Below are 60948 nucleotides of genomic sequence, written 5' to 3'. Positions count from 1 at the left end.
TAATGAACTACACCTTGATGTGTTTAAAAAAAAAAAGGGGGGGGGAAGCACAGGGGCATGTTCCCTTGCTGTGTAAACTCCAGCAGAAACCTGGTAAAAGTTAGGCATAACACTATGTCCCATGATAAAGTGTGTTTTCAACTGGAAAAAAAAATCAGTACCTTTTTTTTTTTTTTTTTTGAAAATACATCAAAAAGACTTTGATCTCTAAACTTTTCTTATTGTGGTAGCATCTACCTAATTGTGAACACAGCCCCTTTGTTATGTGCTATTGCCCAGTGATAATGAGCTGTACCTCAGTTCTGATAACTGCTTCCACAGAAATAAAACCAATGTAAGCAGCTTAGTGTTTTACTTGACTTTATTCTTTCAATGGCAATGCATCTAAATAATTTCACCATATATTCAAATAAAGCGGGTCATTCACGTGTACTAAGGCAGTTGTGCTTATCCAAGTAAGAATCACCAGTGATTAGACAACCTGGGTATGATGAAATAAACATGAGAAATGGGCCTTACAAAATTATTTACATCATTCATAATAATAAAATATTTTATAAAAAGCATATATTCACAGGATATTTATTGGATAATTAGGACTTGACTATTAATTTCCATTTTCAATTTTGGATTCACACTCAAAAATGTGCAAATATAAACATCTATAAAACTAGTAAATCTCAAAACATATAAACTTACTTGTAGATTTTCCCCAATTACTGTTGTTAGAAAAGGGCGATAAACAATACACATCTTTTCTTAGTCTCTTAAGTTAGAAGTCATTAGGCAAAGCACGTATGCATATAAGCTAAAACAGAAGATGACAGGAACCAGGCTTTACATTTCAAACATTTCTCATACAGGGATAAGTTTAAAAGGGGGTTGGGGCTTATTTTAATAATAATTAATTTTTATACAAGTTACCCCAAGAAAGAAAGAAAATGTTCTTAGTTGTGCCCAAGTACCAAATAAACAAGTGCTTATTTCTTTGATCAGCAAACTAGCACACAATATTTTCTTTACTGTGCCTGTCCAGTCTGCTATTCTAACAGGCTCTAAAGTGGTATCTACAAGAAGTTCTCTAGTTCTCAATATAATTGATAAACATTTGCTTATCAAAATAGTGCAAACAGGAACAAAGAAAAGTGCTGTCAACATAAGTAAACTGCAGGGGGGAAAAAAGGCAGTTGAACATTATGACCTTGCAATGTCACTGCAGAGAAATCAGTAGTACTCTTTTCAGTATGGTAAACCAAATGTATTCCTGTTACCATATCACACCACTGTTAAATGGGGAAGGGATTTGGTCTTCTACATATACTCCTTCATAAAAGTAAACATACCTGTTCTTTATATTGTGCATTAAAAAGTCTAGTGACTTTTTCAAAACATTAATTGATCAAACCATTAGAGTAATTAATATACAATTCTGACTTCCCTTTCTCCCTTTATAGCTTCTTTGGAGTGCATAAACAAGGCCACAGTAACACATTAGGTAAAAAATCAAGTTTAAGTTTTATGTAAAATACTCAAGTGTTTGTAATATCTACATACACAAGTTACCATACATTCTTTCTCACTCCTTCCTTAGACATATCTTTATCTTATTTCTGAAACAGATGACGAGTATTTTACCTATAAAATTATGCATTTAATCCTAGTATATTACTGTAAGTAAAATGTCAGGAGGATCTCATTACAGAACAAGGAACACTGTCACTGTAATGCTCCTGTCCCTGGTCACAGAGTGCAACAGAGGATGAAATGGAGCAGTTCTTTTCTGTGTTTTAATGTAGACAAAAATCATTCGGGTCTAATTTCGGAGAAGCTATGGAAAAAAAATACAGAATTTGGTAGGTCATTCTCTAAACATTACCCTAAATGTAGTTTTATATCTTTGTCTTAATTAATACTTTGGGTCCAGATACTGATTTTTTTTATTATTATTTTTACTGTAAAATTTCCTGCTATTTCCTAAGCTTGTAAAACTTTGTGAGAGAAGCTGTGAGAAGAAACCAAACAATCTACTTAAAAATATAGTTATCTTGCAGAATAAAACACAACATTTGTGCTTTAGATTTTTACAAGGCTAGGGGTTCTGCTTGTGTTCATAGTTAGCCCTTAATGCTAGCTATGCTAGCCCCACTCACAACTTTCAGGCATAAGATTAGTGATGCGCCAGCTTGCAACAGCCTCCGCTGTAAGTGTTCTACGTTTATTTCATTTACTCCTAGGTGGAGTGGCTTTGGTGAAGGGTTTTCCCTGTAACTCTGTACTAAAAATGGGCATTTTACACTTTAAGATTCTGATCTTTCCAGTATAACTAATGATTTTTCCATGAACTTTGAGGAAAAAGCCAAGATGCATTTTTCCTACGCTATTACTCATAACAAGAAACTTTAAGATTCTAGTTCAATGAGAATGAATGTTTAATTGTCTGATAAAGCCTTTCTCCCATGCTATATCAAAACTGGCAACTGCTTGTTACAAAAGTTGCTACACCAAGATGATGTCTCCTATTTATGATCTCTGTGTTGGCTTCTACAGAGTAGCCCAATGCTAGCAGCAGAATCCTAACAGTGTACCAAAATGGTACATCACTTTGTACCATTATGAACCAATAACTGTGCCAAGTTACAGAATTCATGTAGCAATTTCAAATACATTTCTTAGGGTAATGTTGCACGAAGTACTATTGGCATTCATTATTCCATTAAAAATACTTTCCCGTAAAAAGAGAAAATAATATCCCATATTAACAGTATTACAGAACTCCAGAAATCTTTTACCTTAAACAGATAAGGCCAAATGTAAGTCTTTACCATGGACTTGAATAAAAATTGCACGCTTGTATAAAAGAGCGGAATTTAGCCCCCATTAATAACCTTCTTATTCTTTTTTCAAAAAGAAATATCAAGTATCTCATTCTTTATGGCTTCACACAGTGAAGTTCATGCTAAATCACCTAGAACGAACAGTTTCTCAATACCTATCTTTTGTGAACACATCATCAGTTTCATCATCATTCATCCCTCTTTGATAGCGTACTGAAGAGAAGCCACTCCAGTGAAGACGTTTCTTTTTATACAGATACCAGACTAATCCGCAAATGAAGACTGAAATAATTATCAGAGCAAATGCTACAGCCACCCCAGTATGATTAGAGCCTGCAATAAAACAAAAATAGTTATCCTATAACAGTTCTGGATAATTGTGAAACAAATATTCTTACCAAAACTCTACAGGATGTTACAGAGTTAATACTTATGTAGCTATAAATTAATAATGCATGTATTTATTTTAGGGTTATTTAATTGAAGTTAAGGAAAACTGCATCATATTAATAGTCTTCAGCTCATCAACTGGAAAGTTAAATTCCCATATGGATTAGTAGCTAATAGCTTATTTTTAACCATTCTGTTGGTAACTTCCTAATTATATTTAGGTTGGAAGGGACCTCTAGAGGTCATCTGCTCCTCCTGCTCAAAACATGGCTAACTTCAAAGTCAGATCAGTCAGAGTAAGTCTACTAGTAAATGCTTTATTCATTTCAAGCAAGGAATATGGTATTGTACTTGGTATAAGTGAAATGATTAAATCTTTTTTCAAAAAAGTCAGAAATTAACTTTAAAATGTAGATACTCTGCTTTGAAGCTAAGCAAATATTAAAATTATTGCTGCAAAAAAGTCTGTTTCAGTGTTTCAGAGACAGGTGTTTCATTTTGATGAAGTTTGTGTACTTCAGAGGTCTAATATGCTCCTGGAGTCTGCTTGAGTGGAAGGGAATTATGCCCCCCCTGGAGTGAAAAGATCTTTCTGAAGTCTTCCTTAATAGCATGAACAGAAATGTATTTCCACATTTCTATTTCTGTGAAGATGTATGCTAAATCAGAAAGATTCCACTGCTTCTCAGGCACTTGTTTAAGGCTCAGGTAACTGGTTCCTCTCCTGGCCAGAAGAGAGTATGAAGAAATATCATGAGGCCTGAGTCCTGTTTGGAGCTGTGGGGCTGTTTTTAGAAGCCTCCTCAGGACTGAAAATGCAATCTGCAGTGCTGCTTACTCAGCATCTCACATAAACAGAAGTCTTTGTTTCCACCTGCACAGATGCAGAGGAAAACTGGACTCATCTGTGAAAGACTCATGTGGCAAAAGGAAGAAGAGCTATAGCAACTACTCTATGCTCTCTTAAGTGGAAATTTCAATTCTCTCCCTTATCTTTGAAGCAGATAGTGATAAGCAGGAGAGGCAAATTCCTAGTGATAAGAAACAGACAAATTCTCTACACTGTCCTAGTTGAATGGGGGAGCAGTGACAGAAGGCTCTCACTTAAGGCAGATGTACTCGATAGGTTCTTTGATGAACTGTACTTCCATTATTTGGACATGGACTTTCCCCACAGAGGCGGAAAAAAGAAATCCTGCAATATAGTCACTACAAAAGTTAAGCCTTCACTGAAATCAATGCTGACGTACCTATAGGAGCTTTACAAACCACTCTGCTTTGACTACGACTGCAGTCAACTTTAGACCACGTGCCAGTTGTGGACAGGATAACACTGCATTTCTTGCTGTCCTCTGCAGTTTTGTTTTCCCAGTTGACATAATTAACTGATGAGCCATCGAGCCAGTTCAAGGACTGATCTGCTGAGAAAAATCTGCTTTAGTTAAACCATCATAACATGCTGTATTCCTACACAGAATGTAATTCACAAACTATTGATTTCTTTACATTGCTAAAAGAAACAGGGCCAAGAATATCTGTCCCATATATTAAAAGCAATAAATATGCATACATCCCTTTTAGCCACACTTCTTCTCCAGACCCTTAGCAAACAGACAGAAATGACAGCATTTGCAGTGTAACTATTTGGCATCAGTGACAGTGCCAGGGAAAATCAGTTTCAGTGATCCCTGCTTATCTCAAGTGTGGCTACCAGGAAAGACTTAACCTAGTCCAAAGGGCTAGGCTATTAATGTTACAAATCCATATTCTTATTTGAGGTTTTATGCCTTTTCATTTACCATGAAAAACATTCATGCTTTACTTCTTACCCCTAGAGCTCTGAGCCAGGCCAAGCCATACTTTCCTGGTGATGAGATCGTTTTCCCTTATGTGTTTGCTGACAAATGCATTCTCCTCAGCATTTGCTATAGTCAGAAGGGTTGCTGAAGGATCTAAGGGGAAGAGAAAAAGGGTTAAAATTTTAACTTTAGAGATTTTTCACTGTGCTTGTACGTTAACTGTGTTTTCTTAAAATTCTGTAAGAGCAATGTAATACACAGGAACGAGGAAAATATCTGCTGCTCTGGGCTTCTAATATTAGCTTGAAGTAACCTGCCAAAGGAAGACAGAAACCCCCACCCCACCTTCCCAAGAATACAGTGTAATGTTATACTTGACAGTGTCAGATAATTATTAACTTTTTGCTTGGTTACTCAAGCAGGCGATACAAAATGATATGAGAATAAACCTACCACAGCTGTAGAGTATTTATAGTGAAGTATCTTCTGATATCTTCCCTAACACAGAATTATTAGTCTTGACGAAGTGTTAAGCCCTTTCTAAAAATGCTGTTTAATCCCAAATACAAAAAAAAAAAAAAAAAAGTTCAGCATTTGCAAGAACCACTCAGCATCTTGCTGAATCAAAATTATTTTCTTTATCGAACCCTCGCCCTGTCTCAGGTTTTTAAATACAGTGTTGTAGCAATTAAGGAGTAAGAGGGGTCTTCTAGAGGATATACTGGAAACAGATTTGGAGAGTACCCACTCTTCAAGTATATGCAAATATAAACCAGAAGCTTAATTTAGAAAAAGATTATTTTCTCTTTCAGCTACCAGGCCAGGTAGGGCTGTGAACAGAGGCTGCACCCAGAATTGAGGCTATTTGCTCCTTTCCTGTAATTCATCCTACATAGTGAGTTCAACTTTATATCATAAGGTATTTCAATGAACAAAAAATATGACATTCACTAGCTTCTAAGCTAAGAAAGTGACAAAAGATGTAGTACGTGATGCTGCTTAATGTTATCTTTCACAATACAGTCCCACCCAGCTTATCAAAGACAACAGAAAACCCTCCAATTTGGCAGAAAATTAAGTTTTTTAGTTTATGGATATTATTAAAGTGCATGATATCATTCAGGTTGTTTGCTTTAAACTATTTGATGGGGATGTCTCTGCAAGCAGCTAATGCAAGGGTATCATAACAATACACAGCTAACAGCACTAACTTTAGTGAAGTTAATTGTATACAAATAAAATAGTTGTCTCCAAACTGTAAACCCTAAACTTCTAAATCCTCTGTCAATGGCTATCTGCATTTTATTTGCAGATGTGTGCACCAACTGAACTGTCAACACATTGCAGAGTTTTATCAAAACCCTTAGTCAGATGTTCAAAGAAAGATAAGAAAAAGCTTGCCATTAGAAGTTTTCCTAAGTTAAAGAAGCATAAAAGCTGAACTATAACCAGTGTAGAATTGTGCATATGTGCGCACGCATGTTTTAATTCTTTTGGAAGAATGGACTAATTACAACTTGTAATGTGATAAAGTCTAAACGTACTCAGTTTGTGGCAGACTCTTTTAGCATCTTCCACATTATATACTGAAAAATTGTAGAAGGCCATGTCAAATGCATAGCAGTGATCCTTATACTGTATCCACTGCAGTGTTCCACTGATGTGTGGGCATCTTGAGGCTCTGCTCACTTGCTGTGGCTGTAATCGTCTCTCTGCAAAGATAGAGATCTTTGATGTTATTTCTGTGGCAGGAGTTTGTGCACAGTCTCTTTGTTGTTTTAACAGGAAAATAAATACTAACAAGGACTGCTTGTCCTACCAACAACTATTGATACATGACACAATTAGTATACATTACTTCTTCATGTGTAGTAGATAAACTTAATAAGATTTGAGACTTTTTTTTTCTTGCCTTTCAAGGGGTTTTGAAGTTTGGTTTGATGTGGACTTTGAATTCAGAAAAGATACTTAAGAGTTTATATTCATGTCACAGGTGACCAAAAGGTGACCAGGTTATTATCAGACTTTCACCAATGGAATGGCTAGAATGAAACATAGTGTGAATTTGGGTAAGTTCATCTGCTCACAGAATACAATAATTATTATAAATATACTAGTTTTCTTATTCCTTTTTCTCCAAGCCTCCTGAAGTTCTTTATACAGGTGGGGTAATCACTTTCAATTTTACAGACTCCTATTTTGCTTTGAAACACTAACAGAAGGCAGAAGTAGGAAGCAAAATGGTGGCATTACTGAGGAAAAAAAAGCAGGTCTTCTCATCGTTGACTACTGAACAGAGAACTTCCAGTGTCCTTCAAGAGCCTCTTGACAAGGTACAGCCAATTTTGTTCAGGCTGAATCTACAATATTCTCCATAGATAACCTGAACAGTTACTCCAGTCTGGAATGAAGTGGTTGCCCAAAGAGGTTGTGGAGTCTCCATCCTTGGAGATATTCAAAAGTCATTTGAGCACAGCCCTGGGCAACCTGATCTGGGTGACCCTGCTTGAGCAGGGGGGTTGGACTTGATGATCTCCAGAGGTCCCTTCCAACCTCAACCATTCTGCAGTTCTACATTGTCAAATAAAATAAACTCCTATTGCATAAGTTTTTCAGTCATACCAACAAGTACAAAAATATCCGGAATATAATGGAACCTTCTCCAATTAGGCTATGTAGCAAGCAGTGCATTTTTAATGTGGATCTGAATATCTGACAAACTTTCTTGTTCACCACCAATTTATAGTGCCTCAAATATTCATGGTGTACTGAAGAGCATTTTATAGTTCCTGATAAACAACTGGTCTTAAAGAGGGAATCAAGTTTAGTCTTTCAGCCTTCATTTCCAGTTCTAAATACAACATGTGAAGATAGAATCCAAAAAATTACAGAAAATATTTAAAAAAATAACACTTACTGTTTGGAGGACTATAGCAAATAGCACCTTCAGCAACACTTGTACATTTTGTACGGTTCCAAGATCCTCTAGTATCCAACAGAACACAGTTCTCAGTAGTGTTTGAATTTTCTAATTCCCAAGGATAGTAGTCAAACTCACTTCCATCTGACCATTCAAAATTAGCTTTACTTCCCTAATTAAAGAAAGAAACCCCACAATTTTTACACCATAGCATATAGTTCTTAATCTTTTGACAGTCCTTAGTAAGTTAGATAGCAATGTATATCTCTGATAGAGTGATGCATTAAAATGCAGGTGCCATGTGTTACCTAAATCCATACTGAATCAATGTACAGCATGGTTAGCATTTTCCAAGCAATACTTAACATAGGAGCCCTGCTTATCTGGGGGAACTGAGAAGCTGTGGCATCTTTGTAAGTTTAGAGCTGTAATATGCTCTACTTTATTCTACGGAGAACATTTTACTTTATTTCATCCTGCTGTTTCATTACAGCAGTCTTTCTTCCTTGTTATGAATACTATTAGCTATGTTGCAAACTGCTAACCTGCAGAGATGGCCGCAGTGAGTGAAGTTAGCCAGTTCAGGAAGGGCTTGCAGTGTCAGTTCTTGCTTTAGAGGCACTGCTGGAAACCCATGACAATGATGAGTTGATTGTGTGAAGTGGAGGGACCCATTCCAACCAAAGAATGGACAGAGGTGGCAAAGGTACATGTGGAAATCACAGCCCCTCTCTCCCTGCAGAAGAGTATCCTGCCAACTAACTACCATGACCCAGTGTGGAGGCAAAGCTGAGGAGCAGTGTGGGGAGCAGAGCCACAAGCTTTGGCTCCAAGCTTAAGCAGGTAAAGGAAGATGAGGAGGAAGGTATGTAGCTGCCTCCTATGAGGCACTGTGCTTCCTGGGAGAAGGGACAGCAGCAGCAGGAGGCATAACTTGCTAGTTCCTGAACTGCCTTGGAGGACCAGTCCTATGTTATTTTAAGATTTCAAATATTTGGAAAAATATTGAAGTGTACTTATATGAAAATTTATTATACTTTAAACTTTCTAACATATGTTATGGGGGGGGGGGAGTGAGCAATGCACTACACAGAAATAGAGCCTCCAAGAACCTGGAAAAAAATCCAGAAAATATTTAATATCCTGTGCAGAGAATTACTTACAATAATTACTGTAATTATAAGTTACTGAGGCTATCAACAGTAATACTTACATCATGGACTGACAGTCCAAGCCACAGAGGGTAGCCATCCTGCTTGACAATGGCTTCGAGAAATAACTGTTGTGATTCACTGTGTACACTTGCTAAATCACTCCCCTTTTGTTTGCATTCTCTCAAAGCCTCATACCACGTTAACTTTTTCTGAAGGATCCTGTAAGTGCTATTTCCATGTGGAATAGACTCAGGCAATGGGGGTTTGTGTTGCTGAGGTCCTGTTTCAAAGGATAAGATAACAATAAATTGTGTGCACTTCATTCACATTATTAAGAACATAAGGAAAGCATTAAAATCCATCTATAACACTAATTCAAGCATTAGTGTTCAGGACAAACTACTTCTGTCATGTAAGCTATCTTTTGCTATTTTGAACAGTGTGAGCAGTTGATGGAGTAGTACAGCAAACACATCCATCCTGACCAGAATATCAGACCCTCCACCCACTGGAGTCCATGACAGCTGTGCCATAGGTTTCAATGGGAGCAAAAGCAAAGCCTTATGTAGGAGGACCAGGACCAGGACCAGGACTTACACTATGCTCCTCATCCCCCACACCAATACTAGGCATTTAGATATTCTATACTTACCCCTCTCAATTTTACAAGCGAGAATACTGTACACATTATAGTGATGAGCATGCCAGCTTTGAGAATAATTATAAATATCCCAGAAACCATCAAGATTTACACCAGCAAAAAAACTGTTCTTCTTTACGTTAGGTCTTCCCAGTCGCCAGTTATTGTAAGTCAGATGAGTTTCATCATACCACTTCAGAACATCATCTGTGGAAAATATTCCGTATTGGGCAAAACATTGACATTGTGTAAAAAAAGTCATTTAACTTTTAATATATTCATGACATTAACAGACTTTGGAAAAAATTCAGTGGTGCTCTGAATTACTGCTGTAATTCTGTTCCATATACAATGCTAAGTGTGTCAGCATTACTCATCCCGTCTCTTTTAAATCCTGCTTTCTAGGGAAATCAAATCTAGACTAAACAACATACTGAATCTAAATATCAAACAGAAAGCATATTCAGTTGTTTTCCTCTAGAAGATAAATACAAATATAAAGCATTATTACATGTTTGTATTCAGTTTGACTCTGGTTGTATACTGAAGCATGCAAGAAACGTGGACTTAATGCTGCAAACTTTGTATCCAGTCCAGTTCGGGGGGGGGAAGAAAAATCTTGCAACTTACCACTGTTATCATAAATCACACCCAGCCAGACCCACATGGCCAGACCACTGAATGAGCGAAGCTGCTCAATAACAAAGTTATTTTCTTCTTCATCTCGAACACTCAGAACAAACGCTTCTGGGTCTGTTGAAATAAATTTTAAAAATAAAAATTACTTTCTTTCAAATTCACCTTATGCTTACAAGACAAACTGAAAGTTTTGTTTACTACTATTGTTAATAGTTACTACAAATACACCAAGAACGTATAAAGGATAGACAAAATAACTACGTTAGTTAACAGTGGGAAGAGAGTCTTCAAAGGTAGCATCAGCAGCGCTTCCCCAGGTTCCGTGGACAAGTGAGAGACTGCAGTTCCAGAGCCTTTTATGGGTTCTACAGTCATTTAAAATTGTATGTAGTAAAAAGTCTCTGTGTGGAACACAATATCAGCAATCTTTTCAATTTTATTAATACTGTTTATCTGTTAGGTAGCTTAAGACTGAATTTGAAATCAATTCATGAAAAATAAAATTAGCTAGATGCATGCCTTTGAGCTGCCATGACCAATGCTTTAATACAAGAGGGAAGTTGTTCTTAAGGATACGCTTTGTTCGGGACGGACAGGAAAAGCCCACGTGCTTTTCTGAATCAGACTATTATCAGGCCACTTACTGTGTGAACAAACTAAGGGAGGAAAAAACACAAAGTAGATATGACTATAAAGCCAGACTATTGCCAAGGGCATAACAGTTACCCAAACTATTTTAAATTCGTAGGTGTTAAATAAACAAAAAAAATTTTTACATTTTCAGAGATCTCAGAAATCAATAATTCCTAGTTATATCTCTCTCAAGATCTCCCACAGATGCTCTGGCAATTTTTACCAGAGTAGTGTGAGGGTAAAATAGCATCAGGCAGTGCATCACTAGCATTCATTTCCAAATGCTACAAGCTCCTTACACCCTCACTTAGTTGTTGTTGTAATACAGTAATTCAGATCTAAAACTAACCTCCCTCAAGCTGATGCATCTATAAATAGCCTGTAATATAAAGAAGTACTTACTCATTTTCTTGCATAAATGGTGAGCTTCTTGAGACTTCAGTTCTCGCCATCTATTCTTTGTTATTGTAAAAGTGTAACAGTTGTTTCTAAATGATATCCAGGGTGTATTTTTAATCTTATGTGGGCATTTAACTTGTGTAACTGGTTCTTTTTTGGTCTTCTCTAAGGAAGGGAAAGAAGACATTCAGGACATGACTATAAAACAGTTAAGGTTACACTCCACAACACATTTTCACATAGCATTAAAAAACTTGTAAGACACAAATTAAGTGTCATCCTCTAAATGTGTAATATATATCACTGCTTTCAGTTTTTGCATGACAGAGGTATTTCTAAACAAACAAAAGTAACAGTAAGCATTGTGGAAGGAGTATACAGATGTTTACAACTTTTTACAACTGTTACGTAGGTTTAAGAATACAATCCCTAAGATAAAAATGCTAAAAACTATGGACCAGTAACTAAAAGCTCTTATTGGCTCTTGTATGAAGGCAGACCATCATAATAAACAAGAGCTACTCTATACTGGGGACACATCCCAGTTTTGTGGCTTTATCTAATGAGAAGGGCTCTTCCTGCAGTTGGTCACACTGCAAGCACTGAATAGTTAAGGATCTCATAATCATAAGCATACATCTTTGTGACTCAGAATGTACAGCAATGGCTTTAACTGTGTCCTCACCCCCAAAAAAGCCTAAATTATAATGGTCTCATGGTGAAGAATTCTGTGATGATCTTTCAAAGGGATCTTTGCTTTATGTTTTTCAGACAGAGGTTGTGCCATGCATGTATCCCCAAAAAGCTGTCCAGTCCCTAGCTGTCTTGCTATAATAGGTGTATGCTTAGAACAGTTTATGTGGAGCCGAGGAAGACTTCAGTTTGCACCTTTCAACTCAGTGTCTACCTGCTATCTTTCTCCTCCACGTAGTCACCTATCTCCCACCCTGTATGGACTTCAATAGCTGAAGGGATTGCTGAAGGTTCCAGTATTAAGATGTAAATAGTACAGAGGCTGAATCTTATTCCACGTGCAAGAGAGGGAGATTAGTATGCAAAAATCTCATGGAAACAGTGCAAAGGCAAAATCAGTTGACAATATGAGTCTGGCCCAAATCCTGGATTTAGTTCTAAGTAACCTGTAGATTAAGATCAGTGGGTCTATTCAAGTCCCACCCCCCTTCCCCCGATATGCAAACCAGCCTGTTTGGGGAAATGTAAAAGCTGAATGTTGCCATTTTTAAATTATAATCTGTAATACTCAAATATGCTTCATAATAAAACAATGCAACTTTCATAAGTATTGTCAAGAATATGTTAGGATACATACTTTCTGGTAAATAGCAAATAGCACCTCGATTTTCAGAGGAACAGTCAGAAGTTTTCCAGAAGCCATCAGTATCCAAAAACACACATTCTTCACTTGTTTCTTCATCATCTTCAGACCATCGACTGAAACTAACATGTTTCCCATCCAACCAGCCATAATGTTTTCCACCCTAGCATTGGAAAAGGGATGAGCTTATACACTGAAAAATATTAGGTACAGCAAATCACATGATGATAATGTATTTACATTGGCTAGAAGGTGCTAAGTGGATGGAGTCCACAGCATCTCTGATGAGAACTGTAGGTGTTCCACTACTCTCACAATCTGATCAGCTCTTTACCATATAACAAGCTTTGTTATTTTGCATTTGCAAAAATGTGAATTAGCTGAAGTTGATGGCAAATGATCAAATGTTGGTGTCTAACTACTATGCTTATTGAGGAAGGCCTGGCAATGAGATGTCCAAACTACATCACTTGCACCTGCAAATCAGTGCTGGGTATAATTATCTGTGCTTGGAAAACTGATGGTATCTGAGAATACGGCCTCACCTCAGTTTCTCCACTCCAGTGAGTTGAAAGTAATCTGTTAAATACTTAACTGATTTTATAAGTTAAATGTGTTCCTGCCCTGGAGGATACAGCAGGATTAACAAAAAACCCACGTACAACAAGCATGCTATCCTATCTTAGATTTAAAAGTTTTCTTCAGGAAATCCCCCTCCTTTGTAATTTCATTTATCTTATATCTTTCTTTTGTGTCTATGATTCCAGCACTGGAATAACAAGTTCTGTTGACCAGTTTCATTATAATTTCCTTTCATGTGACTTTTTAATTGTGCCCAAATAACAAAGTGTTGCAACAGTGAAAAGCTAGTGCATGTCAGAGTTGTATACAGCAAAATGAATCATCTGATCTTCATTTAAAGATAAAGATTCAAAAGAGGAGGGGGGAAAAGGTGTCCTGGTCTTCTCATCTTCATTAAGATTAAATACCTGTTTCCTTTAAAAATATATATATTCTCCATAAAGCATACACATTTCTATATTTTTCTTTCCTACTTTGCCTAGAATACTCAGTAGCCCATTACTGACAAAGTAATCTTGTAACACCACAGATGCCGAGTGAGCACCACTAACCCTTACAGGTAAGTCATTTTCAAACCAATTTTAACTTTTTTCTTGCAATTACCTCAAGACTCATATGTTCGACATTAAAAAAAAATAATAATAACAATAATAATGAGATGGCTTGGGGTTTTTTGCAGGATTTAACAGCTGAGAAAGCTCTCAGTCCACACTGAAGATATCCCAGAGGTCCTCTGGCTAATACAGGCAAAGCAGTAAATACTGCACTGACTTTTCTAAAGACAAAACAGAAGGGGGGAAAAAAAAAAAAAAAAACACAAAACCACTAACCTGTTTCAGGGATGTCCCCCTATAACCCAAAAAGGGGGCACAAATGATATTAAGAAACTACAGAGTTTAAGTTAAGTTATAGAAATATACCTCCAGAAAACTTTAAGGGTTAATTTTGGATTTTATTTACCATTTTTGGTTTCTTCTTCTTAAAATAGATTTTAGTTGTCTTTTTACAGTGGTACTCCATAATATTAAAAGGCAGCACCAATTACTCATTAACAAGAGAGACAAATATATTCAGTAATATATATTGCTGCTACCCTACACTATATCCTTCCATCCCATGATCTTATAAAAGAATCGCTGCCTCTTCATCAATTCATCCAGTCGAATTCAACAACTAAGTGTGTAACTTAGAGACCTGGAGATTTAGTACATTAATCTTGAAACCCTCCAGATGGTTATTGCTAAAGGAAAACAGATGCCAATGGAAACAACTATTGGTTATCCCAGAAATTTTAATTTTTCACTGTGTTTCTTTCTCTCTGTTTCTGTTTCACACAACTCTAAAAATTGTAAGCCACAGTCTGAGGGAAAATATAAAACTTACATCTCTGCTGAAGAGTCCAATCCACAGTGGATAATTATGAAGGGCAGCCTGAACAGCAAGGAAAGCCTGCTGGAACTGATCCGTGATGCTAACCAGCTGCATTTTGTTACTTATGCATGCAGCCATTGCATCATTCCAGGACAAATTCTTCAGAATTACCATGTATTGAGTATTTTGATAGGTCAGTGTTTCATTAAGAACTTGTTCTGTCTGATTATCAGCAGTTCCTGTACCTAATTAAGAAATCCAGTTAGCAGGTGGTTAAAGACTGGAATACATTTTAAACTCCCAATTTCTCTGTAACAAGAACACAAAAACCTGTTTGAACTCCTCCCTAGAAATATGTATCAAAATATTTTCTTAGGCAGTAAATTATGCTAATGATAATAGTTAGGAGCAAAGATCTTTGACACTTTGGACAGAGGATATATAGAAGAAAAAAAAAACAGAATCATTTGCAGCTCATTTTTACACATGCACACGTGCGCATAGGAACTTGGGTTTACATCTTTCTAGATTTCCTAGCTTTAAGTAACTGTTAAATAATATTAAGAGCTCTGTTTATTGAAGAAAAAACATACTCTGTAACTGTAAACAATTATGGCAATATTCAGAAAACCACTATACCCAATTAATTTATCTCTATGGAGCCTGTGGATTTATGCTTATGTAAACCTAATGGGCCATACACCTTGCATATGCAGATCTTAACAGTCTCTCACATAGTCCTGAGATTCTGTGCTGCTGTCCACGGGTATAGTGGCAATTGATTTTTGCATCCAAACGTGCTTAACTAATTACACAAAATCCACCTTGCATAGGGAGGAGTGAAATTCATCATTTGGGTTCTAATTACTGAGTATTATCAGAGTGATCAACAGCCTGCTGAACTCATACAGCTCAGCGATGCTTGGCAATTGCAGTTCAGAAAAGATGCAGACATTTCCATGGCAAAACTTCGTAAGCCCCAAAATTTTATACACAACCAGAAGTAAGCTGGGTCTCCAAAAGGTAGAAAACTACTGGCATTTAAGGTATCTCACAGGTAGCTCAAGCAGAAAAAGGCTTACCAAGAGAGAAAAATAAAGTCACTGTATAAATAACAGCATACAAATGGCTGACTGATAGGCTGACAGGGTCATTTTCCAAAACACAAGAACACAGAAACATAGTATTAATCTGGTATTTATGCATGATTTGCAACTTTCAAAAAATCAGAAAAGTGACAATACTGAAACAGATTGTTTGAAGTGGTTTGTGTCTGCTGCCAAATGTTTTCACTGAGTGAACAGCTTCAAAAAAGAACCACAGAACCAAGAGTGTCATCACATACGAAGGGGTAACAAGGGGTAGCAAACTGGAAACATGTTAGTAAGGAAAGTGCCCATTTCTGAAAAAAGAGAGATATAATTGCTGATGCCGAATGTCTCAAGAAATTGTGCTAATCACAATCACACCAAGATTCCCAAGGAATCTGAGTTGTCTTCTCCCCTCGGATCTCTAGGCAAGTCTGATCTCATAGCTGTCCCTGCAACCTCCTGGACAACCTGAATTATCTTAAGATCCCCAATAAAATGATAACATCAGTACTGTCATATAAGGCCAGACTGTACCAGGGGACACATTCTCTGGCAGTCCAAAAGTCCAAAAACCTTTCTCATTTCACCTCTAGAGAGATGACTAGGAAGAAGTGCTCAGTGTTTTCAGTGTTTTGATTAGTCCAGACAACATACTGATCTACAAAGATATACTATTAACTTTCCATTAATATAAGTTGCCTTTTTTTTTTTTTTTTTAAATTGGCTACACCTATTCCATCTAGACTTTGAATCTGGACACTTCAAGTTTCAAAAGTATTTGGTAATGAACTAAAAAAGATGAAGATTACAGGGGGGGAAAAAAATCACTTTGCCTATTTGAGAATCAAAGTCAGGTGTATATTTTCTTGGGAGTTTGTTTTGCACACCTGTTTTTTTAGAAGATACCATATGAGTTACTTAAAAGGATTATTATTTAAATAAGAGGAACATACTCGAAAGTGGATATGCTGAATATTAGCCTATAGCATTAATTAAGTCTGAGTAGCAGCTATATGTGTTTGATCAGATTCCAGTAATCAGTGACAACCAACCTCCATAGTTACACCAGAATATTATTTTTAGTTCAAATAAAGAAAGCCCTACTTATGCCAATGGATCTGATTCTGCATAAAGCTAGGGAAAGCTGCATCACTGCAAATTATCACTCTCCATGTATGCCCCCAAGGTTCGCTCTGGGCAGACTGATTTCAACTTCAAGAGTACACAATACTACCTCATGTTTTGATAGTGCTAAAAATCACAGGAGATGTTCAAGTAGGAGGAAAATATTGAGAGATCCCTTCCTAGAGCTTCTCTCTTTCACAGTTCTAAAGGGGGAAAAGGAATCATTTGTTGCACCCCTTGATGTACATGACATCTGCATCCACAGAATATTAAAGCCCCTACAAGCAAAAGCATGGTTCCATTGAAACTATATGGTCAGAGTGTCTTGGAAAGATGGATTTCCTCTGTGGCTATAGAACTGGTCTATGAAAAAAAAAAAAAAAAAAGGCAGGGTAAATTCTCTATGGCTGATTAAATTTGCCCCAGAGCATTCTCCACCCAATGCTTTTCCAAAATACCTGTTCAGTCTCTGCAAGAATCTTGCTCTTCAAGTGCAACAATTTACATACATTAAAAGGTCTCCTGGCACACCAATCTTAACAACAGAGTCTGGCTCTAATTTACTTTGACTCTTCAGACTTACCTATTGGCCGCTGGCATATACCCAAAAAGTGCTTGTCAGCACAGGCAGTGAAGTTCCACGTTCCAACATATTGTGACTTGGGATCGTTGAGGATTACACCACATTGATTGTTAAATTCTTCATCAAAAAGCTGAAAACCAGAATTATGCTCGTCAGACTCAAATAAGGTATAAACATACTGATGTGGAAAAGGTGAAAGAAACATAAGGCTAAGAGAACCTGATCTGTCTGAACTTGTTTAAGAAGTTTTCAAAGGAGTGGTGCAATACAGCTTACCTATTTTACAAACACTGCCAGGTGCTTGGACTCAGAAAGAATTCTTAAGTTAAATATGGGGAAAGAACATTAAATGAAACTATTCAACACTTGCAATAAATCTTGTTTATGGTTGTGATTCCATTAAATTTATTATGCTTCACCTTGGGTAGAGCAGCAAGCAAAATACTGATGTATAATCGTTTACAGATGCACTCTACATGCAACTGAACCAAGAATTATTGATGGCAACTTTTTGATGACTGTTTTTATGGAGTCTTTAAATTATAAATAGAAATTCCAGGAAAGCCATTAAATAGTTGTTTTTCCCTCACCCCTCAGTGTTTCCTATCTCAGTTCAGGAGATGTCATCCAAATAAGGGTAAACAGAACTCCATTACTGTCAGTCACTGTATTTGCCAATTAAGACCACCATTTGGGAGATCTGGTCTGTTATATACTTTTTCTTTCTTTTTTTTTCTTTTTTTTTTCTTTTTTTCTTCCTTTGATACAGTCAATATTCCAAACTTCATTACACAATAGTCAAGAGAAGTCCAATAGCCAGAACTTACATCCAGTGGGATTTTCCTTAATCTTCCTGTCAGGAGTGGGTGAAAGTTACTATACAACAGTCTACTCTCGTCTATCCACTTGTTTTCCCTTGTGCTGAACAAAAACTGCAAACCAATCCAAATATCTTTTGGCATATCAGTAAGCAAGGATGTTATAAAATCTGTTGGGTAGCACAGTAAACATACATATTACGGTACAGACAACCATAGCAAACATCTCAAAAAAATCAGCTTGCATAAATAACACAAACTCCATTTGTATTAACTTATCATCCCCCTCCCTCCACAATCAACAAGTGTGTTATCTTTTATTTGAAAGGAGCAGACTATAGGTATTTGTCCTCCAAATTCTCAGTTGAGGAGCAGCTGGTAAATTTAACTTGCTTCTGTCTCAGTTCTCCCCTCTCTTTGTCTCCTTGCACTTAAATCCAAATTTCAGATGCAACTTTTCCACAGGTCTTTAAGATCTTCTATTGTTTCCCCACAGAGATAACAAAAGTGTTCCCTCCCACCTTCTCTGAATTGATGGAGTCTTATCCCTCATCTTTCTCTCCTACTGATACATGCCACAAAGCAGAACCGTTTCTTGGATTCTGGCAGAGTTTTCCCACCCCACCATCAGGGAAAGCAGGACAGGACAAAGGAAGTCAGACTTAGTTGGGAAAAATTTCAGCCAGGAAAATCCTAAATCAGTCCCCTCTAGTGAACCTTCTGGCAAGAAACAATGGGCTTCAGTAAACCTCTGGGCAGCAGAGACATTCACTGAGCTTGTCTAGATCAGGAAGACAAATTGAGGCTATGTAATTAGCTACTGCTGACACGTCTCAACTATCAGCCGCATGCCAGACTAGCCTCAACCTATTTTCTAAGCTAGACAAACCCACTGAAGATTTACATATCGAAGCTAGCCACCCTCGTTACACCACTGGGAAGAGCAGAAGCAGCCTACAGAAAGGAGCATGCTTCTTTTAGATGACTCTGCCATCATTTCCTATGTAAATGGCCTTCATTACATGGTGGGGGGGGGGGAGAAAAAACAAACAAATAAAAACACCTCCATATGCACAAAACAGGACAAAAGATCCTGCTATGCAATATTTGAGAATGCTACGCTTCTGCAAATCTTAAAAGAGTCCCAGAACACTCAGGACTCAGACGTGTATCTACCTGTATGGTTACAGCCCTATTCATCCCCCATGACAGCAGTAACAAACTACCGTTCAGACGCTGCCTGCCCGTACAGTAGTGGCCTCCCTAGTCTTCTTTCTATATTCCATTTGGCAAGAGATTATTTGGTTAAAAAGAAAGCAAGCACTGCTCACATTGTGGAATTCAACCAAGCTATTTCAGATATATCTGCAGACAACTATTAGTGGTCCACACAAATACAGATGCAAATACAGCTGTCTCACTCAGCAGGAGTTTATTGCTGAATACTACTTGCAGCCAGTGTGAATACGTTTCCCCCTGACTGCACTCACCTCAATGACTACATTTATATGACAGCTGAGGGACAGGCTCCAAGGGTGGCACAAACTCTCATGTCTTTTGCAGTCCCCCTGCCTTCCGCCCTCCTGCTCTCCTGGGCAGCTTGCAGCAGGTCTGCTTAGACAGACCGGCATATTAAGCTACTCAGCATGCTTGCACATGGAGGGTCCTACGTGCTCCAGAAGGCTTTGTGCTTGTAGTCTTGTTCCAACACACAGCTGAGCTTATCTTGGGAGCAGCTCCTGGGTGATCTTCGCAGTGCAAAATCTACAGCCTTAGATATGTTTTAACTTGCAAAGCAAAGCATGGGAGGGAATTCTTCATCCATCGACCTTTCTACCCGCAATCTTTAATGCAAGGTTTTACAATTTCTTCTTTCCATAACAGATAAGGCTATAAAGAGAAGCTGCTCGATGAATGGGACCAAATGTTTGCTGACAGCATTTCTATTTTATGTTTCTAGTGGTGCAAGCAACAATAGACAACGTATTTTAAGTGGTTTTGGCTTTTTAGAATGCTCCCAGTATGCCTGCAAATAACCAAGTGATTTTATGCTGAAGTACTTATGCAGTAAAACTATACTGAATTTGGGAGAGAAGCTTTGTACTAAAAGTGCCCCCAATTCACAATCATACCTTGCTCAGCTTGATTTGAGATCGATGGAAGAGAGCCTCCAAAAGTTACACACTTTTCATTAGCTGCATTAAATGTTAGAGATTTGGGATTCATCTTTAGAAAACACTGTGAAGTAAACATAATGAAATCGATTTTCATCTTACCATTGCTTCCTAAGAAAGAGCTCATAAGAAAAGGTTCTTAAAGTAACCCTAAAAACTCACTTCCCATTTCCTGTAAGAAAATATAGCTATTTTTCTCAGAAACAAGGGAACTGATACTAGCTGCTTGAATCTCTTCCTAGATTTGACAGAATAGCTAAGTATAAAATGATGAATAATCGAACTGAATAACCCCCCACTCTCTGAGGGTCAGAATTCAGTGATTTTAATTGACCACATCAGGATCATGTTCTGTTTTAACACTGAGAATACTTATAAGCATAACTCTCAAGTCAGCTTGGGTTGGGCCAGGAACCTGCACTGCAACACATTATCTTTTGGGAGAAACTACATAGGAACCCAAAAAGCTATTTTCTGCAATTATATGAAGTAAATTTGCAAACCTTGGCACAAGTGTAATGTACACACTTGATGCATACCTCAGCGTACGTACAGAACAGTGACAGGCCACATAATAGGGATCATAGTCTCACTAAAGTTTTAAATGACTGCCCTGAAAGCTAGTACTGAAGTTTCCTACAGTATGGCTTCTAATGTCTGTTGGTTCAACCTTAAAAGCTGCTTCTAATTATTCAGTTAAGTCCTTAGGGCGACTTAGGAAGCAGGATGTCTGCCAGCTTGCTGGCTGCCTAATGGTTAGTCAGAGAGTGAATGAAGATGCTTCTGCCATAGAAGTCTCATCATCTTCCTTTCTAATCCTTCAAAGCAGAGCCCGATTAGACAACACAGCCAAAGTTCTTGGGCCTAAAAGTGTGATGAGAGTAAAATGAAAAACCTGAAAATTACTTCTTTGAAATTAAAAAGCTTTCAATCCTGATTAAGAGACAGAAGTGGACCAGATGACTTTAATCACTGCACATAGTTTTCAAACACTACCTCCCAGTCCATTTCTGATCCCAGGAGCTACCTCCTTACCTCTTTCAGCAGGGCACTCCAGCCTATTAGGCTATGAAAAATAAGTAGTGATGATTGTTCTGTATTATCTCCTTACCTTATCCCGAAACCGAAGCCAATCTTTAGGACAATCTCCTCTGACTGGGCGGTAACTGGGATCATGTTTTTCCAGTAAGGAGGCATTATTTTTTTCACAAATGAAGGGCAGTTTCATATTGCAGTTAACTGGGTAGTCTGCAGAAATACAAGTTTTAAAAAAGTTATGGTAATGACTATCATGCTCTAATTGCCATCCATACTTTATGACATGACAGAGACCAATAAAAATGGCATGAAAAAGGGCAATGAAAAGGGCAAAACCCTTTTAAGGGCAGTCACAGTGAAGTACTATGCAATATAAAGCACTAAAAGTAACAGCAGAGCAAAAGACAAATATAAATGATTTACATCAGATAATGATATATTATTGCTGAAGAACTAGATTATGAACCCTTACTTTTAGTAGCACTTCATATAGGCAGAGGTAACTTCAACAGACAAATCATGAAATGCAAAATTTGAACAGGAGGACTAATCTCGTATTCTGGCACAGAGGGTGTGTAATTTAATGCCCACTAAAGCCAAGGGAATTTCTATCCCTTTAACATTTCTATGGACAGAGTCTGGCCTGCAGAGCTTTACACGATTCCATAAGTAACTGGACTGGCTTTCTAGCGAAGATAAATTTTTGGCTAATAGAGATGAAAACAGGTCAGCAGGACACTAGCATACAACAGAATAATGGGGAAATTGGGCTCTAAAGTGGAAGTAATAATAGATGAGGAGAACTGTTTGTGGGCCAGGGGTTATACCTTTTTCCCAATATAAAGCAATGTTAAGAAAAGGAAATGAGAAGCTCCAAGTACCACCAGCTAGTTTTTCTGTTACCTTGTGTACGTCTTCCAGTATGACTCCACTACCTAGTGAAATTCACACCTCTGTATGTATATGCAGTAGCAGATACTCAGTCAAGCTCCTCTAAGACTTAATTTCCAGAACTCAGAATATGAGAATATACAGAATATGTAGCGCACATGCACAAAAAGGTAACCAGCAAAACCAGATTTCTTTGAATTAATGTCACAAAAGGAGTGACAATCAATCATAAAATTTTGTCAACTGAATTTGGATTTGCATCTTGTTATCGAAAAAATACTATCAAGGCTTCAACCATAAGGAAGAAATAAATAATTCAAAATCAAATCAGCTTATCGTCGACAAGCCATTCAGTCCTAGTTAAACATCAATTTGCATTTAATATCAAAGTCTGGGCACAACAGTTATTACTTTTTCAATATAATAAGAGAGAGACGGGGGGAAAAAAAAAAAAAAAAAAAACTTACCTCTATACCAGCTCTTTCTAGAAACATACCAGCAGTCCCTCAAGAACTGACCATGGAAGCGTGGAAATAACTGCAAACTAGATAAAAACATGTCAGAGTCAATCCAATATGATCTTCAAGTGAAAATTCTAACAGCAACAGAGCCACTGCATACAAAAATTTGGACTGATAACTGTTTCTAGGAGATGCCTTATAATACTGAAAGGGACAGCAGAGGAGGGAACTAGACTAGGAAAAGATACATGGTAGGTTCAGTAGGTATGTACCCTGTCCAAATTAAATGTGTTCAGGAAATGTGCAGAAGTAAGGTAAGTGTTTATTCCTTAATTAACCATGCTGCAACTGCTAGCACATTATCGGGACAAGTGAGGATAATGGGCCATAGTCCACATTCCTCCATTCTAAAATATTTTTGATATAATAATTGATATAATAATAATAATTTTCCTATAATATTTTCCTATAATATTTTGACACATTAAGATTTTTACTGACAAGAAGTGCATGATCCTTAGCTGCAGCCATGAAGAGCACATTGCAAGGTTCACTATAAGGCATCTCAGCTCTACAGAACTATAGTATAAACTCTGCAAGACTTTGGCATTGGCTAACTGGAAAAATGGCATCTTGAAATCTTACACTGATTTCATATTCCCTATCCTCAGATGTCTGCAAATCCTCAGAGTCAACAGAGAGAGTTTCTTCAGAATCTTTTTTCAGTTCCCCAATTGTTAACAGAACATAAAAGTGGGCTTAGAAATCAAATAAAAGTATCTCAAAGATCAATGGAATACCTTAACTATTAGGATCACAGATTTCAAGGATTCACATGACAAGATTAAGATGTGAAAGCCCAACAACCTGAAGTCTAGAGGCTCTGACAGACACACAAGAATTGGATTAAAATCAAGTTGTTCCTTTTCATCTGGGTCTGTACCACTAACTGCATGCATACACATGTAAAATATGTATAAATTTTTGCAGGACTGAGATCAAAGTTTGAAGTAATTTGAAGGTGAAGAGTTCCACATGAATTGTACAATTAGCACTTTAGCTGTTTGGGATGCTGATAATGCTTGCAATAGGAACAGAAGTCAGGATTTAGCAACTAATTAAAATATTTTCAACAATTTTGTTTTAAAATATACCTACTTTTTAAGTGCACACAACTCTTGTATTAACCACCATCTGTTTTGTCTTATCAAACATACAGTTCTTTTGCTCTCTTTCTTGCCCTAGGTACTTTATGATCTAAATCTGGCATGGCAAGAATATGGTGCAGGTACATGGAAACAAAAGGAAGAGGAAAATGTCACTGAACGATGTTATTTTGTTTTCTAGCTTAGTTTAAGTTATTTATCTTACTTCTTTGCGATGATACAGAAGATGTGAGCTCTACATATTTGGGGATCAAGTATTTTCCTTTAGAAACTATTCTAGTTAATTATACTCCTAAAAAAGGACATCAAAAGAAGCTTACAGTAAGGCACCCCACAATTATTCTACATACGGTGAATGATAGCTGTAGCCATAATCAATGAATTTCAGCCACCACTTCTGTTCACTGTTCGATAACTGCGGAAAAAAAGAAAGAACAAACCCCTGGATTTTACCACCTTATATAAAGATAGATCTACAGACTTTAGCAGTGATAAATCAATGACATAACTCCTTTTGATTTATAACATTCTTTCACATGCACAGAAATTACTGTTCTTCAACAAGGGGAAAAATTCAACAATTTGAGATCGATATGCCAAGCCGATGGACCCTTGCACCTACTAGAAAAAAGCCCCCATTTTGTCCTGTGCTGGATAAAGCTATGGGAAATCTTTCAGCGCTATTTTAAGAGCATGATAAATGTATCAGTCCCGCGAAGTCCATAGCAGCACTACCAGACAGCCAGGACACAGCTGCACGTTCCCCAAAGCTAATGTGGATTCAAAGGACCTTCCTTCCTTCGAACAATCCTGTTCTTCTAGCAGATAGCCCAGCAATGAATAGATCATGAAAAGGCCAGAGATTTAGTGAGTAAAACACTTAAGTACTTTTCCCCAGAAACAGCCTCAGTGGAAGTGGTCAGGAGAAATCTCACGGAGAGCTTGCAAGCTGCTAATTTCAGGAAGTAATGAATTCTCACAAACAGTAGCACTAAAGAAAGGTAGTAACTGAGGTGCTGAAACATTAAATTTTTTATAAGATTCCTTAACAGAACATACTTGCATGCTACGAACACCACAAACACTATTCTGTAGAGGCCATCTGACCATCATGCATTTCTAATTAAATTCTTTCATCAGTTTTTTTTAAAAAAAAAGATGTGCTACCCCATGCATAAAATTAAGAATTGGGACAATGGGTAGTGAAGTATTTGCAGACAATGGGATGTTTACATGGTGGTTCCATTATAGTACTTTCTCTGGGAAGATTTCTTTCCTGTTATTAAGGTTACTTTTAAATCCAAAAATTACTTTACAAGACTAACATTAAAATAATTCTCTTTTCTTTCAACTCATCTTTTGCTTTTGCATACAATTAAGAACTATTAAGTTCAACAGGACAAAGAAAGAAATTAAGGAAAAAAAATTTTCATCTATTAATGAAAAGAATCTGTTAGATTACACCTCCTTACCTTTTCTATTTGAGATAGTATTGTCCTGAGTTTTGGGTAAGATTCCACAGAGGCTAACTCACTATCATTTTTTTGACAGTAGAAAACAGCTTCTTGGAAGCTCAGGTTTTTATCTGGTACAAACCACAGCTCTGCTCCATCAACAACAAGTGGGGCTCCATGAATTCCAATTTCATCTATGCGGAAGAAATATCACACACATGAAGAGTCAATCCTGAAAAACTGATTCTTTCTTTTTCTGAATCTAATAAAAAAAAAATCAGTTTGACACTGGGAAAAGCAAACATTCATTCTTGCATTCTGAGCTCTCTCAGAACCAAGCTCTGCAAGTCATGACCTTTGCTGATATCAAAACCGTATTACAGCAGTAACATAGCAAAACAGTAATGAAATATATTCAGCAGTAACAACTACATGTACATAATGGAAGAATATGCAAAAAGTCTATTTACCTGGTATATACCACTCAGGTGTCTTTGGAGTGCTACCTGTTCAGAGGAGAAAGGAACAGTCATTTCAAGTACATTTTCTAATGTAGTCACAAATAAAGAAAGTGAGGGATGGTATTCACTCTTCTCTGTTTGCGTGATGGAAAAAGAGAGGAAATCATATACAAGCTTAACAGTTTAAAACAGGCTGATGTAAAAGTAATGGGAGTTTTGCATACCTCTGTCTTAAAAGTCTGTGTTTTTTTCTCCTAAGCAGAAGACAAGCATCAAAGTAATAGTACATCTACCCATATTTCCCCAGGGCAAAAAATCTTCATGCCCTGAAAAGCCTTTTAATGTGCAACCAAAACATAAAAGCCTACTGAATTACATCATTTCTAGTACTACAAGAAAAAACCCTGGATCTGTGCAGAGATGCCATGCCATTCTTTCTGCATTCCCACTTCACTGCCACACTACAGTGAGGAGCCAGTGCACCAATTTTACCAGAAGAGTAAGGGACTAATTCACATCAGTGAGAAGCAAACTGCATTTGTGAGATGTCTGTGTGCATTTAGTTACATATATCACTAAAAAAGACTAAATAAAGCCTACAGATGTTGCAACTTCGTGACCTATACCACCTCACCAAAACAGAGGACCTGTGAACAGAGGACCTGTGCACACGAAAAGACATTTCTCCCTTCACGGAGCATCCTGTCGGATCAAGAAAGAACATGGCAGCAGTGGTACTGAATCCTCCATCCTCATGGTCATTTTTTGGTACTCGAGTTTTTGATTATTCTAAGCATGTGTCTGTTTGCATCTGACACAGTACATCTCATGTACTGACCTGTACCAGTTCAGGGAGGAAATGATAAAGCATTATTGCCCAGTGATACCCCTCTTTTCCTTACAGAAGCACAAAAAAGAAAACCAAGAAAAATAATGAACATCTGATGCTCATAATCCTAGCTCTTGTCACATTTCTCTGCTGCACGTTCCATATCACCCATTTTCAGTTCGATAACAAGCAACATTTCAAACATGCTGGCCTGCTCTCAGCCAGCCAGAACCAAAGCACTCAAGCCTCATTTGAAAATCTGAATGATCTTACGTCACAAAAACTGTTAACATTGAAGAAATAAAAACACACCAAACTTTTTTATGTGAATAAATAGATGTAAATACAGTTTACCTTTTGTTATCTGGCAGACCCATTCAAGTCTTGCCTCACAATCAAAAGGCTTCAGGTAAAATTCCAGTTCTCTACCTTCATGGAAATAGTATCTCCAAAACGATCTCCGTGAAAACTGAAATGTCTGTATAAAAGGAAGAACAAGGAATCAAGCTGGTATAGTATGGGCCTCTGAAGTGAAACTATTAAAAAGTACTTCAGCACAGTCAGCGTGTGCTACTGTGTTGTCAGTCCCACGCAACTGATTTTTCAGAAGTGGCAAGATACAACTATAACTTCAGATATCCTCCATGCTAGCTGGGCTTGTAAACCAATTAGGCAAAGAGTTTAAGGTGAGTCTACACACAGCAGTCTCTCCTTGTTGTTTTTTCACTTTTTTGTAGCACATAGGGTCTCATCTATGCCTATTATTGAATGACCTGTGACAAGTTGTTGCCCCAAAGGATTCTCATTCTCACAGAACAAACTATCTAAAAAGGAACAGAAATAATCTTTCTTATTTAGGATTATTTCTCTTGTAATCAAGCTTAACATCTGAAATCACCCTCGGTAATCTCTCCAATAAGGAGAATTTTGCATCATTTACTGAAAGAGCGCGTGTCTAAATCTAACGAGTAGTGGAGGGAGGGTACTATAGGTGTGACTATAGTCACAATGCCCCCTTCAAACTACTCTCCTTTTGTCTAAAATCTTTATTAGCTAAACGTTGAAGACAGCTTCTCAGCCTGGGGTCACAAACATAGGAGAGGAGAATGAGGGGAATGGCTGTGAACAGAAGCAAAGGGATGCAGCCATCCTTTCCTTCAATAAATCCTAAAATCAGAGGTGTTTCAAGTTAGGTTACTAGAAGGGAGAATATTGGAATGATCTTACAAAAAGTCAGGTGATGCTTCAGAAAATTTAAAGGCCGTTTTACAGCTCATGCCATCAAGACCGAAATAAACAATGATGAAGAACATAATTAGGAATTAAGTATAGCCCTGACATTTTGAACTAAAAACTGATACAGCAGTTACAGCTCTATTTCACAAGCAAATAAGCAAATACATACAAAAAAACAGCACACACACTCTATCACACATACTCTATCCTGACTACTGCATCCTACTCATGTTTCAATCATTTTCTTAATTTACTTCCACTTCAAAAAAATATAGTCTAGATTTTAAAAGTTACTTGTAGAGTACTATTTGCTTTTTTGTTTTTGACTCCACATTGAGTGTAATGTATGGTATACAAGAGCTATATAGCATGGCATTAAGCAACATATAAGAGTTTTGTTATTAAAATATTTTAGTAGAAGCTTAAAAAAGGGTCTTAGGAAAGGTTACCACTACCACAGCACTTGATTCATAAAAACTGCTTAAACAAGGGAAAACTGGTAATAGGCGTAGATTCCTAAAGGAAACACTAGCAAATTTTTACTATGCACAGTTAAGAAAACATTTCAGCAATCAACTTAAATTCAACATATCACAGGCCAAAGTATTTTTTCCAAGTACTTTCATGTATAAATATGCATGCTGTTATTAAAAACCTTGAAACTAACCTTTAAAGCAGCACAGTCTCTTGTGTCATACTCATCCTCCAGATAATCAAGTGGCATAATAACACTAGTCACCTACAGGAGGGACAGGATGAAAGAATCATTACTTCACTAACACTTTCGCTGTGGCAGTCCCCAGAGGTGACTATTTAAACCTGGGATCTCATTATGTTCAGCATTATTGAAACATATGTTAACAGACAGTCACTGGATCAAAGAGCTTTGAGTCTGCATACCTGTTATTACAGAGAAAGCTGAACTAATAATTTCAGGCAAATAAATCAATTACAGTGAGGAAGATATTTCTGGAGAAGTCTAACATATCATGGAGACGAACTGATAAACCCCAGCCTCTCTTGTGGCATGAAGACATCTTGTTCTCTCCACCACCTCTTACATCTTTATTATGATATTGCTCTCTTACTATATTTCTGTTAAATTATTTTAATGTAAGAGACAGAAATCAGATTAATGTTATTAAAATATGTTTTAATTGGAATTGTGCCTGGATGGTAGCTCTTTCATAAGTGCACAATCTTCTTCTGAATTATTCATCTGTTGTAAGATCTGCCATATTTAATTTAAAATATTTATAAATTTATTTTAAACCCAGTCCAAGCTGAAAAAATCAGGACATGGCATTTCCTAGTCAAAACTTAACTTACAGGTTTATCGTCGCTCCATTGCCAGGTTCCCAAAGAATCTGGACTCCTCTTATTCATTCCTATCCATACCCATCTGTCATTGCTGCAAATAAACAAAACAAAATCTTAAACCAAGTAAACAGTTCAGCACATTTAATGAAAAGATTGACCTGATTCACTGCATTACTTGGGATCAAGCAGCAAGCTCAAAGATTAGTACTGCAAGTTGTAGCACTTCAAAGAGGAAAACAGGTGCAAGAGCTAGGCCCTCTTCCGCACTTTCGTTTAAGATGATTTGCAGGTTGCCTTTCCCTCACCAGAGAGGAAAACTAATTCCTTTGCTTGCTGCATCACCACTTCATCAGTTCTCACTTGATACAAAGGTCTCTTTTCTATTTTTTTTCTTCCAGAATGACACTACAAGTTTTGTCTGGCTTGCTTCTCCTTCTCCAGGCTGTCTCCAGGTTGTCTGTCAGTCTGTCACTACCATCAATTCAAATATACTCTTCATCAAACCACACCAAAATCTCTACTCATACAGAATAATTGGCTCCATATATCCTTTATGTTTGTCATTGACATAAACAAACCAAGTATGGGCACATATTTCAACTGTGTGCCTTCATAAAAGAGCCACCAACATAAAAGTGCACATAAACCCTATGGACTCCAATACTTGCTTAAAATAAAGACAATAAGAATTTGATCTAATTTACAGGATTAGATTCAAAACCGTATTTCTTTCTAGGTTTTACTTGTTAATTTTTGCAAGCAGGGGATGTTTAAACTGAAAATTTCAGCTATTCTGAGAAACAAGTCATTACAAAAAGATGGGTTTACAATGTGAACACTTAAATCTGCAGTAACAACATTTACCATATTCTTTACTATTACTTGTGGATCTAAAGATATTATGACAAAATGAAACATGTGGGTCAAACTGCAAGTTTCATTTTGCTCTGCAACCTCTACTTCTAAAAGTATTAATTTTGTGCTAAGTATTGACGTTTATAGTAACATACTCCATTCAGCTACCTTGACCAAGAAAGTTAACAGACTTTTTGCTGAATGATAGTATCAATCGGAAGCAGAGGCAAGACAGTGCAGAGGGGAGAAAGCCAGTGAGTTTTCTATGAAATCACAGATGGGGTGAAGCCCCACTGCAGTGCAGCTGTGGAAAAGGCACACGCATTAAGGTGTTGTGACAGAGATAGTAAAGTATTACTGCCACAGTACAGGGCTCTTGAGAACTTTACCTGGAATACTATTCCATGAATTCACGTTGTACCAAATATGGGTACAACATGGAGCCATGAGACTTCTGAGGCAATGAGAGTTTCATTTTTTTAACAAGAATTAAGAATTTTCTTGTCTAGCCTTGAGAAACAGAGACAGGGATGGAATAAAATTACTCTTTACAACACATTAGCAGCCTAAGGCCCTAGAAGAAGAGCTACTCAAGCAAAAAGGACGTTGCGTCTGAAGGAATCCCTGCTCAGAAAATAAATTTAAACTCAAAATATTAAAGAGGTTTCTGACCAGCAGAGGCCAGAGTTTGGAAAAGACTCCCAAAAGAGTAGTTTTGGCATACTATCAAACTGTTTTAAGATAGACCTTGATAAGTTTGTGAATACAACTTCATTATGTGTCGGCCTGTGAAGGTAGGGGGATGGACTCAGGCTCAGGCTTACCTGTGTAGGCAATGTTAAGAAAACCCCTGGCAACATTAAGAAATTCTTTGGTAAGACGTGCTGCTGCCTTCCTGCACATGTCAACATAAAAATGCTAAACAGCCTAAAGTATTCTAGGGTGCAGCACCAAGAAAGCAGCTGAAGCAGCTTGGGAGAACTTGAGGATGTGGTTCCAAGACATTTATTTTAGTACTGGACTGAAAAAATTACATTCCAACAGTGGGTTCATAAAACCAGATCTGGAAGCTTGTCCTTGGGATTCAAAGCTACAGAACAAATGACAGCTTAGCCCAGAGCACGTAGACTAAGCACATGAAATCCAAGAAGAGCAACACCATGTTATTTGGTAGGGATTTCATTAGGAGAAAAGAATCAGCCACCAACAGATCTCCTTTGTGATGAGTATTTTTCTCAACTCTAGTATTAATCTTCTGACACTCAAGTGACAGTGCGATCGCACCAGTGTGAGCTTCTCATATTCAATATTCTTTAGTCTTTTAATGATTTCACATGAGGAGCCTTTAAAGAGCCTAGCTGCCCTGTAGTTCTCCAGAGGGAAAACCGTGAGCCAAACATTTACAGCTTTCTAACAGCTAAATGGCTTTTGGCAACTTGCCTTTAGGACTTTATTTTTCTCTGACTGTTCATTCCTCTACAGCTAATGAGGCACTGCTTCACTCTCCCCTCCTAGCCATCACCTACAGGCTTAGTGTGGTTTAAGCAGTTGATCACCACAGAGGAACATCTACTAATGAAAGTTTGAGACACTCATTTCGGAAGGATTTCTAGTAACTACCTGAGGAACTAGAGCAATTTTTCAAAATCTTTCAGTTGTTTTGGGCTTTCTATTAAAAAACAAACAAATAAAATCTTTCAGTTTACAATAATTAGCCTGCAAACATAACAGTGCTTTTCAGCTGATCTGGCGCTTCTATATTAACACACATTTTTTGCTTCTTTTGGCATTGCTCATTCATGAACATGAGTAACTCAGCCACCGCTACACTATTCTTGACAGCGCTTTTAAGCTTAAGTAAAGCCTTTTGATAACCTTCTGAAATTATACTATCACCTTATTGTGGCATACACCAAAAAAAAAAAATTCCTCCAACCATGTTAGACAAGTAAAAATAAGACTCACTCCCTATTGCACCTAAGCTTGCAGCAAGGAGTTTGGATGTACTTTAGATGTCAGTCTCCTCATTGCAAAACATTTAAAATCCATCCTGTAGACTGGTATCAAAATGGACTTATCTGTGCCAGAGCAGTCTTTGAGCTGCATTCCTGGAACTGCCTAAAACTTAGATTTTTCTAAGTTTTTGTCCTAAAAAATAGGTGCAATTGGTGCTTTACAATGGACTCCCACACTGACTGAAGATGAAAGACCCTCCCTGCAGAATACCAGCAGCTTTTCTCTCATACAGAACTAAAACTTCATAAAAGCCAGCACTGTACAGCAGTGAATACTCTTTAAAATCAGTGATAATGTAACAGAAACAATATATTTTCCTACTACTGTGTTCTAACTGCTAAAATAGAGAACAAAATTTTTTTTTGTCCCTTACATCAGCTCCAACCCAAGATTAGGAGCCTAAATGAAGTTACTTTGACTTGTAGTCGCAAGTTCTCAACAAGAGGGAGAATACTAACAAAAACTTGTGCATCTGGGCCAACTTCCTAACGGTGCAATTTAAAAGGATAGTGGGAAGGGAAGGCGAGACTGCTGCTTCTGTGGCAAGGCTTGCCTAAAAGTGAAGCTCACCCGACCCCACTCCCCCCTCTGAAAAAGGTGACTACCATGAGCTGCATCCCATCCCGCCAGTCACCCCTCCTCTAGCAGAAAGAAGGGCAGAGAAGCTGCATCAATGCAATCTCTACAACATGCATCTTGGCTTTTATTGCTGGCTTGGCTAGCGTATTGAGAATAAGATCAGTCACTTCTTGCAAACTCAGCGATACTTTCTAGATTCAGAACAAATACTGAAGCAGAACTGTGCATATAAAAGGCAATTGATTTCTTTCCAGTAAGGTGTCCTCATTGAAACGTTATTTCAAACCAACCCAAGCTGTTATTTTCTTTGCATCCAGCATCACTGCCAGCTATAAGCTGCAGAATGCTCAGGAAAACAATCCTAGAGAATGAGAGCAAGTTAACCCTTTTTTACTTCAAGGGACAGGACACAGGCAGAAAAGTTCCAGTTATCTCATGTTTCTTTCAAACAGGCAAAGGCTGGCAGGCAACTTTTATTTTCCTTTCCAATGGCAATCGCCTGACTTGGCTGGAGCAGTTCTGGCTCTTATTTGCCTCTAAGGTGGAATGTGAGTAAAGAACAAAATGGACTAGGCAAGCTGCCCTCTTCCTGGTGAACCAAACTGACTTTTGCTAACATTTAAAAACAAACAGATAGCAATGAGTCACAGGAGAACTGTGCGGGCAGAAAAAAAAACTGAAACAAAAAAAGCCAAGGTGTGGCTCCTTTCCTGAGCAGAAATGACTGCACTGAATGAACAGTTCAGGTCACAGTTTGCACTGAGAAAACGCAAGGAAAACAGACAAATTCTGTGCCAATACATTCTGGCAGTCAATCACTCCTAACATTATCATAGGATGATTTCTCCCACTTATCCAGATTATTTGTTTTTGGTAAAAGAATTCACTTGTTTTCTTCTCTCCTTTCTCAAATGAGCTCATTTTCAGACAAGCTACACATCACTCTTGATCTCCAAAACACTTTATATAATCACCACCTCTGAGCAATTTGAAAAAGTAATTAACTTAGACAATTTATTGCGTTATATAAACAAGCAAACAAATGTAATTTAAAAGACTTCAGGCTATATCAAATATGTAGCATTTCTGTGCAGGAAGTTCTGCAGCCCTTGGAAGGGGGTTAGCCCAGACAAAAAAATCTGTTTTGGGTTATACTTGACACACACAGAACTACAGTTCTGACTGCAAAGTCAATTAATATTATGCTCAATATATTGCCCCCCATTTAAGTTCTGACAGAATGTTACTGAAGTACTGCGACCTTCCTTCTTTCAGGCTAAGTTTGATTTTTCTGAAATATGGGAACTGCAGTAGCAGCCTGTGTCAGCTGACTCGCTGAAAAGAGAAAAGTCTTTGAACTCCTAAAAATGGCCACTAACTATAATTAATACCAGACATGGTCAGCAAGCTGAAAAGTGATACCAACTACATATACTAAGAAGGAAAATAAAAATAAGTTAATTCTCTAATCATGTTTCATAGTATATTAGGTAAAATAAAACAAAATTTGTAACTGCAAAACAGTATAATAAGATTTATAGCTAGAAATAATTTGTGCACTAATTTCTATTTCACGGATTTTAATCACTTTAGCAAAGGAGTCACAAGTGGCTTTATACAAGCTGACCAATCTATTTACAGAGCATACAGGTTTGCTTTTGTCTTTTATTGACATACACATTGATCAGGTAATTTTCATAATTTGTGCATTTCTAGATAAGGTGGATTCTTCTAGATAAACTGGATTTTCAAGCAAGCATCTCTTCAGTCATCAAGTATTAAAATTTATCACAGTGCCGTACCTTGACAGCTTTTAAAATAATCCTGATGTAGTTTGTGGATGAAAAGTTTAGATCATGTAACTGGCAGCATTTGAGTTTAAGCTGGCAAAAGTTCTGCAAGACCGGGCTGCCAATCAAAAAACACATTGCACAAGGACCTGACATCACACCAATGGCTAGAAAAGCTTCGCAGCAACAGTTTCTTTGATTACAAAACCCTCTAAGGGTTAATTTCTTGATACTAGAAAAATCAACACAGCCATTTAATGCCCACGTAGTGTTATCGCAGTTATGCCAAATGGGATCTGTGCCAGCCAGATTGCTGGACACTAATTATTCACATGTTCAAAAGACAGGACCCAATTTAGTCAGGAAGCATTTAATAAAAAAAGGTAAGACCTATCTGAAAAAGTGAAATAATAGCTCACTTCTAAAGAGCATATCAGTGAAGAACAGAAACAACTATCATCCAGCTGCACCAAAATTCAACATAAAGTAGGAAAAATTATAACAACATAGGCTTAAATTAATGTAAGGGAAGATGCTTAAAGCAGATCTTTTTCTCGCGCTCCCTCTAGCAATGTGAAATGTTTGCCTAAGCTGTACTCCCTTGACATTTTCCAGGAAGGCAGTGACATGACCAGCAGTTCAAATGCCACATCTAGCTGTTTTTACTGTGGGAAACACACTGGATGTACACTATCGCATACTTGCCATTTGGGGTCAGCAGCAGCATTTGCTATCTATTACTGTGCCTGAAATCAAAATCACAGCCCACGGCACATTGGTTACCTGATGATTTTTCTCAGGATAGAATGAAGCACCTTGATTTCTTCTGAATGACTAAAACTAGGCAGGTGGCCTCCCAGAGCTTCACAGAACCTTTCTGCCTCTTCCCACGTCCTAGTCCTCAGCACTCTTTCACTGTGGAAGAACTTCACAACAGCCAAAAATCAGAGTGAAAAACAGCAGAAGCAACAGCATTTCTAAAGTACCTGCACGACTCAAATATAGACACACTATGTAGGAATGAATAACAGGTATTTCCATGGGGAGCACGTTGGACTTTAAACTTGACTTCTTAACAGTTATTGTATTTTTTCAGTTTTGACAACAGCCAGACTCTGAAGTGTAGCTAATAAAATTTATTTCAAATACTCTGTGCTCCATATGACAAAATATCTGTTTTTCTTTACCAGAAAGATTTTAGAAAACACCACCAAACTCATTCCAAAATTGCAAGACAAATTATAGGTTTTATGGGATGTAACATACACCTCAGCTAACACATTCACTTGATCTCCCTTTGCCTTCTGTCCAAGCCAACTCCTGTTAGCTGGGTCTGCTACACACGCATGCTTGGTCAGTAAGAGTTTTGGAGAAACTGCCAGGGCCAGCTGTCACATCCCATCAGCCGGACGGGGCCAGCTATGTGGCACATCAGCTAGATCCATCCATTTGGGATCCTTGCCCGTGCCCTTGTTTTTCAAGCTGGGTTTCCCCACTTTGCAACATGCGCTGTTTCTAGTGCATAGTTCACTGCAGACACTGAAACCAGAAATACTGAATAAACAATTCAATAAACAACCTCAGTATTAACTTTTTTTTTCTCTCCTATTAAAAACAAGCGTATTTCTAAATGCAAACTTATGTAAGCCATTGCACCTAAGAGCACGGCTTTTTCTTTCACTATTTACTTCAAAAATATTAAAATACAACTGAGGCTGCACTTCTTCATGGGAGTTTCATATCCATGTTCAAAACAAAAAAGAAAACTCCACCTCCCCAGTCTACACCCTCCGAGCACGCAAAAGAAATGAGCAGGGGGAGGCCGATGCAAAGCACCTTTTTTCCCTTTTCAGGCAGATCCACGTGCTGGATGATGGCAGGCAGGTGAGGATGCAGACACAGCACTCTCCGACAGCACCGGGCTCCCGAGAGCCCCACTTGGCTCTGATGTGCAGAGCCGGCTGCGGGTGGAACAGGCAGAGGCAGGCTGCCGAGAGTAATGCATAGGAATATCTGGAGGCGTCCAACCGCAGTCCGCATGAATTCCTCCTCTCACTGCAATACAGCCGCTCTGAAATATCCTTCAGAGCGGCCGAGAGCCCTAAAACGGCTAACCACACCCTTGCTGCAAGACTGTAATGGACAATCAACATCCAACAGGAGCAATGTTTTACCTTGTAGCAGGCAAGGCCAGATCCATTGTGCCAGCCAGGAGGACAGGGATCAGTTGGCTTCGGGAGCACTTCTGGTTCCTTGGGCGGCCCAATGTATTTTTTGCAGACAGAAAATGCTTTAGTGGTTTTACAGTCTTTAGTTTCCCACTTTCCAAGAGACTTCCCACTGGGCATGGCCACACATCCTCCTGAAAACTCTGAGATTGAAGCCAACAAAAGAAGCATTTAAAACTATTGACCAGTTTTCCAAAAATGCATAGGTTTCTGAATAACTACTTTATGTCATCCTTGGGAGTCCTTTAACATGGTACTCCAACACTTGCTCAATGTCAAATGATAATGTTTTTTACTTTTTTTAAAAAAAACTGTTAAATTTACCTGGTTGCATTGAATTCCAATTAGTGTATGTCACAGCTTCACTTTTTTCCCCAGCCACTGCACCCCAAGAATATATTCCTGATTGGCTAATATCTTGCAAGCCAATCCAGAAGTATTTCTCTTCAATTTTGCTGTATTTTCTGATCAAACTGTTTATAAATTCTTGTTCAAATCTGAAAATGCAGAGATTAATTCAAATCAATATTAGAAAGACATCTGAAGCTATCAAGCCAATTTGAAAGCCAGACATATTACAAGAATTACTTCAAGTGGTTGTCCAGGCAGTCCCATATGTACTGTACTCTACAAGAATTTCTAAATACTCTAGGGTCAATATTACCATCCATTATGGGGTCAGCAGACTCGGAGCTAATATGCTTCCTAGAAGGTACTGGGGGGGGGGGGGTTGTTTGGTTGTTTTTTTACAGTGTCTAGCTCACAGAGGTCTTAATCTCTGACTGAATCTTCGGGATCTTACTGTACAATATACACATAAATCACAGAGCTGTACTTTACCTGTTCACTACTGTAAGATTGCACTTTGCTCCAAATGATACTTCCGTTTTATAAATCTTGTAACAGAAGTTTCCGTGTTTCTCCCACCCCTGGTTAGAGATTGAAAGACATGTTTATACATAACAGCCTAATTTAGGCATTATGATCTCTCCTGCGTCCTGGAAAGAAATCATTGCTAACACTGGTTGGTGCCCATAAGCTGACAGGCAATATACAAAAGAGAAATGCAGTGTATCAGACATCCATTTGCTCAGTTAGGGAGGAAATAAGATATAAAGGATACATACTCCAGTATCTGTATTCCAGATGAGGAACAGAAAATGAAACTCTCAGATTCCGAGCTCCAAGAAATAATTCAACCACAGGAATAAAATACAGCACTGTTTTGGCTCAACTGTGCACAGAGGCTTCTGATTGCCATGTGCATTTAGAAAGAGACACGAGGGTGACAGCCTCGTCCCGTTCAGAACAATAGGAGTTTTGATGCTGTTCCACCAAGGCCAGGATTCAAACAGAGGAATGATAAAAGGGTGTCATTAGTGTTGCTTTACTTAAAAAAAAAAAACAACACCAAAACCAAGACAAAATGAAAAACATTTTTATACTGAAAATTTGTGAACTTGCAAGAATGCTCAATTTTCAGATCTTTTCCCCTATATTTACACTGAAATTTCAAGGAATATTAATTTTCTTATAACGTGCTACCTCTTTGCTAGCCTACCAGTGCTGTTGCTATCTGAGTAGCAAAAAAAGCTACAATTCCACATGCTGGCAGTCTCTGAAGAGACAGAGTGAAAATGCCCTCAGGTTGTGCAGAAAGATAATGGGCAGACGTGTTTTCTGTTGCAGGCATTATGCCACATTGACAACTGAACCAGTTTGAAGTATCTGGTAAGAACACCCCAACACCATTCAAAACAGAAAAGTTTGAAAGCCTAATTTATGTTTTAACACCTGTTATACTAAACAAAACAAAACTTTACTCAAGTCAGAGAACAAAGATGGGAGCCAAGTGAAACAAACAGAAACCTAATCTTTTTCATTTATCAATCTCTGCACATCCTTATGTTGCAAAATACTTTTCCTAAATTCAAAAAGTATATTTAAAGCAAAAACCACAAAGCAAATAGCATTAGTGATAACCTATCTAGTAAAAATCAAGTTTCGTTATTTTTTTAAACAAACAAATAAATGCAACATCTCCCTCCTGGCTCCAAGCTCATACTTTCACCCATAAACAGAGTGCTAATATACCCAGTGTCTGGTTAGGAGAATATGAAGGTGTACCAAATTTGATTCATTGTATACAAATATCCTTTTTAAGCCAAAGTGTTTTATTGATTTTATTTTAGAGGTTAGCATGCAAAAAGGTAGAGGAAATAAATAACTTTATGCAGGCTTCTGAACCAAGTGACAGTAAAAGAAATAGACTTTTATTACCTCTTTCAATGAACAACTTTTATCTGTTTTTGTTTCATTCAAAATCTCTCCTCTTTTTTTGCATACATATTTCAATTTCTCTTCACAGGATTTGACTCTCCACTGTCCCAACTGTTAGAAGGCAATGAAAAAAAGTATTTAAAATCCTGAAATCTTCCTGTTTCCACAGTGCAGGCAGAGTTTTCAGAAGGGGGAGAGGCAGAACGCCTGCGTTACTTGCAGTAGCAGTGGCAAAAACACCGGATGTGGGATACCCTGGATTACACACATGTGCATGTGTTGAAGGGCAAGAGAAAGCAGGCAACACAGACACGGGAAAGCTCGGGATCACCCATGGAAGGGGCAGGAAGAGGCCAGGGTGGTGCTAACTGGAGGGCAGGGGTGCAGGGGGATCTCGGCTCGCCCAGGGGATGACACTTTGAAGAAGTAGGACACATAGCTTCACTGCCAGCTGGGAACCACAGCCAGCAGCTGCTTGTCCCGGTTTTCCACCGTCTCCAGGAGAACGGGATATGGCCTGCTTCCCTCTGCTCATCCTCGACCACCACGCACGGCACCTGTCCTCCTCTCTCACCTAGGTATCTCGCTACACCTCCTTAGACAGAGTGGCCCAAAGTGGTCCTGGAGATGACCGAATCCAGCTTTTGCTTTCAATACCTCAGCCCACCTCCTTCCTAGCTCTCTGCTGCAGACACGCAAGGATGTGGTAACCCAAAACGCAGAGCGACAGAGGCAACCGGCTGGCCAACAGCAGCAGCAGTCTCAGAGCTGTGAGCAGTTTTTTTTCCATTCTTTGTGGCAAACGACCCATGCAGACAAACTAGCAAGCAGTGGCTAAATAATGTTAAGAAATTTGCTTTTAGGAAGGTGATTTTTAATCATTTTGAAGATATGGCTAATTTATCTGTATTTTAAAGATTATTCCAGAAGTAAAATCAGTTATTTGATTTTCTCCCCTCTTTGCTTTCACACACATCAATGTGGCCTCTACTATGATGAAAAAAAACCACCTAACAAACAACACTTTATTCCTACCTCTCCTGAATATGACACGCAGTTAGGAGTGCTGTTAAAAGGAACTTTTGGTTCATTCTGATCCCAATAGGTAAAAAATACAGTTGAGCCATCTGACCATTTGAACAAGGTTGGTACACCTTCATTCCTGAGACCCATCCATATTTCCTCTTTCACATCTGTAATTTAAAATGAGGACAAAACTATAGTTTCAGAATAATATACAAGCTAACTGTAAAAGAACATGAAATCAGCAAAATTAAGTTTTTATCACTATAATGAACAGAATAAATGCTGCAATTTTTTTTCTTACAATGAGAATGGGGATGAGATATTTATTATCTTGTTTCTTAAATTACATTCATGAAAGTAAGTTTTACACAGAAGGTAACAGACAACAGGGAAAAAAATACAGAAATAAACATACAAGGACAAAAAAAAAAACACATTCAAAATCTCATTTTTAGAGTGCAGACAAAAAGATAACACCACAGAGTACAGGTAACATTTATTAGTTCAGTGACCCAGCAGTCAAATATTGACCCAACTATCTACAAATCTCTCTGAATGAGAAAATTAAACACAAACTATTAGGAAAATAGAAGGAGGTTAGCCCATTAAGAAATAAAAATAAATAAAACAGATCAAACCAAAATTAATGTGGATTAGAGGGGAAACAAAACCCCCACAACTTTAATGTCAAAGTATGTAATGCACTAAAGTCAGTGTAATACTGCCTCTGAAATCGGTGGAGTAATATTGCTCCACCAAGCCTCTACCATTTTACTTAAACTGCTAATGTGTTAATTTCAGTTCTTATAGTGATAATATTCGCTTTTCTCTTCCTAAAGAGCTAATACGGAGGGGTTGGACCTGAACACTGACATGTGGCATGAGCCTGGGTACGAGCCTGGCATTAGCTCCTTCATTTAAAAGCTAGAGGTTACAACAATCCAGAACATGGAAAGCATTTTGTAATTTAAGGTGCGCAGCACTTGGTGTCTGACCTTTACACCAAGTACCCCAACTTACCATTATGAAGCTTTGTAACAACCAGCTCGACATCTGCTAAGGACTGCAGGCTGATGAGGTCGCTCTGGTTTGCCTTGCACACCTCACGCGCTGCACCCCAAGGTGCCGGGTTGTTTACCGACATGTAGCAAAAGCCATTGTGGGGAAGCCAGCCCGAATCACAGCGCGTCTCCAAGTGGCTCCAGATCTCTGGCAGTAAAGAGAAAGTGAATTAGAGGCCTTTGTTTCACACTGAATAGTTCTGTGCTGTTTGTTTGGTTTTTTTTCCCCCATGTTTTAAATCCTGCAGCACCTTGAAAACAGCCAGAAAACAGCAATCAAAACGTGTTCACAGATAAATAGCACAGCTCTTCAGTACTAATGTTTTGAGACAGTGTCACACTATAGCGAAGCAAATAGTCTTGACTGACCAGCATTATGGGGATTAGTAACATTTTGGAGCAATGATGTGGGCACAAGAAGAAAGAAGTTATCAGGAGTGAAAGTAAAAAGCTGGAATTCATTCTGGTTTTAGTGTAAGCAAGAGGTTCAGAACTAATTACAGCAAGATTTCAGAGACAAATAGAGGCAAAACGAGTTACTTCATTGCAGGGCAGCAGCTTCAACAAGAAGTTGTTTTTTTTTGTTCTGGCAGGAGTTTACACTTTTATTGTGCATTATTATCTATACGCATTGCAGTACCATGCAAAAGACCGATTTTGCATAGCTCATAAGTAAACAAATGATTAGGTTTAAATAATTTTTCTTCTGAATATTAAATAACTCAAGAATTCAAACTATTTTATGTATGCTGAATAAGGTATATATTAAAAGTCTTTCTGGTTCAAAACATGGTATAAAACACGCCAATCACAAAAATGAACACTAGTAACATCTCCACATATCCAACTGAGGAGCCAGAGAACAGATAAGGATGGTTATCTGACAAGTAGTTTTCTAGCAATCATTTATAAGTTTGAAGCAGTTTAGTTAAATTTGAACTGCTTATCCAATTTCTTTCCTCAGTAAAGGCACACGCCTCCCCAGGGGAGCTGGAGAAAACATGCTGCAGCCGGGGATACTCGGTGATACTTTCCGCCCCCAGGACACTGCTTCAGCCCTCTTATCCCCTAGCTCTCCCTACATCCAAGGACACTTGCATCTTCCAGTGAAGATTTCCCACCAGAGCCCCACAGAGTGAGCCCAGGTAAGGCGAAAGCACACATGGGAGAGCAGGCAGCAGACACGGGAAGGGTCGGACATCCAGGTGCAGGTGATCAGCCAAGAGCGTGGATGCAGGTAGATGCCACAGCTGGACAGCATGTGTGTGCACACACGCCTGTGTGTGTGTGGAGGGAGGCAGAATAAAGCCTTGAATTGTTTTGTTTTTCTTATTCTGTTACCGACTGCTATTACAAGATAAAATTAATGGGACAAGTAAACATTACACACTGGGCCAGTTACCAACTCAGGCACTCTTGGCTTCCAGTGCTGGGCTTGGTTTCAAAGGATAGTAAGGTCACTTAACTCACATTTGAGTTCAGAGTTTGATCTAAGCCCCAGGTAGGTCCCATTTTATGTCCACACAGGCAAACTGTGAGGGAAATGGGCTAAAAGCAGTGATGGGAAGGTGTGAGGTGCAAAAACCAGCTGCAGACTTTCAGAGAATATGAAAGAAGATACAAGCCACAGAGGAAAATATTACAAACAGGGCAAATGAGAAATGCTTAGTGTGTGCTGGGAAATGCTTAGTGTATGACTGACAAAGCTGAGAAAAATGAAAGGTGCTTGCGATGCATTATCTTGACACAGCAGAGAGAGTTTGACTGATCTGCTTGAAGACCCAAAGCCACTGTGAAAGCATTCTGGCAAAGCTGTCTAAGCAGGTTTGGGGAAGGGAAAAAGGACTTCGCAAATTAACATTTCTCTCATATTAACATACAAAAACAAACATATACAGGCTGTCCTACCTGGCAATTTCAAAACTTCCTTGAATGGCTTCTTGCAAATATAGGGAAGTGGAGTCCCACAGTGGTAACTCTGCCACTGACCTGAGGTAGCATTCATCACCACACAGCTAGTCCCATCCAAAGGGGACAAATTCTGCATATCTGTGGACAGAAAGAAATAAAAATAGAAGAGCACAAGTTATCTAACAGTCAGTTATCTAAGGCATCATTAGACTGCTGCATTTTTTTTTGATTTTTCAATACAGAATATATAAAGGAATACTTTACATATTACATCATATTACAGCATCTCGTATTTGAAGAACATAACACACTTTGAATGAAGGCACCTGTCCTACCATAGGTCCCACACAAAGTTTTGGGAGAGAGAAAGCTACAGAATCAAAGAATCCGGCCTCCTATTCCAATGTTTAATCCTATAACCAGGAGGAATGTTCTATTTACAATACAACAAACCCTTGGCTGAGCACTTTCCCAGACTAAGTGTATCTCAGGGGACAGCCCTTTCTGCAGCCCTCAGTTTCCTTTGGCAGCCCCGGTCCAGCCCCACTCCCACTGCAGCTCAGCACCCTCTCTCAACCCTCACCTTAAGAAAAGCCTTAGACAAGGCCCCAAACTAAAAATATTACAAAGGAGAACTCTTTTTGCAGCCCCCAGCCTCCCTTGGCAGCCTCTTTCCATGGGTACCTTTTGGCTTTCTCTTTCTGTGAGCCCTGATGCAAATCCACGCTGCACCCTACACAGCACACTCCAGCTCCCCCCACGCAGGGTTCATCCAGCCTTCAGCAGAGAAGGCTCAGGGAACATCTTACTGCTGACATTAACTTCTTCATGAGCGAGTACACAGGAGACAGACCCAGACTCCTTCCAGAGGTGCCCAGTGAAAGGACAAGAGGTAACAGGCACAACTTGCAGCAAGGAAAATACCTACTAGATATCAGTAATTTTTTTTTTTTTTTAAACACAAAAAGGGTAGTCAAACACTCAAATCACCTAGAAAGGCTGCGAGACCTCCATTCTAGGAGATATTAAAACTTAATTGGACAAAGCCCTGAGCAACCTGATTTATATGAGCCAGGAGTTTGACTGGGGACTGCCAGAGGTCCCTTCCACTTTGCATCATTCAATGACCCTATGAAATCAGTCACAACATAACTGACAGATAAAACATACTTTACACACTGATTTCCTCTGAAGCAAAACTAATTTTCACTTTTTTGGTGCCTTCTTAGTGGTATTTTAGTTACAATGATCTGCTTTATAACCATGGAAGTCTGAACTTAGAAAATCCAGATTTTAAAAAAATAAAGCCTCTACCAATATGGAACACAGAAGCTCAACTCAAAGCAAACAGTAAGTACAGAAAAATCACCTAGCATTATTCATCGTTTACCTTTCACCACTATTCCGAAGAGTGCAAATCATCAAATTCAAACACCACAAAAGTTGCACAAGTCTCCTCCCAATGTCCAGTCCCTGTCGCTTTGAAACTGCAGTTTTAACTTTCTGATGACAGGGTTAGTCCAGTAATTTAAGTAACATCACTGACTTCAGAACATGGTTTATTACACTTTCACACCTGTATATTTAAGTTTTAATCTCCAGGTAACATTAGTATGCCTGCCAAGCCTGCAGATTGAATTATGCCACTGAAACTTGGGATAATCTAGTCTCTAGCTCTGCATACAGTCCTATAGCATCGCAGGAGTTGCAGAAGGGGCATCCAATAGAGTAAGTCACAGAAAAGTCCTTAAACTTTTAAAAAGAAAGACTGTATTTTGCAAAAATCTTATAGAAATCTCTTAGTAAATCTTTCAAGAAAGTAACAGAAATCACTTCTTTTTCCACAGACTTCATGTCACAGACTAATTTAAAAAAAGGTCAAATTTAGCTTGAATGGCAAAGCAGTATTAGCTTCAGTGTTCCTGATTATTATTCCTCAAGGATTCTCATATAAGAGGTTTCCAAAGGTTTTGTACTTCTTTCATTTTCACCTAAAAACAAATTTAAGCAACCTTTAAGTTTAAAAACACAGGTCAGGCTTCTGTGTAATGTCAGCTCTTGCCCACACCTCAATAGTTGTAATATTTGAGGGAAATCAATGCCATTTTGTCAGCGGGAGAAGAAATTTAGCAACAGAATCTACAGCTGCCCTAGCTGCTAAAAAGGATCTCAAAGATCCTATTTATTTGTGTCTTTATTAGAGATTTATTAACCTAATCTTCCATAAATATAGAATGAGTGCAGACAGCAAGATTCATTGTTTAGGAAGAAAGGATGTTTCTCAACTTTTAAGAGAAATGGAACAACAGTGTTCGTTTTGATGAAGTCCAATGGGGGGGGGGAAAAAAACACAAAACAAAATACTAGTTTGTTTTGTGAATATTGTTAATATCACCGGGAACATCATTACCTGGATGCCAGCTGAGAAAATTCAAGGGTTTGTGATCTGACCACTGCCAACCTCCAGAAACATCCAGTTGATTTAAGCCAATCCAGAAGATCTCAGCAATGTCATCCTTACCTGGGGATTTTTTTTTAAATAATTAGTATAAAATGTTCATCCTTTATTGGTCACTTTTAATTTAAAAACGTCATCTGAAAGGGCATTCATTTGAGGAAAAAAAAATTGCTACTATAATTGTATACACAACTTTTCTTGAACTGAGGAGGAATTCCCACATTTACCCACCCAAGTCTCCCCTCCCAGTGCCTTCAAATATTTATCATTTTATCTTATATTCCCAAAAGTACACCGATAATTCCTCCAGGTCAAGTCTGAACATCAGTGAGAATGATTTCATGATAACTGAGCAAGCTGCTAACAAAAAAAAAAACCAAAAAAACCCACCCTACTCATTACGAATATGAACAAGAGCCAGTCACTATAATGAAAGAACATAGTCAAATAAAGAAAAGTCTCTAAAATGAGTTTAGCAACTCTTTTTTGCTATGCAAATTAAAGCATCACAGGGTTTTAAGTATCAAGAAGTTTCAACCCAGAATTTTAAGACTGAAACTAAAATATTTCTTTTTTCTCTATATTTCTCTATATTCACTTTATGTTATTTGTCAAGATTTTCTGGTATTTTCTTATGTCAATAATTATACCTACCTTGTATGTAACTTAATTCAGCTGCATCTTGGATGCTAAGTAAATCTCCCCCTTGTCTTTGACATGAAATATAAGCTTCTTTCCAAGAAAGAGCAGACTGCGTATTAAACTGGTAGCAACTTTCAGAGCCCGGATCGTGCTCCCAGATATCATGACAACCATCCTCTGCTTAAAGCAAGCACACGATACTTTTAACTATAGCTATACTGAAATGGCATAAAGTTGCAAAACAAAAATTTTAAACAGAGAATTTCTATGTATATTTATATTGAAATCATACATACTGCAAAGTAAACGTGCACTGACTGCTCTACCAACACTGCAGTAGAAAAGGAATCTGTTTTACACAGTTTAACAGCGAGGTGCTACCAAGGTGGAGCTATACATACAGGAAGTGACAGGACTCTTTTAGGACATCTATTTAGAAACCCAACATGCCTGGTTGTAAGCAGATTCCCCATTTGCCATCAAGAGTATAATCTTCAGACGTGGCGCACCATTTACCACCTGCGTGTGTTTCATCCTGAATGCAGTCGTGATGCCAGGTCTTATTATACAGAAAGGGGAACTCGCAGGGCTTTCCATAGGAGTTCCCATCTCTGGTATAAATCTCTAGGAAAAAGCAAGCAAAGAAGCAGGTAAAGTCATCTGGGGGAGGAAAGGACAGCAAGTAAGTGTTTACTGTTTGTACAGACACAGTTAACTTCAAAGTAGGCAAATCACACTCGTGGTCTGAAAACACCATATCCTGTTGTTAAAGACAATATACAGCAATGCCAGAACTGAAAGATGTGAGAGAAAAATATTGTTCTGTACTCTTTTTCTTCCAAGTAGGGCATAACACATCAGAAATGTGTTTCCGCCTTCCTGGTAAGTTAGGGATAGACACTTTTTCCTAGGAAAATCCAGACGGTTTGCACAGAGTACTACAGAGCAAGGTGCTAGGAAATGAATACATGCAGGAGAAGGAAAACGAATTTCAAACAGAAGCCTACTTGGCCCTTCAGCCTGGCCACTTTGAACAGCTCAAATACAAAGAAAACTGTGCTATCAAATGGGACACAAACTGTTCACCATTTCTGCCAATTCTTCTTTCGAAATTTCAGACAAGACCAGCTTCCAGGGCAAGTGGAGAGACTATCAGAGTAAAGGAAGCTGATGGTTCCTGACAGCCCAACAGGCTGCGAGCCAGCAGCACACACGGAATTTGACTGAACAGCCTACCAGGGAAGAAAATATCTTTAAATCCTCTCATTTAGGTTAGCAGCAAAATTCCCACCCACTGTGAAAAGGACAGTCACAGTTCTGACGGAGCATGGTTGATATTTCACAATTTAAAAGGGCCTCACTAAAGAATGGGGTGGGGGGGTTAGACGTGAATAAGAAAGCCACTCACTTAAAAAAAACTTCTGAAGTTGTGCATATGTTTTGTTTTCTTAAAAATAGTAAAGTTTCATACCTGAATATCAATATCTCTCTGTAGCAAAACATTCTATCACTTTGTTGATTAGCTCCTTTACATGATTAACTTTAACTAATTATTGGCATAGACTTATAGCAAAAAGTCCTCACCAAAAATCTGTGCTTCCTCCAAGCCCCTGTGCAAACTTACCATGGTAAGGATATCGACATATGTCATCAGAGGAACTGTTGCTTCTCCACTGGTCTGATGCATTTATGCTTGCAGTTACAAAAGTACCTTTGATGGTCACCTTGTACTGAGACGCACCGAGGATGGAAGCGTCAGCACATCGCCACCAGAGCATAAGTTCTGAGTTACAGTCAACCATTTTCAGGCGAGACAGTGATTTGGTGAATATATCGAGTCCCAGGCACTGCTGGGACCCCAAATGAAAGAGGCGATTCTGGGATACCCATTTCCATAATGCTTCACTTGTCTCCCCGCAGTCAGCTATCACTATCCGTGAGTTTTTAACTTGTATGCATTTGTTCAGTATGTCATGGCGAATGGTGAATGCATCATTGCCTGTATATGAACACAAACATACTCACATATAGGTGTGATTAAAAACAGACTTCCTGTGAAAGTGATACTTAAAGTGCAATCACATTCTGAGACAGGCTACCAGGAAACTACAGAAACTGCTGCTTATACACTACGCTATGTTTCTTACATAAGTTGCAGATTACCAGTATGTACATTTTCCTGTTCTCCAGTGAGTATCTTCTATTTATGGAATAAAAACAACAAAAAACCCTCTTTCAAAGTGGTTATAAAATGAAGTGGCAAATGAGACCTTTTTCTAAGCCCAATTCTATCAATGAGAATTCTTTTAATTTTAATGCTTACTGATTGGATTAACCCTTGATTAATTTGCAAGCTCACTGGGTCAAGAACTGTCTTCATGTCCATAGACATGACTAAATGCAGTAACACAAAGCAGGCAGCATAAAATGCAATTAGTAATAGTCTTCACTCAGTACTTTTCTTTTTTAAGCATCTTACGTGGTATACAGCATGATGGGCTCATATTTGAACCAGTTTGTGGGTATAACTGCAGTATTACTTTAAAAAAAAAAAAAGCACCATTTCTGAAAAAGTTTTGAACGAATATTCAGCTCACTGCAAAAAGTAAAGTGAAGCAGGGCTCTGAACACACTACACAAAGCAGCAGGAGTATCACCTTCAAAATGATACAGGAACGCTAGTTCCATTAGTTCCGTTTTCAACTTAGTGTGTCATAAAAAGGTTTTAAAGAAATATGGATAGCTCTGCTGAGATAAGTTGACACCTGTGCCAGTATAAAAACACTTCTATGTAAAGTGGCAGGAGGTTTAAGCGAAGTAGGGGAAAAAAAGCCCTAAAACCATTTCTGCGTCACAAATAAAGATGTTCCCACAGTATAAAACTTTCACTGACCAGGCTGAAAAGCACCTATGCCAACCCAGACCCACAAGGCTACTACTGTGCTGCTTAAAAGAAGGAATCTGCTGAGTAGTGTTTTGTATTTAATAGTAATGCACTGTCAGTCACATTCTTACTGCCCTTTTATTTTTTTCAATACGACTTAATAATAGGTTTGGCTGAACAGCAAGGAAAGTATTCCGTGATGTTATTCTGTGAATTTTACCACTATTTCCCAGTATACCAATGAATTTTCCATTGTATAAGTGCCAAATAGTATCTAAATGGTACTGAGTTGATCAAACTGCAAAGAAGAATCTCTAAGTCAGCGACCTACTCGAGAGACTTTTCCTAAATAGCACATTTTAACCAATCCTCTCTTTAACCCTCTCTATTAACTAGGTAAGACATTTTAACCAACAAATCCTGCTTTTGTGGTCTCTTGTTACCCTGTGCTTTTCCATCATTACATCTATTTTTACTATTTGCTTTTTAATCTCTCCCCTCCGGACTTCTCCTTTTCCACTTTTTGTGACATGTCCCCTACCTCCTCTCAGGCACCCCATTCCCCATTCTTCTTTCACTTCTTCCCACGCAATCTTCATTCTTACATCAAGAAAAAAACCACTACTCTTTAAAATTTCCCCAGAAAAATTACTGATGTCTTCTTACCACATTTCTTTGTATAAATATTTTCTAACCAGTATTAACACCAGTGTTCAATTACTCTTGCTACGAAATTTTACCAGGCATCTTTTAGCTACAAAACTGAGCCTGTTATTGTAGAAGTATATAAAAATATGAGAGATGCAACTGTTAAGTGAAAAGGCTGCGCTTGTTTCCCGGTGGCTCCCACCAAGCTTGCGGCTTCGGCTACCAAGAATCCGCTAAACGTGAAACTTTTCAGCTTGCCTGCCGGAGGACAGAAGCAGCCTTCTGCCCATACGGCAGTGAATAAAAGCCGCGGGCGGTGACAGGCCAGGCGGGTTTCCCCGCAGCTGCGGCCCGCCCAGACGGCGGGGAAGCAGAGCCGCCGTCCGCCTGTGAGCTAAGCCTGCGCTGGCACAACTTTCGCCACGGTGCTATCGAGGAAGAAAGGCCGTCAGGCGGTTAGGGACACAACCCGCAGCCAGCGGATACTAAAGACGCACACGCGGAGCTGCGCGTGCAGGTGCGCCGCGGGTCCGAGCCCCAGGTGGGCGGGCGGCGCGGGCTGCCGCGGCTCCCCAGGGACGAGCGCGCACCGCCCGCCGCCGCCGCCGCCGGGGGCACCGCACCGCACCGCACCGCCTCGCACCGCCCGCGGGCGGCGCCGGGGCTCCCCGCGCTGCTTCCACCCGGCCGGACTCTGCCACCTCGCGCAAGCCGCGGCGGCGCCGGGACCCGCCGCGGCGGGAGGCCCCATCGCCGCCCCGCGGGCGCCGCGAGGCGACGGGCCTTCCGCGGCCCCTGCGCGGCCGCGCAGCGCCTCCCTGCTGCGCTGCAAGGTGGGCGCCGGCTTACCTGGGCCGTCCCGGCGCGCCGTGCAGCAGGCGAGCAGCCAGGCGAGGCCGCAGGCAGCCCAGCGGCGCCCCGCCGCCCGCGCCATCCTGGCGCGGCGCGGCGTGGCGTGGCGTGGCGCGCAGGCTGCGCGGAGCCGAGCGGAGCGGAACGGAGCGAGCGCGCTGCGCGGCTCTGCCGGCTGGCCGGGCGCGGGAGGAGCCGGCCCCATTGGTCCGCCCCGAGGCGCGTCACTTGTTGCCAGGAGAAGAGCGGCTCCGGGTTTGGGGCGAGGTGTGGGGCGGGGCGGCGGCCGGGGTGCGGCGAGGCCGAGGCCGAGGCCGAGGCCGGGCCTGGGGCGGGGAGGGGGGACGCCCCCAACTACCTCGGGGCTACTGAACTCAAAACTGAGAAAAAAAAATTAAAAGATTTTGAAAGGGAAATCTTCAGTGGAAAAATGAAGAAAAGGTGAGGGGAAAATGAAGGAAAGGTGAAGGAAAAGTGAAGAACCAGACCTGCTTACCCCACAGAAATCAAAGTTAAAACTAGGGGAAAAAAGTTAAAACGGAAAGAAAGGGAAATTGTAAGAGAAAAAAAAGGGAGGAAAAAGTGAAGAACCAGACCTAATTATCTCATAGTAAGCAAAGTTAAAAGTAAAATTAAAAAAAAAAGTTAAAGGGAAGGAAAGTGAAAGTGTAAGTGGGGGAAAAAATCGAATTTATTACTAAGAAGGAAAGGGGCGGCGGCGGGCCGCGGACTCGGTCTGCCCAGGAATGCGGGCCGGGCTGGCTCCGCTGCGCGGGGCGCGGCGGCGGAGAGGGGCAGGCGGCTGGGGCGGGCGCCGGGTGCCCCCGGCCCCGCGGTGCCGCGAGCCGCCAGTGCGCGGCGCGGCGCGTCCCTGGCCCGCGCCCGAGCCCGAGCTCGAGCCCGAGCCGCGGCGGGTGACGGGGGGCGCTCGCCGGAGGCTCCTGGCCGGCCCCCGGCGGAGACACCCCGCAGCAAGGTCACAGAACCGCATTTTTCCTCACCACAGGCTCTCCAGTACCGCCGGACTCGTGCAAAACTTCGGAGGGAACAAAACACTGACAGCGCCGCGAGACTTTGTAGTAGCCAGAGTTTTCTAGTAGTAGAAGCTAAAATTATAATTTTCTCTGATCAGTTTCTGCCAGGGAAGGGGGGAGGAGGGAATGAGATTGGAAGCAGTTAAAATAACTGTTGCTGAGAAAATTATGATGCTGGATACAGGAAGTTACAGATACCGAAAATAAGACACGGACAAGCAATTGGCCTGAAGGGGGGGAAAGAAAACTAGAAAACTGACAGAAAACTTACAAAGTAAAATCGTATCTGTTTATAGCTGTGCATTCTATGACTCGGTTCTAACCTGGAATAGCTCTATAGCTGGAATCCCAGCTGTGAGAGAAAGCACTTAAAAAATTGCAGTAAAAACTTTTTTGGCTACAAAATCTATTTCGATTGGACTTAGAGGTGAAATCATTCAGGGAAGAAGCATTAGATTCTCAGGAAGATGGGAAGTGCAACATGCAGTCTGTTTGGTTGTGTTTCAAGTGCGCCCATCATGTAAGAATCTGGACGCTCGTCAGAGATTGCAGGAGCTGAGGGTGTGCCAGATTTGGAGCTGAACAGGAAAGAAAGTGAACAAAACCAGGCATCTGTAGTCAAGCAAATGTTCTGTCCTTCTGCAAACGGAGGAGTGAGACCTCCCTGAGAAGGCAGGAACTATTAGAAAAATTAAAATTCAGGTTCAGGCAGGGAGGGGTCTATAGCTGCAGCAAAATTGAAACTCTGCTACAAGAAAGTGTTTGTTTTCTGGAAGAGCAAAACTCTGAAGCGTCCACGCAGAGAGTGGAAAGCAGAAATTCCCCACTGGAAAGTCTGATACAGAAGCCAGCTATTGAAACTACAATTAAATATGTAGTGGGACAGTATGTCTCTCTTTTTAAATAAAGCACAATAACAAGAAGCACGAGTCCTGAGCCCTGCCTCCATATGAATCTTTCTGAATGCATGTTTTTTTTAACTTAATAACTGACTGTCCCAGTTTGGTATAGAAGGTTGTAGAGAGTTAAACTTTGAAATTAGTAGCATGCACTGTATGTTTACCAAACATATATATCAACATACATATATTAGTAAGGCGGGAGGTTTTCTTAAGAGCTCTTAATATATGTATACTCTACAAAATGCACTTCCAATCTGAGGTCCTTTTTCATTTATCTGTTTATAAAATACCGTGCTAAAATCACCATATATAGCATCAGGCCCTGATCCTGACTCAAGAATTAAGAATGCCTAAGGCTATGGAAGATAGCTGTTTGTACTGCTTTGCACCATTTCAGTTACGCCTCTGTGTGTGTGTCTGTGTGTCTGTGTGTCTGTGCATGTGCTCTAAACTTACTCTATCATACATTAATAGAAGATATGTGACCTACAGACTTTTTTTGCTCACCAAAATACATCCCCTCCCTCTGCTCTCCAGTCAAGCAGCAGCCAGATGCGAATATGGACTCAGACCTGTGCAACTGCTTGGTTAAACAGCTTTACTGATCCACACACAAACCAAGGAGCCAGTGTTTTGATCACAGAAGTTATGAAATAGGATGTTACTGAAAACCACAACATATTTCAACATGTATACAGTAGCTACACTGCTTTTCATGTCAAGAATGTTAAAAAAAAAAATCACACTTTTTAGCTTTGCTTCCTTTCTTCCTTTTTGGTCTTCTGTGAATATAAAAATAATTGTAGGACAATGTTCTGAGCTCTGTGGAAATTATCAGTTAAAATCTCATGTGCAAGTTGTGGTTTTTAACCCTTCAGTGGGTTTGCATGATGTCTCTGCGGTTAACGATGCCCAAATTTGGGACACTCTGATGCCATGCACTCCCCACTAAAGCAAAAAGGCTTTTCAGTCTACCTGTCAGCCTGCACAGGGCAAAACCCACAGCGGCAATGCTTATCTCTGTATGACACACTGATTTACAGACCCGTGCTACAGGAATGAGAAGGATCCGGGCACTGGAGGGTATCATTTGGCTAGAGCAGCTTGGGTGAGATCCAAAATAGCAAGACCAAGTTTTCCTTGCGGAAGGATGCTCCCAAGAACCAGGGGCTGCATCCCATGAGCTCGACCAGAAATCCACACAACCCACCCAGAGAACACAGCCCCCAGGTCCATTACTGGACTACCAGTTGCCACCACTAACTTCCAGGCTGCTGGCTGCTCACCTGGGATGAGTCAACATGGTTCTATTTGCATAAAGAGCTGGTGCATATCAACATTTATACAACTTGTATCTGTTTCTGGTGTGCTGGGTAACACTCCTATGGGTGGTCAGAGATCAACACTTGGAAAGCCCTCCCGTTCCTCTCCCCCCATGGTACAGCTTCTTTCTTCATGCTCAAAATGGTGAAAAGCTCCTCTTCCTGAAGGAGCCAGCGCTTAAAGGAGGTATCTCAGATGCTGGGATCATGCAACCAACCTTTCTTCTGCTGAACTTGCTGACCCTCTGACTGAAGCAATGTGTCCCTCTCCTGTGGAAGAGTCTTCTCCTCCTCTTGTCACTCATGTTTTTAACCATGCCAGAATAAAACAGGAGGATTAAAAAGATCCCTCCTCAAGGTACAGTGTTGTTAAAGGAGCAATCACTCTGCAAAAAAAAAAAAAAAAAAAAAGTGAGTGTTTTGGAAAGAACAGTGCAGAAAAAAATCAGTATATTTATGTTATGTGATAGCCTAGTGAAAATCTCGTACAATCTTTCTATTAATTGAAAAAGTGGTCTTGTCCCAAAACTTATCAAAAAACCTTACAGTGTCAAAATTCAATTTTTTATAGGATTTATCCTAGCCTTATCAATGTGGATTCTGCATTTAATGTGAGCTGCACAGGCACATTACTCACAGCATAATCAGTGAGCAATTTATGTATTGCAAATCACAAACATTGTCACCTCTCCAGAAATACCCACAGCTCATTGCAAATCAGCACTAATAGCAGAGTAAACTTCAAACATGCCTGCAGAGATAACCAAATACGGAATTTCAGATGCAGAAGGGACTCCACCGCAGAGCAGACAGTAACGCACAAGCAGCCTTTTCTCTTGCTTCCAAGCAGGTGACTTTCCCTTTCCAGTAAAAAAAGCCTTTGGAGGTGCCAACGTGGTGACTAACAGCCTTGTATTTCTAGCAGGATTCATTATTGCTCTTCATCAAGTATTTTCCTTGCTTTTATGCTCATATGTTTATAACAATAGCATTACCTGCAGAAAGTGTCAACATCTGCCTATCTGTAAATCTCCACCCCATCTCTCTTCTGATAAGCACATTAAATAAATGCTTTGCATGCGCAACCATTCTCCTTCTTTTTCAATCAACACATTGTTATCTGGTTTTTCTGGCTAGGTTGAGCGCATCCCCATGCCACTGAGCACAAAGGGAATGCTAGGAAAGGACTTACTACCTCCAGCATCTCCCAGGAGTGGGAAGAGGCTCTGGAGATGGCAATTTCTGCCCTCCTCTACTTCCCCAAGCAGCGACTTTGAAACTGCAGCATCTGAACAGCAAACAATAGTTGTTTACTACTTCTTCCGCCTTTCAATGTTGCTGCTTGCAACAGCCAGGCCTTCAGAGAGAAAAAAAACAAAAAAACAAAAAACAAGAAAACAAATGAGGGCTTACAAGAGCCCTCTGGGGCAGAGGAAGCAGAGGTATAGCCCCCACAAAGCTGCCAGCAGAAAAAGATTTCAGGCCTACCTAAACTCTGCTGCTAAGTTTAATATTAGAACATGGCTCTGATTCTAGTGAAGTGCCTGCTAAACTTTGCGAGCATCAGTCCTGGATATGTTTGAAATATTACTGCAAAACACTCATAGTAAAATATATTCCTTACAAATCTGTGGTTTTAACTTGTATTCTTTACACACCAATGACCCCTTTTCTGATTTTATGATAAAAATAGAAGGACTATCTGAACCCAGGACTACTGAAAATAATATTTGTAATGAAAACATTTGTAAGCTTGCTCTTTCCAGATTCTGAATAAGTAGCAAATATAATTTAAACATTTTCAGGGAAACAAATTTGAATGGAGACAACCTGTTAACATTTTAACACAAAACTTTGTAAACATACATTATGAATGTGAAAAGGTCTGGGCTCAGGTCAGTACCCACCTTCATTATCACAGACTGCTAAACTAAACAAGATAGTTCAAAGAAACGGAAGATTTGGCAATTGCAACATTTACCATAAATGTGGCCAAAAGCCTTTTTTTTTTTTTTTTGCCATATACACAGGTTTGGTTTGATTTCTCAAACCCATCCATACGTGGTCCTGAAAGAAATTCAGTAAAATTCAAAGGGGAGGTGACAACCATCTAGCAACTGGGTTGGGTATGGAGAGATCATGACAAAGTCTTTAAGCTGTAACTTTGGTTTGTTTTGCATTAACTCCTCTTGGATGGTTCGTTTCTTTGTGGGCACTTACTCTATTTGTTGGCCTGCTTTTTTAACTGGTGGTTGAGGACTTAAGTATTTTTAAACTTTAAAACTATTTAAAACTGAACTAAACTGTTTAGCTTTTAGCAAAAAGGGAACCCAAAGGAAAACCCTGTTTTTTGTTGTTGCCCTAGATTTTCTGTTTCAGTGGCTGAAGCCTAGGCTTTTAACACGTTATGAAACTGTTGTATTGCACGGTAAACTAAAAGTGAAATCTCACAATTTGTCAGCTGAATTTTTATGCATTTCTTACATCTCTTTAACAATCTCTATAGGAATCTTCAGTATGAGTTTCAAGTTTTTGAGTTTTTTGCAGGGTTCAAAGGGGGATTTATTGTTTGAATCCTTACATCTGACTCTCCTAAAGATTCATCATTTAAAAACATAGGTCTGGTCTTACTACATTTTAGAGACTTACTACATTTTAGAGACTGTTATTTCTCTCAGGACACAGAAACATGGTAGGTAACTTCCAAAATGAATAAAAGGAGTTATAAACCTTTACTCTAATCTCAGCTCCTTTTTCTACTCAAGTGTGCTTGCGCCAGCCTCTGTAACGCTGCCGCAGGCTCTGTCCTGCTACGGAGTCAAACGCAGATTAGGCAAGGCCTGTTGAAACACTAGAAACAGGTTTGAGAAATAAGGCAAGGAAAGGCATGTGGCCACATCCACTCCTCTGCATCTTAGCTGTTTATGGCAAGGAGCGTCTTTCTGCGTGTGTGTTGGTTTGGGAATGATTCCTGTTGGGACTTCTACGTGCTCCTGGAACAACAACAAAGTAATAAAAGCAGTAGTTTAACATTCAGGGAACTGCTTAAAATGTTAAACGATACTCTTCTGTAGCACTTTTTAAAAGGCTCTCTGACACCTGTACTGTGAATTTTTAATGGAAATTGTGTCTTGTGGTAGTAGCTCTACTGACAGTGTTAATATTCTCAATCTCCTCAAAAGCGGTTTTCTGTTATTGTCAGTATATGATTTGTATTGAAATTATGTACGTGGGAGCTGGCGACTCATATAATATTTTGAACCACATCGTTAAATCTGTTCCAGAAACACTTAGTTTGAAGGAATTAAAATTTAGGACATATCTTTATGTCCAAATAAAAACTCTTTCAGATGAAAGAACTTTTAAAATTGAATAAAAAGAAAACTTTTTTTTAAAAACATCCAAAGCAGATCAGTTCTTTAAAAGTACTGGGTAGGAGCCTGTGGTTTTGGTCCTTGCATGAAATTCTGGAGGCAAAATTTGGCTCCTGAGAGAGAAGAGGAAGATGAGTCCCCCTCCAGCTGTGTTCTCCAAGATGCCCCTGCTGCCCTGTGTGACCAGAAAGAAGCGGACTTTTGGTGTGTGGCTGAGAGGATGGTATAAAGAGCAAAATTTCACATTCATTTGGACTTCAGAGCATTTCTCAAATACAAAGAGTCTGTATAGAAAGGATGGCCTTCATCAGGGACTAAACTGCTAGCACTGAAAATCAAGAAGGTTGTGATTAAGCTACACACTGAGCAGCAGGTGTGGGGAACAAACAGTTCAGTATGTTTCTGCTGTGAATGAAGGCATAGAAATTCTGCATTTTCAAGTGCAGGAGAGGCCGGAGAGTAGAAATAGGAAATAAACAAGCAGAGTACCTTTCAAATGGGAGATGAAGAAGGAAGTGTGACGGTGTGCTCCTTTCCCCCCACTGATGTGCTCTCTCCCCCTCAACCTGACCTCCCTGTAAACAGCACGTATGCAAGGGCTAGTTGAGCATGCACCAACTAAGGCCTGTCTAGTATGCAAATATGACTATGAGTCAATCATCTCCCCCCCATAAATAGGGGGCAGCCCAGAGCCTCCTGAGCTCTCCTGCACGGCAGTGGGCTGCACTGCAGAACCTCCCCTTGAGCAGGGATGCCTCTCAAGGTTACTCCTCGAGGTTGAGAGATTCCTTACCCATGACAGATCCTCGGTAAGTGATTAATAGCATGCTGAACTTTTGTGAACTTCGTGAAACTTTGCTGAGTTATATCTCTGATTAATTGCATACATAATCCCTTAGACATAAACCGTTGACCAAGTCTGAGACTAGGACTGGATCCAGCCGCACCTAGGCTCCTCTCCAAAGGAGTTTAGAAAGCAAGGGGGTCCTTTCTGAACCTCGTGACTCAACGGGAGGGTTTCCTTCGCACACACTCCTTTAGATATGAACCGTTGACCAAGTCTGGGACTAGGACTGGATCCAGCCACACCTAGGCTCCTCTCCAAAGGAGTTTAGAAAGCAAGGGGGTCCAGGCTGAACCTCATGACTCAATGGGAGGGTCTCCATTGCGCACGCACCTGACCCTGTCCTTCATGCAGTAAATAACTGAGTGAACCTTGCCAATCGAACCTCGTTAAATCGTTCTTATTTACAATTGAACTTTGTTAAGTCGCTGTCTTACTGCAGTAAACGTATTGCTGCTTCCCTCTTATGAGTGAAGTGCATCACTCTTTTCGTGACAGGAACCAAACCCAGCAAAGACACATACTTCTACAAAAATGCTAAAAAATCCTATGAATAAAATGAGTGAACTTGGACGGCTAGCCTTACATGAAGATGATGACATGCTGGATGCATGTGTAGGACACTGCCACACCACGACACAAAATACACAGAAAGGATAAGAGTAAGCTGGGCTGGTGATGGGGTAGTGAAATTTTTTAGTGAGCTCTTGCCATCAGATCAGATTAACAAAGGAAACCCCTCCGCAGGTAGCACAGACTCTGCATGGACTGAGTGAAGCGGGGAGTACGTAGCACTGGGTCTGCACACTGCTTGCCTGGCCAGAGGGGACGGCAGAGATCAGATGGGCAGCGAGGGCAGGAAACGCCACAGAAATTGTGCTTCTGGCAACCCCCTTGGTGTCTGGGCAGTGCCACACTGCAGTATCACACAGACAACGCGAGACTCCACCGATACTGTTGTGCAGAGCAGCTGGGTAGTGAGGCCACAAGAAGAGATGCAACCCTTCATTTGGTCCTCACTAATGTGCAGGATCTTGGTCTAGATCTTAAGCTTACAGTTGCTGTTACTGTGCTTATATTCAAAATTCCCACAAACTTGACAAAGGACAAAACATTCACAGCAGTTGCACCCAGTTTCAAAAGGGGCAACAAAACAGAAATGAGAAACCTTGTGAACAAGAAACAAACAGGAGCAGCTAGGAACAGTAAATTCTTACAGCTAAAGTGGAATTTCCTGAAGGACACCACAGAGGAACTACAGCCTCCGTGTGTGCCATCTACTAAAGCCTTGAGAAAGTGGTGGAAGGAAGTGTGCACAGCTAACATCACCCGTAAGGGAAGTTATCAGAAACAAGAAGCTGAAGTCATCTCCAGATGAAGAAAACAGAATTATAAACTGACAGGTTAGAAGAAACCACAATGAAATGGTCAATAAAAAAGTCTGAAGAGATGCTAGCAAAAGGAAACAAAGCTATTATTAAATCCTTTTCTAAACACATCGAGACCAAGAAGCCCAGCCGAGTCTGATGGACCAAATGACAACTGCAAAGTAAAAGAGAGGAGTGGCCAAAATATTTGCAGAGAAGCTAAAAGATTTATTTGCATGAGTTCACTAGAATAAACGGGTGATTCCCATACTTGAACCATTCTTTCTGGGAGAGTCAGTAGAGACCCTGTCTTTGGATGGAGTCCAGAGACCAATTGCACTAACTGTGAAAGACAGTGATCCAAAATATACAGAGTAACAAATCTCCAGGACTGTATGATAGTCCAAGGCAATGCAGGAGAGAAATAGCAGATCTACTAATGGCAGTGCCTAACCTTTCTCTTAAACCTTCCTCTGTGCCTGGAGACCGGAGGGTGGCAATGTGACACTAATCTCTACAAAAGATTCCAGAGGGAAAATGGGGGGTGGCAGGATGGCAAGCCTACGAGGCAAAGCAGTAGAAACAGCAACATAGGATAGAATTACTGTGCACCTGAATAAATACAGTTTATTTGGGCAGTGTCAACACATCTTCTCTAAAGGTAATGTTTACCTTCTAGGCCTCTTAAGAGTTTTTTGACAAGGTCAACAAGCATGTGGCAAGGGTGATCTGGCTGATACAGCCCACCAGTGATTCCTTGATCAAGATGAAAGCTCCCACTGGGTGAACAAATCAGCAGGTACTCCTAAATGGAACTTGCTGTTCACATTTCTTAGTGATTCGAGGGGGGGGTTGTTGTAAAGAAATTCTTTGTACCGTACTCTAAGCATTTCTGAGAGACAGAAGCTGAAATATCTTTTGTCATTACCCACAGCCTACATGAAGCTGGGACTTGAACAAGAACTACCTGTCTGTGACTCAACACTCGCACAACTGAGATAAAGTTTGTGGGTGGACAATGCATACAAATGAGTTTACGGAATCTCTCTCTGTGCCTGACACCATGGTGAAAACAGGGAGAGACTATGGGAGAATTGCTATCGGCTTTTCATCACTGCACAAGTACTGTTGGTGAGCTGGCTTCATGTGTTTGAATGAGATTATGAGGGAGAATTTGGAAGATGAAGATAATGCAGAATAGTGTAGATCGCTTATGACTCAGATCTGCAGGGCTCTGAACATGCACTAACGAACTTCTAGAAAAAAACTTCAATGTTTCAATGTTGCTTCTAAGCTATAAAGAACAATTCAGGATTTGGTCGCTACAGAGATCACCACATTGTAAATGACATACCGCCCTTGTAGCGATCATCAGTCATGTCCAAGCTGAACCGGTTCTTGGCTTTGATTTCCAAGTCCAGTTTGTTTGCTTTCTTAAACTTCCCAAACATGTTTCAAAACCCATTTGCCTTTCTTTGTTGAGGCTGTCAAGGAGTAGGTCTGCTCTTTATAGTATCTTATGGAAGACTTA

At 39.6% G+C, this 60948-nt stretch overlaps 1 protein-coding gene across 2 annotated transcripts; it reads right to left on the bottom strand.

Annotated features, from left to right (window-relative positions):
* Window positions 1-343: 343 nt before the first annotated feature.
* LY75 (lymphocyte antigen 75) lies at window positions 344-50656 on the bottom strand. 2 transcript variants are annotated; one of them, XM_067299143.1, is made up of 36 exons: window positions 50572-50656; window positions 47815-48189; window positions 46641-46814; window positions 46203-46367; window positions 45501-45611; window positions 43088-43228; window positions 41139-41327; window positions 40128-40285; window positions 39093-39203; window positions 37653-37741; window positions 37137-37309; window positions 36759-36955; window positions 35368-35510; window positions 29354-29435; window positions 28692-28763; window positions 27143-27266; window positions 25969-26004; window positions 25517-25692; window positions 24395-24459; window positions 22885-22961; window positions 21600-21736; window positions 20447-20552; window positions 18324-18484; window positions 17497-17626; window positions 14710-14942; window positions 12739-12907; window positions 11412-11573; window positions 10368-10490; window positions 9750-9944; window positions 9157-9377; window positions 7941-8115; window positions 6568-6735; window positions 5054-5176; window positions 4475-4645; window positions 2990-3167; window positions 344-1828 (listed from the first exon to the last, which is right to left on the bottom strand). In XM_067299143.1, the coding sequence occupies exons 1-36, from the start codon at window positions 50654-50656 to the stop codon at window positions 1804-1806; spliced, it is 5220 nt and encodes a 1739-aa protein (XP_067155244.1). In that variant the 3' UTR covers window positions 344-1803. The 2 variants fall into 2 exon arrangements, with proteins under 2 accessions (XP_067155244.1, XP_067155243.1); XM_067299142.1 differs by having other exon boundaries at window positions 344-808; window positions 4475-4642.
* Window positions 50657-60948: the final 10292 nt, after the last annotated feature.

Source organism: Apteryx mantelli, chromosome 6 (assembly GCF_036417845.1).
Source record: "Apteryx mantelli isolate bAptMan1 chromosome 6, bAptMan1.hap1, whole genome shotgun sequence".
Lineage (NCBI taxonomy): Eukaryota > Metazoa > Chordata > Aves > Apterygiformes > Apterygidae > Apteryx > Apteryx mantelli.
The sequence above is the reverse complement of the archived record's forward strand: the minus strand, read 5'-3'. Positions and strand labels throughout refer to the sequence as shown.

Excerpts from the sequence above, each read along its gene's own strand:
- LY75 (XM_067299142.1), bottom strand. The coding sequence starts at position 50,656 with ATGGCGCGGGCGGCGGGGCGCCGCTGGGCTGCCTGCGGCCTCGCCTGG. Across the intron at positions 26,005-27,142 it reads GGTCTGCCAGATAACAAAAG|GTAGCACTCCAAAGACACCT; the intron begins GTAAACTGTATT and ends TCCTCTGAACAG. Across the intron at positions 5,177-6,567 it reads AAGAGTCTGCCACAAACTGA|ATCCTTCAGCAACCCTTCTG; the intron begins GTACGTTTAGAC and ends TCTTCCCCTTAG.